Source organism: Prionailurus bengalensis, chromosome C2, assembly GCF_016509475.1.
Source record: "Prionailurus bengalensis isolate Pbe53 chromosome C2, Fcat_Pben_1.1_paternal_pri, whole genome shotgun sequence".
NCBI classification, from domain to species: Eukaryota; Metazoa; Chordata; class Mammalia; order Carnivora; family Felidae; genus Prionailurus; species Prionailurus bengalensis.
In genome coordinates, this window is record NC_057350.1 from 34,308,013 (window position 1) to 34,380,101 (window position 72,089).

Genomic DNA, 72,089 nt, shown 5'->3' on the forward strand with positions numbered 1-72,089 from the left:
CTCATCTCAACAGATGAGAAAAAGTATTTGATAAAATTAAATATCAATTTATGATAAAAGTCTCAACAAATTAGGTATAGAAGAAATGTATCTCAACATAATAAAGGCCATATGTGACAAGCCTATAGCTAACATCACACACTCAATCACTAAAGGTTTAAACCTTTTTCTCTAAAACAAGAATTTACATTCACACCACTCTTATTCAGCATAGCATTGGAACTCCTAGCCAGAGCATCAGGCAAGAAAAAAAAATAAAATTGGAATGGAAAAAGTAAAATTTTCTCTATTTGTTCATGAAATGATTTTATATATAGGAATTGCTAAAGATTCCACTAAAAAACTATTTGATCCTTCCATTCCTGAAATCATTATTACACTACATGTTAACTAACTTGGGTTTAAATTTTAAAAAATAAAATAAATAAAAATGTTTTAAAAAGCAAGCAAACTATTGATCTAATCAATGGGTACAGTAAAATTTCAAGATACAGAATCAACGTATGAAAAACAATAATGTTTCTATACACTAATAGTGAACTATCAGAAAAAGGTAAAGAAAACAATCCTTTTTATAATAGCATAAAAATAATAAAAATACTTAGGAATAAATTTAAGAAAGGAGGCGAGAGATCCCTATAGTGAAAACTACAAAATAATGAAGAAAGAAATTGAAGACAAAAATAAATGGAAAGACTTCCTGTGTTCATAAATTGGAAGAACTAATATTGTTAAAATGCCCATACTACACAAAGCCATCTGTAGATTCAATGCAATCCTTATCAAGATTCCAGTGGGATATTTTACAGAAAAAAAATTCTAAAGTTTATATAGAACCACAAAAGACCCTAAATAGTCAAAGCAATCTTGACAAAGAACAAAGCTAGAGGCATCATACATCCTGACTTCAAATTATATTGCAAAATTAGTAATGAAAACAGTATGATGCTGGCATAGAACCAGAACATGGACCAACAGAACGGAGTTGAAAGCCAGAAATAAACCCATGCATATATGGTCAAATAACATTTATTTTTTTTAATGTGAAATTTATTGCCAAATTCGTTTCCATACAACACCCAGTGCTCATCCCAACAGGTGCCCTCCTCAATGTCTATCACCAACTTTCCCCTCCCTCCCATCCCCCATCAACCCTCAGTTTATTCTCAGTTTTTAAGAGTCTCTTATGATTTGGCTCCCTCCCTCTCTAACTCAACTAACATCTAATAAGCAAGCCAAGAGTACCCAGTGGAGAAAAGACAATTTCTTCTATAAATAATGCTGTGAAGATTGGATAGTCACATGCAAAAAAAGGAAACTAGACACCATTCTTGTATTACAAAAATTAATTCAAAATAGATCAAAGATTGAAATGTAGGACCTGAAACCACAAAACATCTAGAAAAAAAAAAACATAAGGAAGAATCTTCTTAACATGGGTTGTGACAATGGTTGTTTGGATATAACATCTAAAGCACGAGGAACAAAATAGGAAATTGCTACTGCACAGGAAAAGAAATAATTAACAAAATGAAAAGGCAACCTACAGAAAAAGGGAAAATATTTATTAACCACACATGTGATAAGGGGTTAATATCCAAAATATGTAAGGAACTCATACAGCTTAATAGTAAATAATAATAATAGTAATAATAATAATAATCCAAATTTTAAAAAAAATGGATAAAGGACCTGAATAGACATTTTCCCAGAAAGATATACAGATTGGCCAACAGGTATGTCGTTGTTCTCAATATCAGTAATAATTAGTAAAATACAAATCCAAACCACAATGATCTATCACCTCACACCTATTAGAATGGCTATTATCAAAAAGCCAAGAGATAACAAATACTGAAGAGGATGTGGACAATAGGAAATTTTGTGCACCATTTGTGGGAATGTAAATTAGTACAACCATTACGGAAAATAGTATGGATGTCCCTTTAAAAATTAAAAATAGAAATATCATATAATCCAGAAATTCTACTTCTTGGTATATAAAGGAAACAAAATCAATATCCCAAAAAGCTATTTGCACTCCCATATTTATTGCAGCATTATATACAATAGCCAGGACATGGAAACAACCTAAGTGTCCACTGGTGGATGAATGGATAAAGAAAATGTGCTATGTTCTTCATTCATAAAGGGAAAGAAGTCCTGCCATTGTGACAAAATGGATGGAAACTCAGGGCATTAAGCTAAGTGAAATAAGTCAGAGAAAGACAAAATGTCTATATGATTTCACTTTTATGTGGAATATAACAACAACAACAACAACAACAAAACCCTCATAAAAACAGAAATCAGATTTGCCACAGGTAGAGAGTGAGGAAGTGAGAGAAATGTGTGAAGGTAGTCAAATGGTATAAACTTTCAGTTATAAGTCCTGAGGATGTAATGTACAATATGCTGGCTATAGTTAACAATGCTGTATGTATATTTGGAAGTTGCTTAAGAGAGTAAATCTTAACTTTTTATCACAAGAAAAAAAGTGTAACTATTTGAGGTGATGGGAAGTTAACTAAACCTACCGTGGTCTTCAATTCAATATATATAAAATCATCATGTTGTGTACCTAAAAGTAATAGTGTTATATGCCAACTATATCTTGATAAAATTAGAGAGCAGAAATAAAGTGAAATTAAAATGAAAAAAATGAATATACATATTTTCCATCATGAGGTTTGCAAAACATGTAGTTAATATTATTATAATTAAAAATGTTTTTTTCCAAATCCCTATGTAAAGAGGTACCACAGAAATAACCTCCATGATACACTTCATCTTAAATCTTCCATACCATGAGAAAATTCTCTTAAAGATTTCTGAAAATTCATTTAATTTTTTTTACATATTTTCTTAAGTTTTTATTTTAATTCCAATTATTTAACATACAGTGTTAGATTAGTTTCAGATGTATGATACAGTCATTCAACACTTCCATGCAATACCCCACGCTAATCACAAGTGCCCTCTCTCACCACCATCACCTATTTAACTCAGACCCCTACCCACCCTTTCTCTGGTAACCATCAGTTTGCTGTCTATAGTTAAGAGTATGTTTCCTGGTTTGTCTCTCTTACTCTTTTTCTCTTTTCTCATTTGTTTTGTTTCTTAAATTCCACATATGAGTGAAATTATATGGTATTTGTCTTTCTCTGACTGACTTATTTCGCTTAGCATTATACTCTCTAGTTCCAGCCTTATTGCAAATGGCAAGATTTTATTCTTTTTTTATGGCTAAATAACATTCTATTATATATATATATATATATATATATATATATATATATATATATATGCCACATCTTTATCCAGTCATCAATCGATGGATACTTGGGCTGCTTTCATATCTTTTCTATTGTAAATAATGTTGCTATAAACATATGGGCACATGTATACCTTTGAATTAGTGTTTTTGTATTCTTTGGGTAAATACCCGGTAGTGCAATTGCTGGACATAGGGTTGTTCTATTTTTAAATTCGGAGAAACTTCCATACTCTTTTCCACAGTGTTTGAACCAATTTGCATTCCCACCAACAGTGCAAAAGGGTTCCCTTTTCTCCCCATCCTCACGAATACCTGTTTCTTGTGCTGTTGATTGTAATCATTCATACAGGTGTGAGATGATATCTCATTGTAGTTTTGATTTGTATCTCCTTGATGATAAGTGACAATGAGCATCTTTTCATGTGACCATCTGTATGTCTTCTTTGGAAAAATATCTGTTCATGTCTTCTGTCCATTCTTTAATTGGATTGTTTTTAGGGTGTTGAGGTACTTATACCTCTTTATATATTTTAGATACTAACCCTTTATTGAATATGTCGTTGACAACTATTTTCTCCCATTAGGTAGTTTGTCTTTTAGTTTTGTTGATGGTTTCCTTCACTGTTGAAAGGTTTTTATTTTGATAAAGTCCCAATAGTTTATTTTTTGCTTTGTTTCCCTTGCCTTAAGGGATCTTTCTAGAAAATAAGTTACTACAGCTGATGTCAGAGAAGTTACTGCGTGTGGTCTCTTCTAGGATTTTTATGGTTTCAGGTCTCACATTCATGTCTTTGATTCATTTTGAATTTATTTTTGTGTATGGTTTAAGAAAGTGGTCTAGTTTCCTTCTTTTACATGTTGCTGTCCTGTTTTCCCAACGCCATTTGTTGAAGAGACTTTTTCCCCATTGACTATTCTTTCTTGCTTTGTCAAAGATGAATTGACCATATAATTATGGGTTTATTGCTGGGTTTCCTATGCTGTTCTAATGATATATGTGTCTATTTTTGTGCCAGTACCATACTGTTTTGATTACTACAGCTTTGTAATATAACTTGAAGTCCAAAATTGTGATGCCTTCAGCTTTGCTTTTCTTTTTCAATATTGTTTTGGCTTTTGTGTGTGTGTGTGTGGTTCCATACAAATTTTAGGATTGTTTATTCTAGTTCTGTGAAAAGTGATTTTTTTTTTAAATTTTGAAAGGAAAATCTAATTCTAAAATCATTCACATATAAGTCACACATTATTAAAACATCAAGAAATATATGTAATTTTGTCTTTACTGACTCAGACCTCTATAATAGAATACCATAACCTGGGTGGCTTATACACAACAGAAATTTATTTCTCACAGTTCTGGATGCTGGAAGTCCATGATCAGAGTGCCAGCATGGTCAGATTCTGGTGAGAGCCCTCTTCTAGGTTTCATACTGTCATGGCAAAGAGCAAGAGAGTTCTCTGGTTTCTCTTTTATAAAAGCACTAATCCAATTCATGAGGGTTCCACCCATATGACCTAATCACCTCCCAAAGGATCTACTTCCAAATACCATCACATTGGGTATTATGCTTCAACATGAATTTTAGAGGAACACAAACATTAAGTCTATAGCAAACTCACAAGTAAAATAACACTTAATTATCTGTCTTCAATACTTGAAATATGTCTCTCAAATGTTTTTATTAATTAAAAAAATTATTGTCAAACTATAGAAATAGTTTCACACTTACTTAAGCATACATGGATAAGCAGAAAAAAAGAGATGTGAAAAAGTAAATTCAATGTCACTGGATAGTTTACAGAATCATAAGGAAATCTGTATATAACCAGATCTCCAAAAGTACAGAATTTTGAATTTTATAAACAGAAATGCTCATTTTCAAGTTCTTTAAATTTAAATACCACTCTGAGATTTTTATTCTAGAAAGAGAAAGTCATATCGGTTTAGATTTTATTTTGCTTATTAACATGTCAGTTCTCACCCTCATGCCCCCAGTGTTATGAAAAACTAAACAACTAGAAAAGAGCATAACCACCATGAAAGAGTGGTTATATCACCAAAAGAAAAGCTAGTGCTGCTGATGACTGTTAATATATTTTTAGAAAACATTTTAAAATAGTAATTTGTAATTAATAATTTTACTTATATATAAATATACAAACATGTAGCAACTTATATTTCAGACATCTATGATTTTCATTTTGGTTCATTTCTCAAAACAATGTTGTACAATTACTTCACCAAAAGTAAGGAATAATAAAAGTATTTTTCATCCTTTTTCTGGCAGGAAGTGCTTGCTTTCACATTTTTCAGGTATATGAAAGACAACCACAAGATAAATTTCCCCACCTTCTGTTGGCATTCAGGAAAATTTTTGTGCCATCTCTTTAAGTTTTTCACAACATAGTATCTGTTATTAAAACTTAAAAGATAATGTCTTTATATTTCCTAATATGTTATATCCACTTAAAACTTGTTTTTACTAAACATGTAAAACATCAGCAGCCAAACTGACACAATGACATTTGTTTTTAGAAAACAAGGTGGTAGGAAATTATAAATATATTGGCATAATATGCATATCCCAAATGTGATTCTAGAAATATATTAAAGAGTGATGATTATAAGAAGAATATTGAATAAAAACCATCAGAATGACTTCTTATCAGTTAATTCACCACTCTGATGCATGGCTCTGTTTAAAAACCATTGCTAAAAGGTTAATGGTTATAGACACAATTCAAACTATTTTATCATCATTTAATTCACCATTCTGAATACAGTACAAGATGCTGAGAGTAAAATGGAGCAGAGACTACATTAAAAGCCTACATTTTTAATAAGCTTTATATAAAATAACTAATTAAATACATTAACTGCAAGGTTAATGTTAAGGCCCCACTGTCAAATGCTGGAAATATAGCTTATATGCTCTAATTAAAAACCCTTTCAGTCACAGTTATTTCTTTAATAGAAAGTTTAATTTTATAGAGTAGTATAAGGAAGTAAAATTAGAATTCTGATTTCATACACATACACACAAGAGTCAATCATATACACCTTATTAGTAACTCAGGCTTCCCATAACTCTACATCATTAATACTAAGGCAACTTTATTGTGAAAATTCAACAACATGATCACAAAACTCATTTTCCCAAGAAAAGAAAATGGCTGGGATAAATATCAAGCTTTACATTATGAAGCAACAATGTTTATGAAACAATAAAATCAGAAATTACTTTACTATTATGACTTTTATATGCAAAGACTTAATCCTTAAATATGTTATGACATCTCTGTATGTTAAGGTTTATTTACTAGCATTCTTGGCAGAAAGTGACTGGGGACTGTGCATTGTACTGGTGAGAAACCCAACTCAGACTAGCTGAAGCCAAAGACAAAGTGTGGCATCATGAACTAGTGGCCAGAATGTAGCTCAGTCTCACAAATACACAATCAGGTTCTGGAATGCCACTGATATTCGCCCTTTCAAATCTCTGATTCTCTCTGCTTTAGCTCTAGACCAGTTCCCTCTAACTAGAAAGTAAACATGACTTTTAGCAGTTCCTGAGTTTCAGATTTTATAGTTTGAATAATCTCTAAAAAGAATAATATGCTCTAGCTCCAAGTGTAGAAATCTCATAGAATGAATTCATTGCCTAGTATAAAGCCAATGGATATCCATCCTTTGGTCAATTAACTAACTATGCCTTGGGTGATGCAGGGAGCATCTAACTCTGGCTAGGGAACAGATCATATTAAATTTGCAATGCCCACAATAATCATGTGATTGAGAAGGAAGCAATCCCTAATCTTAGTACAACAATTACAAGTAAATTAGGAAACTTGAATTAATCTGTTTCAGTTGCCCAGTTAAGGAACTTTTCTCTGGAAGATTCCCAACAATAGTCCCCTTGACATGTCTGACAAATTCCTATAATGAAGAATGTATTACTTTGTTAATTATTTTGTACAAAATGGAAGCAGGCCAACTTGAGTCCCAATTATGAGTTTACCTCATTTTCCACATGTGACATTTTACAAAAGTTTAACCTACATCATCTCAGTTTCATCATTAGTTTGGGTTTATCATACCTTCCTGGAAGCAATGTTATAAGGGTTAAGTAGAATAATTGTAGCAGAACACCAAGCTGCTATATGGACAAAATTTCTAAAATTGTTAACTCGTATTTTGCCAAAAAGTCCTCTCATGTTCTGCTACAAACTACCTTCATCTTTTGTTCAGTCTCCTATTTCTGTCGTTGAGATCTGTGCAAACTACATCAAACTTCTTTTCTACATAAAAAGCCCTCACATATTGTTAATACGTTAATTTTTAATATGTTCTCTTTAAACGTACTTGGTAGTTTTTAAATCGAATGCACAATTTTATGTGCATGTAAAATTTTATCCTGCTGTAGTTGAATTCTTATTCCAGTCTGTCAGGAATCTAACTGTGGATCATGGTGTGCAGAATACTAGCTGTCAGTCTCAGCTTTGTGTATTTGATAACCCTAACTTCCATATCGTTATCACACTGATTAGTAATAAATATTTAAAAATGTGGAATCAGGACAGACTCTGATCTTCTCACTGTAGAACTATATCAAGCTTACCATCAATCAACACTCTTTGGATAAATATATTTAATCAGAAATCCACCTCTTTGTTTTATATTCTAGCCCACAGCTTTTCATCTTGTCCAAAAGTTGTAAGAAAAGACTTAGCAGGATTTTTATGCACCAAGATTTATAGGAAAACAAATGTAATGTTGGTAAATCTAACTTTGTCATGGCAGGCAAGTCCCTTAGCATCTCAGGAATTCAGTCTAAATAAAATCAATAATGTATTATTTGCCTAATAATCAGAATTGCGGTGAATATCACAGAGCTCAAGAGCTAAAAAAAGATAAGAGGTAGTATTATCAGGCAAATTCCATTTGTCTCAGATGAAATAACTACCAAAAAAAGTAAATAAGGCTGGTTTGCCCCAACTAGTACTCACTGAATTCATGTTGTATCCTAGCAATCACTCCTCACTGGTCCATCTCTTCCCACAACCTAATTCCTTCGAATTCTTTAGCAAATTTTGGAAGTTAATATTGTTTCCTTTAGAAACAAAGTTATAAATAATACTTAAGTTCACAAGTTAGCCTTCAGAGGCCTAATTATCTGAAATGTTGGTATTTCTACCTTTGCTTATATTTCTCTTTACCTTTGCTGGATATTAAGATCCCCTGAGGAGCTTAAAATAATTCTAATGATCAAGCACTTGAATGCAAACCAATTGAGTCACAGTCTCTGTGGAGATAATTTTTAAAGTTCTCAAAATTGGTTCTAATGTACAGTCTGACTTGAAAACTACTAACACCATCATTTCCTAGACTCTAATGCCAGAAAGAAAGGAAGAACATTCTTCCACAGCCTAAGATAAATTGATTTAATAGGAAAAGTCTATCATTGACTTTCAACCACCCTTTTTCCAAACTCTTTTTTCCCCCTTCCCTTGGTGGTATTATCTCAGGTATGCAGTCTTCATGCCTCTTCACAGCATGGCTTTTTTTTTTCCCTACAGGTAGTGCTTTTTTTCAGAGATATTTATTTTATTCTTCCTCCTCTACATTCAAAATTCTTATACTCTCTTAACCCCCAATGTATGTGCTTTGAAAGAAGCTTCTCTGTGAATTGGGTGTTAATTAAAGTAAGGAGTTTGGGTCAGAATATAAATCTATTGTGTCATTAAGAACACCCTTTAGTCCATCTGTCATTATTTTAACAACTTTCTCCATGAAAAAAGATGGACATTTATTTAGATCCTTGTACAAGTTTCTTATCTCATTGCAGAAAAATAGTTTCCAGACTGTTACAGGTCCACAGCCCCCTGTGTTATAGCATAACTAAAGGTTAGCTACTTAAACATGGTCTGTAACCAGCAGCAGCAGCAGCAGCAGCAGCATCACTTAGAATTGCAGAATCTCCAGCATATCTGAATCAGAATCTGAATTTTAACAAGATCCCCAAGAGATTCATATGTGCAATGAATTTTGAGGATCAGTGATCTACAGTATACCATAAAAAGTAAACAAGCTGATAAGAAAATCTGTACATACATTGCTGGCTAACATGCTAACAGAGGAATTATATTTCTTAAATGTACTAGACTAATGCATAATGTTAGGAATATGAACAGAGTACCATTTTGATACATGAAACATACCAACTGTTCTACTTATTGACTATGTGACATTTGGCTAGTAATTCAATCACTATGAGCTTCATTTTCTGTCTTATAAAAGGAAGTTGATATTACTTCTAGTAGATATTACTTCAAACTAGATATTAGTTCTAGTTTGCCATTTGCCCAGCAGGCTGATCTATGATCATGGACCTAAATTTCCAATGCCTTAATTCTCTCATTTATAAAAAGAGACTTTAAAGCAAACAAATTTCATATCATTTAATATTTACACTTTTTGAATCTTATAGTGAAGCAATGATTTACCTCTTTAATTATATCAGTAGTTCTTTCAATATGTTAAATTGTATTAAATTTGATATCAAAGAGTTAAAATTATATAAAATGGCTAGAAACCTATAAAATGATTCTCTTAATCCATAATTTTGGTATACTCCTTTTCTGTAGGAACATTATATCTACGTGATAGGAATGATATAGCAAAGTACTGAATGTATTGTTTTCATTGCTCTGTCATATCAATATTACACAATTATCAAAGCAGTGGGAAATCCCTCCCTTTTCCTTCATATTTTGACCTTAAAAACCTCTGTTCAGTGTCTTTGTTGACTTTTTTTTTTCAATATACAACATATTCCTAGCTTTTGCTTTTCTGAGACTTTCCTACCAATGTTAGTGCCTCTTCTTATGTCTACGGAACACAAGATGGCTTTTCATAAGTTCTACCTTCATTTTCTCTGAGAAGAGACTTTTTCAACCTGCTGAATTACCTTGCTGTCATGGGGGAGGAAAAGTAATTGTCCCTCTATTCTTCTGAGTTCTTGGCTGAAACCTTTGTAATAAAAGCTTAATAAGAGAAAAATAGTTTATTAACATGTATATTTCATGTATATATGGGACATACCCTGGGAAAAATGAATAAGTCTCTGAGGTGGCCTAAGATACTAGCTTAAATGCCATCTTCAGCTGAAGACAAAAGAAAGTTGTAGCAAGGCCAGTTATGGTAAGGTTACCAGGAAAAGTAAGATTTTTCTGGTAAGGTAATGGTAAGTTTTCTTATGCAGATTTAAGCAGGGGCTTCTCCATTGTTAAGATTTTCTTATGATTTACAGTTGTTGTCTCTTCCTGGTACAAAGAGAGATAGGCTTACAAATGGAGATCTCCTTTATAAATGTACATTTCCCTTGGGGCGCCTGGGTGGCGCAGTTGGTTAAGCGACCGACTTCAGCCAGGTCACGATCTTGCTGTTGGTGAGTTCGAGCCCCGCATCGGGCTCTGGGCTGATGGCTCAGAGCCTGGAGCCTGTTTCCGATTCTGTGTCTCCCTCTCTCTCTGCCCCTCCCCCGTTCATGCTCTGTCTCTCTCTGTCCCAAAAATAAATAAACGTTAAAAAAAATTTAAAATAAATGTACATTTCCCTACAAAAGTGTAATTTCTACTTTGTTTTCAGAACTTCTTCTATTGTCTGTTTTTCCTCAAAATAATACTTATGCCAAAAGGGCATATTTTGGGGGGCATATTCTGATACCCTTTACCGTATTTTTCCTATATTACCCACAGTCACTGTCTGCAGATTCTTTTCTAATCCCCAAGAATTAGCAACTATCATGAACTGAAAGCAATAATAGGGCTACATTTTTTTTAGACTCTAGAAAAGGGGGTGTTGGAGGAGACTTTGAATGACTTTAAACTGAAGTATGCTGTAGATATTTATTTTTACAAGGTATAGAGAGCAAGATGGAGTCACTCCTGTCAAGCAGAGGCCTTTGTCAAGCAATGATGCAAGTAGTTAAGTATACTGCAGATATCAGATATCGCCAAGACCAGCACCAGCTGACGATACCTCAGAACTAATAACTAGCAGAAGCAGAGTAGGTCTGCAAGGGCCCACAACTGATTAAATGCCTTCAATAAGGGTAGATTTTTGCAGCAAACTGCAGACTCCTCAGACACTGACCCCTCTATGTCTGAGCAACTCAAAAAGGCAGCTGTCACAGAAGGCTCAGCCTGATCCATCTCCGAAGAGAACTGAGGTCCTTCATTACTTGAATATAATAAACAAGTGCCAAAACCTGATCCAGACCAAACTGAGGCCCTATCTCAACTGCGCACCACAGACTGACTTCATGTTTGGTTCCTTAACTTCCTACCCCCTGTGTTATATTGTTTGTTCTGTGACTTGTCTTGTGTTCTGCTTCGTGTTCCACACAAGAAGCCATGTTAACTGTGTAGTGAAATGTTATTGTGCTTGGAATCCTGAACATACTTTATAATTATGTTAACCTTGTTTTATGACTGAATAAACTGACATAGTGGAAAGACACAACTCGTGTGTGCACCTTCATAGTGTGCTCATGACAACTCACAAGGTCTCTAAAATCTTCTCATCAGGATGCATAAGCCATGGATGCAGGATGCATGCTCATCATCCTATTGACCTAAGCAAGTCACATGACCAAGACCAAACAAAATGGAAAAGGACAAAATAATATCTAATACTGCTAGCATCTATGAGAACCACAAAGGGTCGTGACTCTAAGAGTAAAAAGGAAATATAGCAGGATTGGTAATGCATATGGAAATAGTGAAAACTGAGTCTAAGGGATCTATTTTTACTACAATTCTAGACCATATGTCATTAATCATATTTCATTACACTATGCATAACTTCAGAAATTTGATGACTAATAGAAAATGCGAAACTCTTCTACTGTACTACATTTTTTTAATGCACTTGATTTATTTTGTGTTTTCATTAGATCATAACAATTTATATTGCCCTGGTACTGCATTTCTCTGTTAAAAATAATGATGATGCTCTCTGTCCCAAAAATAAATAAACGTTGAAAAAAAAATTAAAAAAAAAAAAAAGAAAGGGGCGCCTGGGTGGCACAGTCGGTTAAGCGTCTGACTTCAGCCAGGTCACGATCTCGCGGTCCGTGAGTTCCAGCCCCGCGTAGGGCTCTGGGCTGATGGCTCAGAGCCTGGAGCCTGTTTCCGATTCTGTGTCTCCCTCTCTCTCTCTGCCCCTCCCCCGTTTATGCTCTGTCTCTCTCTGTCCCAAAAATAAATAAACGTTGAAAAAAAAATTAAAAAAATAAAAATAATGATGATGTGTTAAAAATATATTAAGCATATATTCGTAATATTTGTATGTATCTAGCAGAATAATTCCAAGCATCATATTATATTTAGCTAATGATTGTAAGCTTGGCTTATGGCTTTTCTGTAAATATAAACTTCACTTATTATTTTTCCTTTTATTATTTGGTATGAGTACAGCACATTTGGGAAATATTTCCAGTGCAATTTTGGACACTTTAAAATTTTTATCCTCTCTTGAGGGCAGCTCAATATCATCCAATTTTTTTTTATATCTCATCATGTGGCACAAACCCCATACATATTAGAAATGTAATAAATATTTGTTGAATGACTAAATAAATTAACGAATATCATCTAAATTCTTATGATGATGGAGAAAGAAAATGAGGCTGAAAATAATTAAGAGATGTGCCCTTATTGCCTAAATCACAATGATGACAGGGAAATTGTAGTTCAGAATTTTTTCTACTACTACAGTGACCTAGATCTAGAATGAATGCTACCATAATGAATAATGAGTAAAGAGGTAAACATAGTAATAGGAAAGTCTACAGAATATACCATTAGTGAAAAATCTAGTAGCACTTACAGCTTATTTGATATGTAATAGTCTTGAAAAGATCATCTCCTATATTGACTTAAATTTCTCAAGAAGTGTCATCACCTACCCTCTGCTAGTGGGAGAAACAGGAAAACCAGTGACAAAATTTAGTCCAAGTCTGAAGGCCCAAGAACCTGGAGGCCAATGGTGCAAGTCCCATTTCAAGATTGAAGGCCTAAGAACTGGAGGGCTGCTAATATAAGTCTCAGATTTCAAAGTCCCAAGAACCAGGAGCTTTGACATCCAGGGGCAGGAAAAGATAGAGAGAGAATTCACCTTTCTTTTGACTTTTTATTCTAAAAGTCAGTGGATTGGGTGTTGCCCCCCCCCCACTAGAAATGGGAGGTATTCTTTACTCAGTCTACTGATGCAAATGCTAATCTCTTCCAAAAACACCCTTGCAAACATATGCAGAAGTAAGCTTTTACCAGCCCTCTGGGCATCCCTTAGCCCAGTTAGGTAGACACATAAAATTAACCATCATACTTCCCAAACTACTAAAACCAGCCTCATGACACAGCCTCAGAGATGCTACCACAAGGTCATCTCCCTGAAAATCTGAGCTGCAGCTTCATAGAGCTATACCTCCAAATTTCTAGTTTCCTTATTCACCGATTTAAGGCAAACTTCAAGTAGGGAATGTGAGTTTATTGGTTGAGATGAAGAGAGAACGATAAATAATGTTAAATGAGAGAAAGTGCAAAACAAAAAACAAAAAACAAGCAAACAAACAAAAAAACAAGCCTTAGAGTTCTGTTCTCAGAGTGTTTACAGTTGCCTAAAGGTACTGATGTTCCTTATAAGGCACACATAAATTACTTACATGTTCCAAAAATTTTTTGATTGAGTAGATCACAACTTGTAACATAAACAATATTAGCCAAATGCAGGTGAAAATTCTGTTTTTAAAGTAATATGAGGCTTTAAAAATCTATAAACAAGAAATAATATATATGTGTGTGTGTGTGTGTGTGTGTGTATACACATATACTTATATATATCTCCATCCAATTCCAACACCAATTCTGATGTGTGTGTTTGCTCCCACATCACGAAGCAATCCTCCAACATCAGTTGGATGTCCTACAAGCTAACTCAATTTTGACACTATCTACCTGGAGACAGGTACAAATCCCAGAGGTTAAGGACTCAGTCTTACAAGACTGATCCCTCAATCCTACTTCAGATGCCAATCGCCAGTCCAGGTTGTCACTTGTGATTCTAACCAAACTACCTATAGATCAGAGGTGCCAATGAACTCCTTGAGTGTGATTAATTTGCTACAGCAACTCACAGAACTCAGACAAACATTTTACTTAATGGATTACTGTTTATTATAAAAGGATAAATTGGGAACAGACAGATAGAAAAGATATATAGGGTAAGGAGTGTTGGAAGGGGTGTGTAGCTTCCATGCCCTCTCCAAGCAGGCCACTCTCCCAGATCCTTCACCTGCTCACAAGCCCAGAAGCTCTCCAAACCACATCTTTTTGGGTTTTTATGGAGGCTTCATTACATAGTCATGACCGATTTAATTCACTGGCCATTGCTGATTGAACTAAACCTCCACCCCTCTCCTCTCCCCAGAGTTGGGGATAAGAATGAAAGTTCCAATCCTCTAATCACATGGTTGGCTACAGTGTCAATCAACCCCCTTATTAAAATGACAAAAGATACTTTTACAGCTCACATCATCCAGGAAATTCCTGGGGTTTTAAGTGTTATTTACCAGAAACAGTGGATGAAGACCAAATATGTATTTCTTATTATCAATCACAATATGACAATATGATATATATAATATTGATAGGACATTAAAATATATAATATTGACTCCATTTCCATATTTGGCTATCTATTTCCATTATGACTGTGTTCTGCTAGGTCAGGAATCATGCTTTATTTATCTTTTTCTGAAACACTGACATGTAGCTGGCCTTCACAAGATGTTTGATTAATGAGCAAAAAACTAAAAAATAAGTTGCTTTAGGGCCATTGGCTGACAAAGTATGTATAGTGAAAACTCCACACAAGTACTAAATAAAGTTTTCCATGCTTAATAGTTCGGTTTTTCTTTAAGTGATTTTCCATTTACACAGCGCTGTTGCTACCATTCCCAAACTAGGAATTTGGGCCTAGTAATTTGTTCAGGGGAATAAAGGACTAAGAAATAAATAGGAAAGGGATTGGTTCATGTGAGCACCTCTATGGGAAATGTGCTTTATTTTAACTATTAAATTGTAAATGTACTAGCTATTTATTACATTCTTGTATTCTTTTCCAGAACTATTTCTTATTTCACGTGATTTTTTTCACCCAATTCTTCGAATGCTAAAACACGAGATACTGTGGATTTGATCTAGGTTTACTCCATGAACCACAGTGATTATTCTAAGAATACAGTAAAAAGTACATAAAAGAGCCAACAAAAACACTTTTTTATGATCCCTTTAAATGATAGGAAAGTAGAGTCTTTATGTTTTCTGAGGTCAAGAAATGTAAGAACTGCGTATTTCTGGATGTATTTATGGTCATATTTTTGGCATGTGAAGAGAACTTTCAGGAAAATGAAGTACAACAGACCAAAGACCCACGGTAAGAAACAGAAAAGAGAGAGAGAAAAAGTGTAGTGAAAAGGAAGGTTTCTAATATCATTCGATCACTTGGATATAGTGATGCCTGAATTTACCTACTCACTTCCAAGACTAGACCATTAAGTGACTTTACAAATTTCTTTTGGGATTAAGCTGGTTTGAGTTTATTTATGAGTCTTGATCATACCTCCTCTTGTTTCTTTTTATTAGTACTATTTTTTTAGAAGTAACAAAACTGGTATGGCCTCACCTTCTAGAACACAGTTATTAACATTGAAGATTTTTTTAATCCATAACTCAAGGTTCACTCCAGACAGACTAAACATTATTTATTAACCACTAAATTTTCTTGGAATCCATAGGTAAAGGAACCTTGATATCTTCTAGTCTACTCTTGGAACAAAGGTAAAAATTTCACAGATACCTTCATGAGATGGATGGTCAGCTTATGTCTTTATCATCAAGTGGGAGCTCCCAACTACACAGTGTAGACTGCTAATGATAGAGAGCATAGAAACTTATGTGTATATCAACTCCAAATCTGCATTCTTATAATTTTTGATTTCAGATTAATACTAAGCATCTTCTTTCTTACATTTGGCAACTCCTCACATACTCAGACACAGCTCTTTTCTTTTTTCTTGTGTCTTCTTATTTCTGAGTTAAACTCACCTCATTTCCTCAACTACTCCTCTTAAATAAAATCTGGACTGTCTACTATTTTCCTTTCTTCCCATGGATGCTCTCTGTTTCGATTAGGTCATTTCCCCCCCTAAAATGTGTTACCTTGACTCAAAATCAATTTGCAAAATGCTTTTGTGCCTAGTTTAGCATGTAATGAAAACATTCCTAACCATGACTAGGATACAACACAATTATTGGTGCAATCTCAGTCTGTGTTATATTTTAGAATGTTTTTGAGTACTATTGAGCTGTGGTGAACTAAAACGCACAGATCATTTGCACGCAAATTGCTGCAAACATTGAGTTTTACTTACATGATAATGTTAGAGAATTAAGTAAGCCACATACTATTTGCTTCTCTGTATATTTTGTTATTAAATAGTATAGGCCAGGGACACCTGGGAGGCTCAGTCAGTTAAGTGTCCGACTTCAGCTCAGGTCATGATTTCACAGTCTGTGAGTTTAAGCCTCGCATCAGGCTCTGTGCTGACAGCTCAGAGCCTGGAGCCTGCTTTGGATTCTGTGTCTCCCTCTCTCTCTGCCCCTCCCTTGCTCATGCTCTATCTCTCTCTGTCTCAAAAATAAATAAAAACATTAAAAAATTACTAAAAAATAAATAGTATAGGCCAAATAATCATAAACTATTTAGCACTTTTAGTTTGAAGGCCTTTAGCAGAGTATTTTACAAAAACAATTTAATCTAATTTGACTGAAATACTTATCATTAACATACAGTATTCATACAAATGGCTAGTGAATTGCCTTTCATTCTTAACTAAACTGTGTAGTTCTGTTTATTTCATTAAGTGAATCAAATAAGTTAATACCTTTGTAGATCCCAAATATCATATTATATCATATTCTGAGAGCTAAAGTTTCATTAACATATTTTATATGTTTTCTGATTGTAAAATTTAAATATCTTATTTTATAAAATTTGGAAGGGACCACCAAAGAAGTAAATTGTTCATAATTAACAGAGTAGAATTTCCTATGTTTTAGCAATCAGTCACTAAGAGTTTAAGGACTTAAAAAAAAAAAAAAAATATATATATATATATATATATATATATATATATATATATATAATTTCAAGTAAACCCAAAGGGGCTGTAAAACAAGACTTGTGGCTGCTCTTAGGGCCTGTTAGTATAATTCCAAAAATGTCTGGATAACAGATCTTTTTGTCTATCTCGTTCTTGGGTGAAGTTCAGGAAAGTCCTTGGATCTTTTGTTAGTCAGTGGGAGCTGAGAGTGATAAATGCAGGCTGACTTCATGCCTGTGTGCACTGTACTTCGTGGTACTCTGTAGTCCTAATGTATATCTCATAATGCCAAGATTTATGAGGTGTACCTGGACCAGCTGAGGTAGTTCCTGGCACAAAACCAGATCCATCCCTCTGCTGAATTCCATCAACCTAATGCATGCCAGGTTGAACCTGGATGATAGCAGTGGAGCGTCCAGATGGCCTGAAATCATCTTAATGTCTTAGACCATGATCCACAAGCTTGTATCTCATGGTCATGCTTTGTTGGGGGCCAAAAATTGACACCTCCTTTGGAGAATGTTTCTGATCATGCTGCTGTGTCTCCTGACCGTGCTGACTTCCTTGTGACTCTTTATGTATTTAAACCTTATTTTATTTATACCTGTGGACTCTACATCTCTTCCATATATTAATATAAGCCCATGATGAACGTTTTCTATGCAGTAGTCATGCATTTGTACCCTAAAAAGTGCAGCATGCAAGAGAAAGAAAAGAAGTCTTTGTTTCTCATACAAATATCAATCACTAACTCCATCATACAGAGATGGCAAGTTATGGAATAAATAGAATATGATTTCTCTTTTTTTCTTTGTTTTAGATTTTACTTTTTATTTTAAGTAGTCTTTGTCTAGAATGGGATTTCTGTTGTTTTTGGCCAGATGACAGGAAAATGTTTAAAATTTCTTAATAAAAGGACACAAAGCACTACACATTTGAAGTGCCAAGACCCTTCTAATACCAGAATATTCTGTGCTATTTGAAAGGCAATTAAGTATTGGAGAAATATATATTTCCCAGAATAAAGTTAAAAAACCTTGCACAAAAATGGCAGCCTTCGGGTGAGGTGTGGCTTCCCAAACATGCCATCTGATAAGGCTTTGACTGATAGGGAATATGTTCTTGACTATCAAAGCTTATATATTTTTTATCATAAATAATGAATCAGATGAGTATAATACATTGCAACTACATTGTCACAACCTCTAAACCTCTCGGTCTCTCTGTTCTCTTTCTGGCTTCTAATGTGTTTACATTTGAGACTAGCCTGATTCTTCTTCCTTTAGATTTTTTTTAAATGTTTATTCTAGTTGAATTGTATTTTTTTTTGTGCTTGAAATTCATATTTTATATCTGAACCTCAACTTTACCTTACACTTGGCAATCCCATTTTATATTCAGAATCTAGAATTTCGTTAAGTACAGAAATATTGTCTTTTACTATATATTTAATTATTGAGTTTATTTAACTTCTCTCTTCTTTTTTTTTAATTTTTTTTAACGTTTATTTATTTTTGAGACAGAGAGAGATAGAGCATGAACGGGGGAGGGGCAGAGAGAGAGGGAGACACAGAATTGGAAGCAGGCTCCAGGCTCTGAGCCATCAGCCCGGAGTCCGACGCGGGGCTCGAACTCACGGATCGTGAGATCATGACCTGAGCTAAAGTCGGATACTTAACAGACTGAGCCACCCAGGCGCCCCTCAACTTCTCTCTTCTTTAGACATGAATACTAATTGTAAACTTGGGATTTCTGTTTTCTTTTAGAGATCTTTATCATCTCTTTTATTGTTATTTTTAATTCTTATCTTTTCCCCATCTTTGGTTTTTAATAACATTTCTCTGTTTTATTTCTTTTAATGTAAATATCAATTATGCTACTCATTTGTAGTTTTCTTACCCTTTTTTATCTCATCTATCTTCAATTTTATTTTTTCCCAATAGCTAGAACTTTCTCCAATTTTTTTGGCCCCATTCTCTTTGGTCTATGAGTCTAATTGACAACATAAAGTAGACGCTTTATAAATATTTTGCTGTTGTCACTCTTCAACTTGAATATTATTTTCTCCTTTTCTGATATATAACATGTTCAGAGATCTCACTCTTACTTATTTTCAGTGTCCTAGTACTTCAGCCACAAAGATCTCTCCTACTCAGGACAGATCTCCCACTCAGGAGAGTACTCAGGGTTTTGTCCATAAACAGGGTGAAATGTTTTCCTTTTCTAATTGTATATTTTGATATTAGAAAGTACTACCTAATGTAATAGCCTGAACAATTGGTAGACATGTACAATTCATCACTAAATTCCAAGTAGGAAGAGTTATTTAATATTGTGTAGTTGTTAGATTAAATAATATTGGGTTTTGTTTTTGTTTTTGTTTTTGGACTTTCTGGCTATCTTGAACAGTCTGAGTTCCTTCTATTGAAGTGAGAGAGGGAGGGAGAGAAAATATGAATGATAATCAAGATCTCTCAGCAACCAGCTTTCCTACAAATTTTCCCCACATACATTCTTTACACTACTCAATTTGTATGCTTTATGTAAAATTGCAAGGCCTATTCATTTATACCGTGGATCTGTAGTATTTTTAAGAGAGGATGGGAAAAATAATGTTATGGTTGTGTATAAATGGGGAAAAACAAAATGTAGATCATAGATAGTAGCTCCCAATACTAAAGTGGCACTTTTCTAGTTGGTTATAAACCAGGAGTTTTTTACTTTTAAAGAAGTATCGAATTTGGTATCCATAGTTCTTTCAGATTTTTTTTTTTAATTTTTTTTTCAACATTTATTTATTTTTGGGACAGAGAGAGACAGAGCATGAACGGGGGAGGGGCAGAGAGAGAGGGAGACACAGAATCGTAAACAGGCTCCAGGCTCTGAGCCATCAGCCCAGAGCCCGATGTGGGGCTCGAACTCACGAACCGCGAGATCGTGACCTGGCTGAAGTTGGACGCTTAACCGACTGCGCCACCCAGGCGCCCCCAGATTTTTTTTATGTGAATGCTTTTAGACAGGCTATTTACTTGCTTTATATATGAGCCCAACTTTCCCTATGGATGAAAATAGAGTCTGATTTCCATGTTTATGATGCCTTCCTGCCTCTAGCAGGCATTTGAATTTACAGTCATAGGATAGATCTCATGCCTACAGAAGAGGGCCAGCAAGTTTAATTGTGATCCATCCATGATCAGCACACTCTGTACATTTGGATAAATTTTAGTTTGTAATTAGTGGAAGTGTCTCACAAATTTTAGCAATAGTGTGGCTCAAATATTATCCTATGGTTTGTCTTATGCTGAGGTACTATAGATAATTCAGTTGGAAATTAATCTAATCATAAAATCAGAAACATATTTACACTTTTTTATACAATAAAATGATTTGATTCCTAGACAGAGCCTTCAAGAATATTCAGCCTAATTTCTTCCTAATATAGATGCATTTCAAGAATTTGAGAGGTGCGTGGGTGGCTCAGTCGGTTAAGCATCCGACTTCGGCTCAGGTCATGATCTCACACTCTGCGAGTTCGAGCTCCGCGTCAGGTTCTGTGCTGAGAGCTCGGAGCCTGAAGCTTACTTCAGATTTTGTGTCTCCCTCTCTCTGACCCTCCCCCATTCATGCTCTGTCTCTCTCTGTCTCAAAAATAAATAAACATTAAAAAAAATTTTGAAATTACTTTGTGAAAGTTATATGGCTTATTTATGGTAGACTTCAAACTAGAAGCCAATATTCTTTCTACACTTCTTTGCACACTTTAGATATTTCATATTGAATTGTTATTTTGCCAATCTTGTCCAGGATGTCTACTTTTAAGTTCCTTTAACCTCTTTTTTTCTTGTTCTAAGGGAATATGTGAAAACCATCATTTGAAAATTCATGTAATTCTGATAAAATAAAACAATTTTAGACAGTCCTTTTTTTTTTAATTTTTAGATTCAATTTCTAAAGCACCAATGACAACCACTTATTTTATTTACTTATTTTACCTAAAGGACCATACAATCAATAACTTTGTGATCATTAAGACTTTTTGTGGGGCGCCTGGGTGGCTCAGTCGGTTAAGCGGCCCACTTCGGTTCAGGTTATGATCTCACAGTCCATGAGCTCGAGCCCTGCGTCGGGCTCTGTGCTGACAGCTCAGAGCCTGGAGCCTGCTTCAGATTCTGTGTCTCCCTCTCTCTCTGACCCCCCCTCATTCATGCTCTGTCTCTCTCTGTCTCAAAAATAAACATTAAAAACAAACAAAAAAAGACTTTTTGTCGGTCATGAAATATACTTGTCTAAATCATATTAACTTTACTCTTAATTTATTTTCAACTCAGAGAATTTTGAATACTTGTTTGTTTGTTCTTTTCCTGATGTAGAAAGTCCTCACTATTTGTGTGTGATTTTCAAAACTTAGCCATTTACTTTATTACCTTAAGTGATCTACAGAATATTTCCAGCCACCCATGGTTAAATTTGTGAAGTTGGAGCCATAGGAATGAATCAATCTATATTGGTTTTTTGCTGTCCTTAATTTTTATAGAAACTTTACTGGGCTTCCCCTTAAGCATTGAAAATTAGCATTAGTTATAGACATTGTAAACTAATTTGTATTCCAAATGCATCTTTGTTAACAGCAACCCAGTAATTGAGATATTATCCCCATGAAATGAAAAATACACACACACACATACACAAACACACACACACAATAATTAAAAAGCAATCCTCGAGTTTTATAAGTTAATCCTTTCCTTTTATATGTGTATAAATGACATTGTTTTGTCTCCTAATGTTACTTACAGAGAAAATTATGGGCAATGACTGTATCTTGAAAAGGGACAATTTTGATGCTTTCAAGAGTAGAGGCACCTGAATAGCTCCGTAGGTTAAGCATCTGACTCTTGAGCTTTGCTTAGGTCACGATCTCACAGTTTGTGGGTTCATGCCCCACAGCAGGTTCTGCAGAACCTGCTTGGGATTTTCTTCTCTCTACTACCCCTCATTTCCCATCCTGTACTCTCTCTCTCTCTCAAAATAAGTAAATAAACTTAAAAAGAAGAGTACTCATCAACTTTATTTAGGGGTTTGATACTTGAATAATCTTTTAAGTCTATCTATTTATTTTGAGACACAGAGAGTGCACACAAGTGAGTGGGAGAGATGCAGGGAGAGAGAAAATCCCAAGCAGACTCCACACTGTCAGCACAGATCCTGACCCAGGGCTTGATCCTTTGAACCATGAGATCATGACCTGAGCAGAAATCAAGAGTCACACACCCAACCGACTGAGCCACCCAAGCACCATGAATTATCTTTCATATTTAGAGCTAGTGTCAGTTGGCTAGCCCTTTGTTTACTGCTTAAGTACCTTCTTTTAAGCAGATAGTTTCAATCTCTTTGTAAGCTCATTAAGGGTTATGTCTTATGTTCAATCTTTTAACACAGTAGTGAAAAACTCCACAATACATGCTCAGATATATACTTATTTTTATTGAGATTTGTATTTACAAAAATGACTTTAGAATTAATCAGCATACACTCTAGTTCCACTAAAGAGATATCTGGTTTATCCTAACTAACCTTAAAGAAGATGTTAGTATTTTATATCATATGGAAATACCCATTGACTATTCAATCATTATGATAATGAGTACCATAACTCTTAAATCTACACACATCCTAGGTCTACGAATATTTCAACATGGATTCAATTTTGAGTGGATAAGATTTGGACAATATTCCTGAACTGTTTATCACATCTATCTTTTTCACTTATGATTTCCTTTCAGCTACTAGATGTATCAAGGTGACAAGATCAAATTCTTAAATACATGCCATGGTTGGTAGTAAAAGATGACTATCAGAAAATAGTCATCAGAAAAAGATGACTATTTATTAATACACAGTTTACACCAGGGGTCAGGATAGAAATTACTTACAATAATGGGCTCAAAGTACTCTATTTTAAATTTATTTACATTTAAATTTCTTTTTTTTTTTTTAATTTTTTTTTTTTCTCAACGTTTATTTATTTTTGGGACAGAGAGAGACAGAGCATGAACGGGGGAGGGGCAGAGAGAGAGGGAAACACAGAATCGGAAACAGGCTCCAGGCTCTGAGCCATCAGCCCAGAGCCCGACGCCGGGCTCGAACTCCCGGACCGCGAGATCGTGACCTGGCTGAAGTCGGACGCTCAACCGACTGCGCCACCCAGGCGCCCCTAAATTTCTTTTTTATTCTTGTTATTTGCTAATGCTTATAAGTTCTGAACTTTTAGTAAATTAGAAAAGGGAACTGGACTTCCCTGTGGCTCCTTAAATCCATCCCACTTTATTTACAGGCAGCATTTAAATGCACTTTATCCTCAGTAGTATTCTCTCTAGTTCTAACTAGTTCAGACTGAACACCTAACAGCTCAGGGCTTATCTCATAGCAATTTCCCTTTCTGTCCTGGATTTGAATATCCTTGTAAAGGGGCCTAGCTATTTATACACTTCTATTTTTTCAAAGCCCTATTACTATTCTTATTTTGCCTGATCCATGCATTTCAAGACAACCAGTAACTTGACAAACACATTCACGTGCTTGTATGGCCTCAAGGACATATTTAAAATTATATAAAGTAACCACTACAAAACAAAAACTTCTTTTTGTCCTAAAAGGTGGCTCCCTTTATTATACCAGACTTAATAATTAAGTGTCTATTGTGTGTGTGAGTGGCTCAGTCAGTTGAGCATCCAACTCTTGATTTCAGCTCAGGCCACAATCCCAGGGTCATACGCTCGAGCCCCGTGTTGGGCTCTGTGCTGAGTGTGGAGTCTGCTTGGGATTCTCTCTCTCTTTCCCTCTTCCCTTCTCCCCCACTTGTACTCTCCCCCCTCCCTAAAATTAAAATAATAATAATAATAAAAAATGTCTATTGCACTAACCAGGAACAGTATCTAAGAAATACAGAATTAGAATTTTTCATCTTCTTCTTTCTCTTATCCATTAGAATTTAGACACCAAAGAAATATTTAGCTTTCATAGCTTAATCTGCATATTAATATGTCTTCAATTAAGAGTTTATTATCTTTTATGGCACTGATTCTCACGGGGTGGGGGGGGGGTTAAAACCCTTTGAGAGTTCTTGGATGGCTCAGTTAAGCTGCCAACTCATGATTTTAGCTCAAGTCATGATCTCAAGTTTCCTGAGATGGAGCCCTGCATTGGGCTCTGTTCTGACAGCACAGAGCCTATTTGGGATTCTTTCTTTTCCTCTCTCTCTGCTCTCCCCAACACACACTCACTCTATCTCAAAAATAAATTAACTTAAAAAAAAAAAAAAAAAAAACCTTTGAGAACTCGGAGGGATGTGAATTATTTTTGTCCCCTCAGAGCAAGCCTTTATTTCTGTCCTTACAAATATGACTCACTCTCTCTAGAGTTTGGGAACATGTCAATGTCATATCTTCCAAAGTTTTTCTCCTTCAAGGAAGGGTTACCTATGTTAAATTTCTAAGTTTGAGTGATTTTATTTTTTTTTTTCTTAAGGGAATATGTGACATGCCTTAGATATTTAAACACTTTAGCATGGAATACCTAGGGAAGGAATTAACTATAAGGATAAAGTGTCCTTTGAAAACAAGCAGAAGAAAACATTTCTCCTCCCAAAAATTAAAAAAAAATCATTTTATAACTAAAAACAAAAGTGTGATTGATTTAGTATTTATGGATAATTTGGATTTTTTTAATATAAAAATAGGAAAAACTGTGAAAGTCTTAGAAACAGGTAAAAGAGATTATTGGGATTTCTTTCAATAGAATGCTGGGCATTGTCTAGTGGAAAATCTCTGGGGATTTCTGTAGAATATGTACCTTTGAATGTCATTGACTGAACTGTTTTATAATTCTGTAGATATAGATGTTAACTTGTAGAAAACTGAAAACAGTAGAGATTTTTCTTGTTTATAGCAATAAAATTGTTCTCATTTGTGCAAATGAGGTTTAACTGGTAAAGGATATAAATCTCTGTGATTAAAATTTTTATTTTACTGATTTTAAACTCTTACTAGTTTCCTCATTAACTAAGGAGTTAAAAATATCTGACGTATGTTCATTTTACATTTGTATAAAAATAACAGTTGACTTTTTTAAACATCATTGAAATACCACTGGAGTCTCCTTAGACAAGACAGAGCAGGAGGGAACATCAAAGGAGAGCCTGTTTACTTGAACCGGGCAAATATGGACTTTATTTTTATGACCTCTTTTGTTTCCATAAAGTTCTGAGACCTGAAGGACAATCCTTGAGATTATGATAAAGGCCTAGCGATACCACTTATTAAATGTTCACTGACCTATAGTGGAAGGGATTTCATAGACTCCCTTGACTTAAATCAAATAGCTTTTATTGAAGACTTTCTTCAGATAGTAATAATTTTTCCCTAAAATTGTTTTCCTTATCCACTATCAAAACTCATATTACCAGTAGCAGATGAAGTTAAAATTAATATATAGGTTGTTTTGTTATTTTGCTTTCTCTCTCTTAAATTTGAGCTGCATGAACAAATTTTTATAATTTTCAAAATACTGTGGATAGGGTCTGGTAACATTTATCTGAGGAACTGGAGTAAGACAGATAATGGCCATGGAAAAAATTGATAATTCCAGGCATATGAACATATTTATGAAACAATTATGCAATATTTTGCTACACAAATCTACTTTAAAAATATCTATTGAAATACAAGGCAACAGAGCTGTTATATACATATTATTTTCCTTAGAAAAATTATCCCTTATACCCTTTTTGGGATAATTCTTAGATTTAAATTTAGATATTAAGGAAGCATGTACCTTAATCCCAATAATTAAATATATTGTTATATGTAATGAGTATGATATTTTGAACTAAATTATTGATTATTGACCTTTCTCACATTTTATGTGGATTACCTTTCATATTAGCATTATATCAAAATATGGAAAAATGGATTTGTGATTTGAAAGCAAGAAAAAAAAAATTGTAACTTAGGATCAATAACTTATGTATCCACTCAATATATTTGTATTGAGCTCTGCCTGTAGGGCAGGTCAAAGGTGAGGAAGAAATTAGAAAAGCATGTAGTCTAAACTTCAGGATCTTTTTTTTTGTAATGTTTATTTATTTTTGGGAGACAGAGAGACAGAGTGCAAGCAGGGGAGGGGCAGAGAGAGAGGGAGACAGAGAATCTGAAGCAGGCTCCAGGCTCTGAGCTGTCAGCACAGAGCCCAAAGCAAGGCTCGAACCCACGAAGCACAGGATCATGACCTGGGCTGAAGTTGGACGCTTAACCAACTGAGCCACCCAGGTGTCCCTAAACTTCAGCATCTTACAAGTTGGTGGTTGTAAAGGCCAGTGTAGACTGCCCCTAGGTGGGCCACTTTGGCATAAAAATTATTTTGAGTTAAAAGTAATCAAAACTTGGTAGATGCAGGAAAAGCTTTCTGCCTCCCCCTCAATGCCTGAATTTAGATTGGAAAGGAGAGCCTATAACAGGAAAAGCCTATTAACAAAGACTTCCCTTTATTTAAGGAATTTATCTGTATAATAGGGGAACCTTGTTTTTCCTTTCATCTTCCTGCTAAAGGTCTTTCTTCCCTTTGTATCCTCAGGCCCTACCCCTCTCCTTAGCTCATTTAAGACTTTCTGTTGCCCCACTGTCTTTGGAATTTCCATATCTGTGTAGATTCCTGTATATGTGCTATTAAGTTTAATTTTCTCCTGTTAATGTGCTTCATGTCAATTTCATTCTAAGTTCAGCTAGAAGGATCCTAAGTCAGAGGAAGGTCTTCCTTCCTACATAGCCAAGGCAGATACATATGCTCACAACTATGTTTCAAATCAAACTGTGGTTGCTACTTAGAAGAGTGGTAAACAGAGTCCCATAAGACTTACAAGGCTAAAAGTACTATAAGATGGAAGAAATTAATTCCAAGTGGGATCATGGGTAGAGATTTCAAGGAGTAAGTAGTATTTTATTTGAGCTGTGAAGATAGGTATGAATTTACAAAGCAGAGATGCAGAGAGAAAATGGATAAATAAGCACTACCCAAGCAGGGACACAATACAGAGACAGAGCCATAACAATACATGGAGAATAGTGATAAAAGTAAGAAGTTCCGGATGGCTGGAGGGTTGTATACGTACATAATAAAGGAGAGCTGTGGTATGTGGTGTGATAAGTGGCTAGAAATTTAGATTGTGGGGTACCCTGCATGCCAAAATCGCGAATGGTGATGAAATTAGTGCCCAGTGAGGAGCCACTAATACGTTGTTGTATTGCAAAGGAATATAACAAAACCTCACATTCGCGTACCTCAGAGGTTTATCAAAAATATATTATTCTCGCGTAAACAAATGTCTAGCCTAATAACTTGAAAATAGTATGTAACAAAACTAGTACTAGAGCCCAGATCTTCACTCTGTATCAATTCAAATCTAAAATTGTGAATGTTGTCTTAAGTGTCAGGAAGTTCCTACCTTTTGAGAAACGTGTTTTTTAAAGCATGAAACTCAGAATTCAAAATAATTCGTGAAAGTTTCTTCAAGCAACCAGCATGTATTTTTAGTATATATTTTCTGAATTTTAAAAATACTACTTTAGGGCTTTATCTTTTAATGTGCAGAAATTCAACACCCTTGGTAAAATTATGCAATATATAAGTACATGTTATTCACAAAACATATCTAAACCTATGTTTTAGTTTTTAGTTTCATGAAGGAAAAGTTACCAAAAAGGCATCCCTTAGAGTTTCTTAAACATTTCATTTTTTTCTACAAAGCCTATATTCCATATAGCTTTAAACATAATAAAAACCCCTCAAGGTAGAGTTTATAGCAATTTATGTCACACTGAAAAGTCAAGTGAACTGCCAATTTGAATCATGGAGATTTCTCTCCTGCTATGAAATGGTCAGTATTACAAAGTCTGCTATTATATATTTATGATGCTATTTGACCTCTACATACAAACATCTATTATCCGACAATAATATTCAATTTGCAAAACCAGCCCCAGTCCTTTGAAAGGGCTCAGTTCAGGAGAGCGTTAGACATCCGGTGTTGGTTTTTATAGAGGGTCTGGTAGTGACCAGACAGGTACCCTCCATTTTTCTCTTTTAACAGTTGGGTTGCTGATCTCACAAATCATATTTCGGTTGGAAATGAAAGGTGCGCCTCTGCCAGCATTTTGTTAGAAATAATGACACACTTTACTACCTGTAAGTGCTGACCGAGTGGTTCTGCCTTTTCTTCCCAAGGTGACTGTAACACAGATTGATGAAAGATTCTGCAGGACGACAAAGGTTAAAGATGCAGACCCGGAGCTAGAAGCCAGTGCTGACACTGATGGAGTGGACTGCAATGAGAATGCCCACATTATTGTCCTATCCTCTGATAACCAATGTAATATGAAAACTGACTACAGAAGAAAGGAACAAATTAAATCCATTAATCAAGCATATCTCTGCTAAACAGTTGTTCTAAAGAGATGAACAAATGAAAAATTTACTGTTTGTTTTCATGCTTTCAAGGATTGGGGAAGAAAATTAATTATAAGGTACTGGCCACACTATTAGTTAAGTTTTTTTCTTGAGGAAACTATTTATTGCATTGTCAAAGGACAAATGAACCTCATTAGGGAGATTAGTTTCGGTTGGTAGTTTTGCATTAGGACAAACTAATAATACACACTTCAAAAGATACCCTAAGTAAAATTATGGAAATTGAAAATCCATTTTTTACTTCTTAATTTATGAACTGGTCGAAAATGACCACTCTATTACCTATCATGGAACCAGAAGGAAATCCGATGTAGCCCCACTTTTCACCCAAGTGCCTGAAGGAGAACTATTTCAGTGTGGGTTTTGTAAGTGTGGTGATGATGAACTTATGTATTCAGGGCTTATAACTCGGCCATGGCATCTTACTCTTACGTTGAAGCATGTCAAGCACAGCTCCACACCAAAAGCAATTTTTGATAAGCTCCTTTGAAAGCCTTTTCTTTTCAAAATGTTTTAAGTGCCCTGGATAAATAGCAAGCTGATGTCTGGTATTCTGAATTTCCCTTTCAGTCCACACAGGGCAAGGCAGGAAAAGGAAAATACTACTTTGCCATCAATCCTGTCTGGCCAGTGGACTGAGGCTCCTGAGCTGGCCACAACAAGTGCAGTTCAGCTTCAATGTTCATTTCATCCCTGGCCTTTCTGTCGAGGCAGCTAACAAGGGGGCCAATTACTGAGCTGTGTAAGGGGCAGTGCTAGACTGCAGACACCTGTCTTCCACAACCTGGAGTGAGACCAGACTCATTCCACAGAGTGTATAAATCAGCTGTGAAATAAAAATGACTTTTTTGGATTCAACTGACCTGGACTGGATTCAGACTGCTGACCCAGAAAGAAAAGGCTTCACATATCCCATTACCAATCCGGTGAGCCATTGAAGACATCCCTATCCTATTCTGACTTGCTTTTATTTATAGAAGTCTTGCTTTGTTTATGGGAATGTAAGCCAAATTGGCATTTACTTACTGTTTTTGTTTGCTTTGTTGGTTTAACTTCTCTAATTTAACAGTAGCTTTAGGGGCATGGCAGTTGACCGAATCAGGTCAAAACTGTAGCGAAGTTCACTGCTTCAATTCCTAAGCCCTGTTATTGAGAAACGATGAAGGCAGAGTTGTAAAATGTTTTTCTTAATATAAAACTAAAGGGTTTTCTTCAGATATCTCATAATATCAAAAAAAAAAAAAGAAAAGAGAAAAGTTCTGGCTTTTTTTTTTTTAAGAAAAATTATGTAACTGTAACAGTGATTCACATTGGCTAGGGAGCCTTCAGAATTAGCTAAGGATATTCTTTTTCCAAAGTAAGGGTGCCACATGAGAAGAGTCCAGGGTAGGGCTTGAAGCTTACACAATATAGGGGGCCCTTTTAAAGAAAAATAATATAATTTGCAAATATGAAACTAGATCTCTTAGTTTGGGTTTCCCAAAAGCAAACTTCCAAAGGAGAACATAGGCAGGATTAATTTATGTGGGAAGGGACCAATGCGCACAATGAGGTAGTGAGATAATGACATGGAGAAGGGTGAAAGCCAATAAGAAGAACATAAATCATAGAGTCATTGCTTTGAGCAGTGGGGCTCGACCTCGCTGTGGGATTTTAGGTCACACCTCAGAATGCCACATCAATGAGCGAGGAAGCTGGGGTCGGTACCTCTCCTATTCCTCTTTGATTGAAAATTATTCTTGACGGTTAGTAACTCCCTGGCATTTTGGACCTTCTCTTATGCTTGTGATGTCCATGGGCTATGCACACTCACACAACCAGAGGAAGTCCATAGGGCTTAAGGTAGCAACCATGGAAGTGTACAGGAACTACCCAGTTGACTTCTGGAGTAAGTTTGGGGTCAGGAATACAAGAAGGGTACTGACAGCTCCTTCCATGTTAAGTATGAAAGCACATATTTAATTAAATAATAAGAATCATAGTAAATCAGGGGTGCCTGTGGCTCAGTCAGTTAAGCATCTGACTTCGGCTCAAGTCATGATCTCGAAGTTCATTGAGTTTAAGCCCCGCGTCAGGCCTGTGCTGACAGCTCGGAGACTGGAGCCTGCTTCAGATTCTGTGTCTCCCTCTCTCTCTCTGCTCCTCCCCTCCTCACGCTCTGTCTCTGTCTCTCTCTCTCTCTCTCAAAAATAAACATTAGGGGCGCCTGGGTGGCTCAGTCGGTTGAGTGTCTGATTTCAGCTCAGGTCACGATCTCGCTGTCCGTGAGTTCGAGCCCCGCGTCGGGCTCTGGGCTGACAGCTCAGAGCCTGGAGCCTGCTTCCGATTCTGTGTCTCCCTCTCTCTCTGCCCTTCCCCCGTTCATGCTCTGTCTCTCTCTGTCTCAAAAATAAATAAACGTTAAAAAAAAATTTAAAAAAATAAAAAATAAAAAAAATAAACATTAAAAAAAAAACCAAAATAATCATAGTAAATCACAAATTTAAAAAGATAACCACTACAGTCATTCCAGTGCTACCCACCATGAGATTAAGTATGACACAGGAGAGGTCAAAATGGAGTGTGATAACAATCTTAATTGACTGCTGTGAAACCATCTTATTGTTGCAATAATATAACAATAATAATAATAATAAATGAATAAACACATTGCTAGGGTCTTTCCCAGTATCTCAAAAGTGCTCAGCTTTAAGTGAGGACCCCAGAAATTTAGATTTAAGTAAGTTATTGGTAAATTGCCTATGGCTGCTATTACTGAGATTTTCTTATATCCCTCTCTCTTTTTTTTTAATCTTTATTTATTTTTGAGAGAGACAGAAAAAGTGCCAGCAGGAGAGGAACACAGAGAGAGGGAGACACAGAATCTGAAGCAGGCCCAGGCTCCGAGCTGTCAGCATGGACCCTGATGTGGGGCTCTAAATCATATACTGCGAGATCATGACTGGAGTCCAAGTCGGCTGCTTAACCAACAGAGCCATCCAGACACCCCTCTTATATCCCTGCTATGTGTATGTAGTTCAGAAATTATGTCAGGCACCACTTGTCAAACTATTTTTGAATGAGAACGAGAATACAAAACTTGGCAAAATAACGAAAAATTCCTATTTCAATACAAGCAAACATTTGTGACAATTGATAAACTATTTATAGCCTTGTTTCTCAGCCATGGTACTACTGATACTTTGAGCTGGATAATTCTTTTTTGTGTGTGGTGGACAGGTGTCCCAGGCATTTTAGTATGTTTAGCAGCATCCCTGACCTTTACCTTGAATACAGTAGTATGTCTCCCTCAATTGAAACAAACAAAAATGTCTCCAGACATTGCCAAAATGTCCCCAGGGCCAAATAACCCCCAGCTGAGAACCACTGATATAGAGGACAGAAAAAGTTAAAATCACCTAGAGATTTATCAAATAAAAAAATATCTGGGGTTTGTTTCGATTTGGTTCACTTGCCCACACATCTTAAATCTACCTCTATGCTACCATAAGAATAAAACAATCCTCTTATTCAATTTTTTAATATTCAAACTAGGATATCATTTGCACACACATGAATGAGAAAAGACTGAACCATAAGCTTGCGTGGAAGTTATAATTGAAGGTTATTAAAAAAAAATAAAGACACTTTAAGGAGATACCTAGCTATCCCAGAGTGTTCAATATCCCAGAAAAGCAAGAATATCCCTGTTTTTATTTTGTTGTTGTTGTTGTTGTTTTTAAGTTCATTTATTTATTTTGAGAGAGAGAGAGAGAGAGAGAGAGAGAGAGACAGAGAGAGCACAAACCAGGAAGGGCAGAGAGAGAATCCCAAACAGGATGTGCGACGTCAGTGCAGAACCCAACACAGCACTCAATCTCATGAATCATGAGATCATGACCTGAGCTGAGATCAAGAGTCAGACACTTGACTGAATGAGCCACCGAGGCACTCTGAATATCTCATTTTTAAATTATTAAATAATTCTAGGGTAGAAGCCAAATATTTTATTAGTTATTTAAAATTTTTATGTAAAAATGGTGGGCTTAGGGTATTATTCAATTCCTCTCTGGTATAATATCAAATGAAAACTTTTTTTATATAGAAGAAATATTTATGATCTATCATACATGTATAAAAAGTGTTTATCTCAAAATATACATCAATAAAGAATAGTGTTATTGAAAAACATAAATATATGGTAAAAATTCCGTTAAATTCACCTATCATTTAACATACAGCTACCATATGCTATAAAACTTTGCCAAGTTCTTAGAGGTAAATAAGTAAGGTTGACCTTTCAACAACACAGGGTTGGGATTGCCCACCCCCATTGTGGTTGAAAATACACTTATAACTTATGACTCCCCCAAACTTAACCACTAATAAGCCTATTGACTAGTAGACTTACTGATAACATGAACAGCTGATTAACACATATTTTGTATGTTATATGTGTTATACACTGTGTTCTTACAATTAAGTAAGTGGGGGAAAGAAAATATTACTAAGAGAATCATAAGAAAGAAAATATATTGACAGCACTGTATTATATTTTTCAAAAAAATCTGCAGATAAGTAGACCTACGCAATTCAAATCTGTGTTGTTCAAGGATCAACTGTGTAAGCAGGATAAACATTTTGCCCTCAAGAATTGGCAATCGAGTAAAGGAAGGAATATAAGTTCATGAATAATTATGACACAATTACAAACAATAAATATAACAATGTAATGCCAAATATTGCTATTCCTTCCAAATAGTATCCTAGCAATGCTAGAAAATGTTAAGAGGTGCACACACACTCACACACACACACATGCACACAAAGTTCTGTAGGTAAACAATTTGGAAAATACTGGATGGCACATTCCTAGATGCATCCATATTATCATATAAAAGCCTCTGGAAGGTTTGTCAGAAGAAACATTGATTAGAGTTTGCTTAACCCAACATTTTACAAACTAATTTGTACAGAGCACAATTCTTTCACAAGATTAAAGTTTGTTGAGCCATCAAATAAGAAAAGATGTATTAGAGAATTTAATTTCCACTGAAAGATGAAAACAAGTATAATAGAGAAAATGCAATTTGCCATGGACACTGTAAGATGAATAAAATGTTCCCATAAAGGAATGTCAACAGAGACCACAGAAGGTATAGGAAATACCCAAGATTAAAAAAATTCAGGTTATATTGAATGAAGCCTGAGGGAAGCTATTCCTCCAAATGTAAAATCTCAGCAGTATAGGGCAAGTGCCTCTGAAATTTTAGTTCCAGGTCAGTGAATTTCAGGGAAAGGTATCTGGACTTTATTCTGTAGGCCATGTAGAGACACAGATGCTTTGTGAAAACAACATGATCGGAGTAGTAGCTTAAAATTGGATGATGGAAAATTAAATTAACATAGAAGGCAAGTTACAAAGTCCAAGAGAGTTTAAAGACATTTATTTTAGAACCATGTCTTGTGAAATATAAGCAAGTGCATAGTTCCTGCTGGACCCTTCACTTGGTGATAATGGCCACAACCCTCGGCCTGATAGTTAAGGCCCTTCACAAAGGGCCCTTCACTGACCCCTTTTTGCTTATTTGTAGCTACCCTCCCTGGTCTTATCTCACACCTCCCTTCTCATATAATCTATACTCAAGTCTAGATGAATTACTCAGTGTTCAGGTAGTTCATCTACAAATCAGAAATGAAATTAGGAAAAGAGATTTAGATACAGAAGGAATCCACTTGAGATAGAAATCAGTTATGTTACATAAAATCACTTTTGCAAAAAGGTTACCCATAAAACACATATGAATAATTTATAATACTTACAGTAACTATAGAAGATATTGTTCAATTATTGTTTTTACAGTAGATAAGTTCGGATCCTGGCTAGCTCAGTGACTAGCTGAATTTGGCTGGTCATCTAACTGCTAGTTGTGTGCTTCTGGAAAGGACTTAACCCTTCTATGTCATAGCTTTCTTGATTCTTAAATGGAGGTTATGATAGAACTTATCTCCAGGGTTTTCATGAGGATTAAAGAGGTAATTGATACACATGCTTAGTACAAGTTTTGGCATATATCCTACGTATTCAATAAATGTTAGCTCTTATTATCATTACAATATTATTAAATATTACTTGAGTATCACCACTTTCATCCGGAAAATGAGTCCATTGATACATTGAGTTCCTCACAGAAATGTTATGAATCTCAGATTATCTAATTATCAACTCTATGTGAAAGTGTTATTTATACTCTAAAGTGATCCCTAAGTAGAAAATATTATGAGTATAACTTGAGTAGTTTTTACTTCTATCTACAGTGACTCAATGAATCCAACCACTTTCCAAAATCTTCTCTCCTGATTAATCAGGATTGTTTGGCATGAAAATTGGATTTTCAAATCTAGGTTTTGCTAAAAGGCACTTCTTTATTGAAAGAATATTGGGGTAACACTGAGTTGAAGGAAAATCTACAGAAGCCGGGCTTCCTCTAGGGATGTCATATAAAACTATGTTTAATCCAAGAATTACTCTTATTACATTTTCCCATCTCATCTGTGCTTCTTATTTGGAGCCCCCTTATTCATTGAGCCTTTTCCGTGGAGACATGAAAGCTGGTGGCTCTGAGACCACGTTCTCAGGACTTTAGGACCTGAGAAAAAAGGGAATTTCCCTACCAACTAACTATACTTGGAAAACTCCAGGTGAAAAAATTTGATTGTATCTTGTGTCACATTCTTTTTCATGTGTCAGTCCATTAATTTAGTAAATATTATATAAAAACTTATTATGTTCCAGGTCACGTTCTCAGTCTAGGTATAAAGGAAGGGACAATACAAAGTCTGTCTGTCTATCTGTATGTCTTCCTTTTTCTCTTTCTCTGTGTGTGTATGATTTTAAATTACATCGGGGGAATCAGAGAACCATCAAGAAAAAAAATGTATTTAGTTAAGTAAAGGTTCAATGAAGGGCTTAATACAGAACAGTATGACACAAAAAAGGCACTTCAGACAGCTAGAAAAATGGCAGCACTACACTGGGCCAATTTAGTCAGTTTCCTTCCTTCCTTCCTTCCTTCCTTCCTTCCTTCCTTCCTTTCTTTAAACATTTTATGTATATATGTATGTATGTATGTATTTTTTAGAGGGGGGAAGGGGAAGAGATATTGAGAGAGAGAGACAGACAGAGAGAGAGAGAGAGAGAGAGAGAGAGAGAGTGCATCCCAAGCAGGCTCCACACTCAGCACAGAGCTGATGTGGGGCTTAATCCCATGCCCCTGGGATTGTTACCTGAGCCAAAATCAAGAGTTTGGCATTCAACTGACTGAGCCACCCAGGTGCCCCTGGTCAGGGTTTCCTAGTCAGGGTTCACATAAAGTTAAGTGTCACCTGGGTGCTCAGTTAAGTGTCCGACTTCGACTTCAGCTCAAGTCATGATCTCACAGTTTGTGGATTTGAGCCCCACATCAGGCTCTCTGCTGCCAGCACAGAGACTGCCTCAGATCCTCTGTTTCCTTTTCTCTGCCTCAGCAGTTCACTCAAAGAAAAGTGTGTGCTTATTTCCTATTTTATTATCCCAAAGACATGATGATGAGCAAACGAAAAAAGATGTCCACTACATCCTCTTGTTCAGTCTTTTCACTGCCATAGGTATGTTTATGCTTCAGACAAAGCATAATAAAAACACAGGATCACATTACAAATGGCTTCCTAGCCATCTTAACTACTTCAGCCACAGAAGATGCTACTTAGTCATTTGACCATTTAGTAGTTTATGAAGAAACCCTAAAGGTCCCAAGCCTTTCATTCAGGAAGTAATGCAATTATTAAGCAACAATCCTGAGAAATTATTTTACATTGTGAATTAAAAATCTATTCCTAAAAATGTATGAAAAACTGTTACATAATAATGTATAAGTTGGAACATATCTATTGCACAACTAAACATTTTAAAAACTGATCCTTGAGATGATGTTTGAGAGAAGAAACAAAGTGTAATGACCAAGCTAAATTCAAATTTAGATATTACCAGTTATTTTGTACACATTTTTTGAAGCTGCTAATAAACTTTCCATTTAAATTTTAATTATTGATATGTGTTTTGTCTTTGTATTGATGGAGTTGCAAAAGTCTGGAGGTAAGGGGAAAAATATAAAGAGAGGTTGTTTACCATTCTCTCCACAGTACTGCTTCTGATACTTGCACACAACCTTATTAAAGCACTTTTTATACATTACTTTAATGTCTTTGTTTATGGTTCTGTATCCCCTACCAACCTGGATGTTTATTAGGGCTGATACTATTCAGAGTTCTTTTTTTATCTGGGATTCTTCTTCTTAGAGAACGTTTCACTTTAGAGAGACAAAATGTATGAGGCAAACTGATCACTTATTTCACTTCTCAGCATAATGTTGGAAGAGTCATAAAATTGTTTCCCTTCATCGGGGGTGCAATGTGGCAATACAGGGGTGGTCGTGCAGACTCAGCTCAACCTTTCCAGCAATTTAATTGGATGCCATTGGGTGCTGTCTCCGTGGAGCATTTCCCATAAGAAAAGGATTCTTTTCTGTGACCTCCAATGTAGTGAAAACTATTTGGCTCAATTTCATCTTTTCCAGAAGAACAGATCCAAAGAGAAATTACAAAAGAAATGTAATAGCATTTTTACTCCTTTCTGCTGGAGGGGTTTGCAATGTGACTGCTTTAAAACTTACTATTTTGCAAAAGCCAATTTTCTTCAAGAGGCCGTTGGCACTCAAAATCAGCAGCACAATAAACTTGCCCGAATCAGACTATATGTTGAATGATGAAAAAAATCGCTGCAATTTTATAAAGCAGAATGACTTGCTTTGTTATATTATTTATTTATTTTACTATATAATACATGTTAGAATTGAGATGAAATGGGTGTTTCTGGTTTAAGTTCAATGCTTACTCCACAATTTGGTGAACCCAAAAGTAGATACTCTATTATACTCTCAGAGTAGGTAGCCTCGCAAGGGTTGACTACTCAGACATCTGAGCCTGACAAGCCTGGAGTCAATCCTCAGCTCTGTCACTTACTAGCTGTGTAAAATTAGGTAGCTTCTTTGTGCCTTGTTCTTTTTCTGTGAAATAAGAATTATATATATATATACACACACATATATATATATATATATATGTGTATATATATATGTATATGTATATATATGTATACTAGACATATTCATAATATATGCTCATATGCGTATACATGTGTGATGATATCTCAACCCCAATTATATATTCACTAACTGGTAAACATTTACCAGACTGGTCCACAGAACCACTGGAACCACTGGACTTTAGCTACTGTTGGACATTGATGAAGAAGACATTTGTCACCCATCCTCCACATAACCCCATTAGAGGAGAGCCATAATGATCATAATGACACTTCAGATCTTAATGGCAACTCAAATCCTGTGTGCAATAATCCTCAGAATATCTAGGCATTTCTCTTTCCTCAGTGAACAGTCACCTGAGAGCAATCCCCTTCCTGGCTGCCACACTTACCAATCGCCATGTTATGAACTAGTTCCTTACCTTTACCTGAAGTAACTGCTTATGAAGGTTTGATGAAAATGTGCTTTATTTTTTGTTTCCCTAAAATCCAAAACCTTGGCTACCTCTCCTTACTTCTCACTCCGTTTCCTTTCTTGATTATAAGCTTGTGTATATTTCAGGCTTCTAGTCCTTAACCCCTCCCCCACATTTTGCTCCCAAACCTGACCTCTCAGTGACACCACTGTGTTCCCCTGTTCATGGTTCCAGTCCAAATAAACACCACCATCAAGTGTATATCCCATAGGAATGCAGCAAAAATGCCCAGTTTTCCCTCTTCAAACTCTGTAACTCTTCCCCTCTACTGTCGAACTTATTAATAGTCCTCTGTGGTATCAATAAATGTTCACTTCTAGACTTTCCAAGCCACTTGCATAGCTGTGCTTAAATGTGTTTTACAAAAGACATTTTCACCTATGTTCTTATTTTCTCACTATAATTTTCTAAATGGACTTTTTTTTTAGATTACCACCACCATTTATGTTGTTGTTGCTGTTGTTGTTGTTATTGTTGTTCTGGATGCCAAGACAAAAACTAGCCGATAATTCAGAATACTGTGAGGCATTAGAAAAATATATGACATTTAACTTTAACTGAATGCTCATTCTGCTCAAATATTTTAAGCCCTAGAATACTCCCCTAAGTACTGTTTCATACTTTTATGATTTTCTACATCTTTCTAGATGACATAATAGTCATACAACATACAGATATAGCATTCTTATATCTTCCTTTCAAATTGAATTCTTTATCATTATGTCATGCCCTTTAAATTTAGCTGTGAGTTAGGGCAGGGCACTATAATGGTAAGACTCTATCAATTTCTGGTGCACCTCTGTTCCTAAAACGTTACCTTTCTTCTTAGGCTTTTTTTTTTTAATTAATTTATTTATTTGTTTTGAGACAGGGGGAGGTAGAGAGAGGGGGAGAGAGAGAATCCCAAGCTGACAGCACAGAGCCCAACATGGGTCTCGATCTCATGAATCATGAGATCATGACCTGAGCTGAAATCAAGAGTTGGATGGACGCCTAACTGACTGAGCCACCCAGGTGCCCCTCTTCTTAGGCTTACAGATCTTTATCTCCTCATTACTGCAAGAATGCAGGATACTGAATTTTTCTCTTCAGAGGTTTTTAGATCAGCTCCTTAACATTTCACCTCACACAGTTTCAAAACCTGGGAAAGGTCTTGAGGTATAAAATGGGTATGTGTTTAAGGCCTCTCATATCCCACTTCAGCGACATATGAAGGCCAAAGATCCTACTGGTTCTCTATTCCTCAGCTGTGTTTTTTGACCAGGACTATTCCCAGGTCTCAGTCTCTAAGTAGCTCCATATTAGTGTGTACCAGCAAAAACTAACCCTAAATCCCTAATGTCAACACACCCCTACCTTTAATGCTATCTTCCTCTCTTGCTATCAAACTCCTTACCCAGGTGGGTGGGCCTTTTGTTCCTAATTTTGCTTGCCCTTTTAGACTCAGAAAATTTCTGATGTAAGGAACTATATATTCAAGGTCCTTAAATCTCCAAATATGTCATTTCAGCAACTCATACCACCATTAAAATATTTGGTGATTTGGCTCTTGATCCAGGAGGGGCTCTTGGCTTGGCCCATGCTCTTGTCTACAATCCATGCCTAGCACCAGCAAATGCTTACACGGAAAAATAATAGCTGCCAATTGTCAGTTCACATATGAACATTTCTCCCTTCTCTGGAGCTTTCATTCAGTTTAGTCTTTCCACAGCTTCCACTGCTCTTGGCTTTAAAAATACAATTTTTGGAACTTATCCAGGCTTCTCTAGTAGTTGTCGGAGAAAGCAATGCCCTGCCAAGACCAACTATACCTAACTCAAAAACAAGAGTTCAGTTTTGTTTTAATGTTCAATTTGTCCCTCTTGGCCTCTAGTTTTCTTTTCTGTAAGTTGAAATTTCTATCTGATCCTACTAAATACAATCTTCAGTACCCATGAAAAAATATTTTCCTCCCAGCAAGGCTCACCTTGAGTTTTCCTATCTCAAATATGGAATCAGTTATTCTACTAAGAGTCCTGGTTCTTTTAGTGAAGAATGGTATTAGAGCAGTAGAGGCCAAAATCTTAGCACAAGGTTGTATTTCAAATTGTTTCATGGGAGAGCTGGGAAAGTGCTACCAGAAACTCAATGGTTGTGAAAAAAAATTATCCTTGAAATACTATTTAATGTTATTTCTAATTTGATTACAAATATTACTATAATAAATTTATTGACATACTTCCTTCCTTCCATACTTTCAATAAAACCTAATGTACTACTTTCTGACATTATAATATATTGTTTAACTTATTACCAAGTCTCCCCTTTTTTTCTTCCTGTATATTATTTATTTATTTTTTTTAGTTCTTGGATTAAATGCCCAGAGGTTGAGTATAAGGCAAGGAAGTCAGTAGATAACGACCATCAAACTCATTTTAATATCAATTACCCAGAAAATATAAGAAAAACTGTTAGCGTTTTTTCTGAAAGCAAATAAAACAGACAAACACATTCACTGCCCTAAGTCATATATATATTTCAGATTAAGTCACAAACAATTAGTAGAGGGCAAGGAAAAGTACAAAGCAAACCAATATCACATTTTGGTTTTATTTTTTATTTGCCTAAAACTCATCTTCTCTGTGTGAAAAGCTGCCATTTATATGGTCACTTGCTCTTATCTGAAAGGATAATAAGTATTCTTTTATCTCCCCAAGAGCGTCAAGTGATTGTAGACCTGACTAGGTTCTTACATTAAGCTCCTTCAAGTGCCAGGAGATTGGAATGCTATCTTCCTAGATCTTTATATTTCCAAAGAATGAAGTAGAGACCTGAGAGACATCTCTAGATCATAAAAGCCAGAGACAGCAGGCATTTATCTAGTCCTTGGAAAAATGAATTTACATTCCAAAAGTTAGTGTGAGATCAAAACACCTTTTCATCAAAGGAACAAAGGTGTTTTTCCCTTCTTTCAGGAATCTATATTTTTGGGAAAATACACACACACACACACACACACACACACACACATGTATATTCATACTATGTGTATATATGTATATAGATATATGTTTGCATATATATATTTATATGCATATATATGTATGTATACATACACACCTGTTTTTGTCTTTTACCAATTAAGTATCTGGCCACTTGTGTAGAAGATTTTTCCAGCTGACATTCATCATGTCATTAGAGGTAAGTTCTGGGGCAAGAAGGGATGAAACACTTATTATTTGCGATACGGTAATTAGTTAGAAATGTTTCTCTGATCCAGACCATAGTCAGGAATGTATGAAAGACAATTGTACTTTTAGTTGCTAACATATTTTATTTGTAGCTCAAAAGTTACATTATATTTAGGTACCTACAATATCAGAACATGTACAAAGGTATGGGCATGGTCTGTGGCACTATATTCTGATAGAACTGATCCAATGAAAGTTTTCTCCATTAATTATCACCCTAAACACTCAGCTCATAAGCTCATCTTTAGAGCTCCTAATGCCATTAGATTTGTGTGTATGTGGTGTGTGTGTATCCAATATAAAGCAAATTACATACATATATGTATATATATGTATATATAGTCTATATATATGTGTATATATCCATATATGTATATATAGACTATATATATATAATCTTCATAGCGCTACCTATTTAGCATCCTCACAGCTTTAATAATTAAAAAAAATATTTTACAACATGTCACTTGGGCTCTTTTTCCCCCAAAGGTTTGTAGACAGATACAATGCTACTATCTTCCACTTACTTCATAGTTCAGACACTACGAAAATTATAGCCATTTGTCAACCTAAATGATTTCACTGTTTGTAGTCCTGAAGATGAATAATCTTAAAATATTTGCATAACCCTGTTTTTGAAACTCCATCTTATTTCTAAACTAAGAAAGGTATCTTCTCCTAAAGAAAATTATAGTGGGAGGAGAAGAGTCAGTCAATATATTAGTTACAGTGCCTTGAGACTATCACAATGTATTATATAGAGTAACACCAGAAATAAAGACACCTATAGTTATCAATTTCTCATGTATGGGTAAGTCAAACACTTAGCTGTTTTACCCACCCTGGCATCACGTTGACATTTATATATCTATTTAATAAAACCAGAGATGTCTTCTTGTATACTTTATAAAATTTTTTACTGTCAATTGAAGAAATTGAGGACATGCTACATCAAAATATGATGCTTTGATATACTGATCATTTTGATCTGAACGTGCTTAAAAACAACAAATGCAGGGACAAACTTTGTCTAAACGCCCCTTATCTTCTTAAAGAAGGATCCTGCAAAACAAAAACAAAAACGACAAAAACAAAACTCAATTGTAATAAGTCCCTTCCCAAGGAGTTTCATCAACCAAGGGAAGTTTGACTCTTTTTACGGTAGAGAGAAGTCAACATCACTCCCAAATTGTCACAAACTATCATTCTGCCCATCTATTTTTCTAAGGGCCCATTCATGTTTCCTAAAAATAACTTACATTCCCCTAAGTTGCCTACATTGCCCCTCCCCTTCCTCTAGTAATATTAAAAATAAATAAATTCATAGACTTTTTCTCGTTAATATGCCTGCTGTCGGTTTATTTCATAGACTCAGCTGTGTAAGGTAGGAAGGTAGAAAGCCTTGCCTTCCCTTGAACAATTAATAATAGTTTTAATCTTTTACTTTTATACACAAAATGTTCAAAGTTTCTCTGTGATGATGAGATAAAGCTTTCCATGCCTTCCTTATCAAGATTTGATCTAATTTTCTGCCACCATGATCCTTGTTCTCAGCAAAAATATTCTCAGATCCAGTTTGAATTGATACTCCTTGTCACCTAAATGTACCACAGGAATTGCTATATAATTATTTTCTTATCTAATTTCCCCCATCAATGATGGCCCTCTCCAATTTCTTACACATTAATCTTCCTATTTTAGAAATAAATTAGAGTCAACATTTGAGGTTTTGTAAGTCAAGTGCCCATTTCCTTTTCACCTTATGGATAAACTTATATTTTCCTCAGGGAATTATATATTCCTAACTCTCCACTCACTGTGGCACTAAATGGCACTGTTGTCACCCCCCCTCCCCCCACCCCCCCACCCCCGCCGCCTTAAGAGAGGAAAGCAGCAGTGGACTCTGCCTTTTGCAACCAAGGTGCTAAACTCTTTTGACTATAGGTCAGTGAAGGTCACAGAATTCAAGTTAGTCCAATCAGACATATTCCTAGAATTTTAGCTGGGTAACCTAGAGAAAATGATTTATCTACTGTGCTTGGTAGTTCTGTGAATTTACGCCTGAAGCTATAAGGGATAAAATGTGAAAAAAGCTTGGCTGATACTGTTGGGTAGGAAACATTTTTCTCTATCCATCAACATTCTTCTAGGTGGTCTAAGATCCAAATTAACATGAAACAGATTAACAGAAGAAAATCAAACAAAAGTTTAATAACATGTATATCTCCCATATAACATGGGAGAGACCCAGGAAATCTGATTAACTCCCCAAAATGGCTTAGGTTATCACCTGAAGTATCATCTTCAAGTAAAGACAAAAGAACATACTGGGGGAAAGAAGATGAAGAAGATGTGGGAGGCGAGGAGTCAGTTACGACACGTTACCAGAAAAAGCACAGGAAATAAGAGTAAGGTTTTTCTGTAGATTTAATTTCAAACCTTTTCCATTGATAAATTCTTAAAGATTTAAAGTCCTTCCCAGCTTCCTGGTACAGCTGGAGGAGACAAGCTTACCAATGGAGATTTCCCTTATACATGTAAATGTCTCCTCCAAAAGGGTAACTTTAATAGATTTTCAGAGCTCTTTTGTGTCTCCAGTTTCTTATATGTAATCAGCTTAAATTCTAAATATGCCAGAGAAGTATATCTTCATGTGGCAAAACTTGCCCCCTTTACAGTACAATGACAGTTGAAGAAGTATGCAGAGAAAAGACCTGGGAGAGAACAAGATTAGATGAGAAAAGATGAGGGAAAGAAAATGGATTTTCAAGACATTGTGAGAGCCCTAGAATCTAGCCTTGCTTGAAGCAATTTTCTTGCTTAAATATTTCCCCTGCATTTTTTCACTCAAGGGAGCCATCACATCCCACATCTCTTCGCCCTAAACCAGATGTCTAGGAGGAATCATCCTGAATGATACACAGACATAGCACATTTATGTCATTTTAAGGATGATATATATTTGATCTTTATAAAGTCAGAATTGCAGTTCTAAAATATAATTTCTTTTAGAGATTTTTTTTTAATTTTTTTTTTAAATTTATTTATTTTTTAGAGACAGAGAGAGGCAGAGTATGAGCAGGGGAGGGGCAAAGAGAGAGGGAGACAGAATTCAAAGCAGGCTGCAGGCTCTGAGCTGTCAGCACAGAGCCCGACGCGGGCCCGAACCCACAAACCTCGAGATCATGACCTGAGCTGAAGTCGGATGCTCAACTGACTGAGCCACCCAGGTGCCCCTTAGAGATTGTTTTAAAACATAAATACATAATATTCCACAGAAATGGTTTATTTGTGAAAAAAGTAGACATTGATAGATTATATTTTTTTCTTTCATGTTTTGAATTTTTTATTATAAAATTAATCTAATCCAAAAGGGCATAACATGTGCTAATTGTTTACTATTAAAAGTAATATTTAGGGGAGGCTGAGTGGCTCAGGTGGTTAAGTGTCTGACTCTTGCTTTTGACTCAGGTCATGATCTCACAGTTTCAGGAGTTCAGGCCCTGTGTCAGGCTCGGCACTGGCAGTGTGGAGCCTGCTTAAGATTTTCTCTCCCTCCCTCTCCCTCTGCCTTTCCCACACTCATACTATCTCTGTCTCTTTCAAAATAAATAAATAAACCTTAAAAAAGTAATATTTAGCTCAAAATTAATTTGGGGGTAATTTTATTTTCTTCAAGCAATATCATTTGTTTAGCATTCTTCATAATTACATTAAACATCACAATTCTAGGTAAAACACTGAGAAAATATCCTTAAAGGAAATTATTTTATACTATTGAATAAACATATAGGTTATTAACAAAGAAAAAAATGTTTGGTATAAGTAGGATAATTAAAAAACAAAAATATATTTTCTATAAATTCTTCATTTTTTCCTCAAAATAATTTCATTATGGAAATTATGTAAGAATATAGAAACCCAATTGCTATTTCAATAATTCCATTTTCACTGTTTCTTAACAGTTTAATATAAGATTTTACATAGAATCTTGCTATATCTGATTTTCAGTCCTATAGCCTGTTAGGTTAACCGCATATGTAACTGTTTACCTTAATATTGGTAGTGACTGTGCCACAGGTATGATTATTTGACAAATTATCTAGTTAAGCATTGTCTTAGGTTCTGAAAGAGAATTATTAAAGCATTAGGAAGAGGTTCCTCTTTTAACATACTAGAGTAGGGACAAAAAGACAGATTATCCAATTATACTCTGATTCATACAACTTTCATCATTCTAATACATATTGGCATTGAGGTAGGTGTATAGATACTATGTGATAGGAAGTCACATAACTTTTAGGTGCCATTGTAAATATTTCATATTCTAACAATAAGACTTTTCCTTATGTGCATTAATTTCTTTCTCTGTACCTGAGGCAAAATTTTCATTGATTCCTAAATAACAGATAAGAGAAAATACAGTATAATGAGCAAAAAGCCTAAACGGGACCAAGTTTGACGAATGAAGTATTCTGTAAAAGATGTATTTTCTTTACTGGCCCAATTCTGCATGCTAAAATATTACTTCCATTCTATGTTAGGGCCCACGAGAATGAATCACCTCCTATAACAATATCAGTAAGGAAAATTTTTTAGGACTTACAGAGACAACTAAAACAGTAATATAAGACGTTTAAATCTACATTAAATCATAAAAACAAATGTAATTTACTACACAATTAGGGCATAAATATAGGGGAGCCTGGATGGCGCAGTCGGTTAAGCGTCCGACTTCAGCCAGGTCCCGATCTCGCGGTCCGTGAGTTCGAGCCCCGCATCAGGCTCTGGGCTGATGGCCCGGAGCCTGGAGCCTGTTTCCAATTCTGTGTCTCCCTCTCTCTCTCTGCCCCTCCCCCGTTCATGCTCTGTCTCTCTCTGTCCCAAAAATAAATAAACGTTGAAAAAAAAAAGTCCTTTAAAAAAATATATATAGAAAAGTAGGCAAGATATTTACAGGTAGCTTTATCTTAAAATCTCATTAATTATGCAAGTATATTCTTACCACAGTATTCTTAGAATACAGTAGGTTCTTTGCTGAGGTATCAGGATATAACAGAAGCAGGAAAGTAAATACATCTTTTTGGAATGTCAATTCAAGGACATCATTCTATTCAATTAGGGAACACATTTTCTGGAATATAAACTCTTATAGAAAAATGTTAAATACTAATATCAGTAATTATTTTAAGCTATTATTAATTTCACATGGGATTTTCAACTTTTATTTTATTTATGTTTTAAGTACATAATATATTTATATAACACAAATTTCAAGAGATTTTTAAAAAATTGAGTCCTACCTCTGCCATTTATCTCAAACTATATTTTATTTTATTTTATTTATTTATTTATTTTTTATTTTTTTTTTCAACGTTTATTTATTTTTTGGGGGACAGAGAGAGACAGAGCATGAACGGGGGAGGGGCAGAGAGAGAGGGAGACACAGAATCAGAAACAGGCTCCAGGCTCTGAGCCATCAGCCCAGAGCCCGACGCGGGGCTCGAACTCACGGACCGCGAGATCGTGACCTGGCTGAAGTCGGACGCTTAACCGACTGCGCCACCCAGGCGCCCCTTATTTTATTTTTTTAATGTTCAACTATTTTTGAGAGAAACAGACATAGTGTGAGCAGCGGAGGGGCAGAGAGAGAGAGGGAGACACAGAATCCGAAGCAGGCTCCAGGGTCTGAGCTGTCAGCACAGAGCCTGATATGGGGCTCAAACCTATGAACTGTGAGATCATGACTTGAGCCAAAGCTGGATGCTTAACTGACTAAGCCATCCATGTGCCCCACAAACTTATTTTCAATGATGTTTCTATAGTGAACAATCTTAGAAGACAGAGATAGTGTCTCCTTTAGAGAAAAGAAGGAGCATGTTTAAGCCATGATAAAATATTTGCTTTTCCAAATCACAGGGCTCCTGAAGCACCACAGTCTTATGCTACCAATAACTCATACCATGTGTTACAAGTATGTAAGCCCTTTGCATCACTGTTAGAGGATTTGGAGGCCAGAGAATATGACAGAAATGTGCTGACACACATGTTGCTTGCCCTGACTTGAGATATAAATTCCTTTATCCCTGACCTAAAAACTCTTCTCTCAGCACTGATGAAATTGGAACAGACCAACTTATTAGCTTGTTAGTAGGCTAAAATCTCAGAGTTTTCATAGTTCTTGACAATTCTTCAATAAGGACAAAATGTTAGCAGACATGGTTTACTGCATAAGGAAAGATAAGGGTCCCGATGGCAGGTGCAGGTAAAAAAAAAAGCACTCCATGATCCCGTTGTGAATGTTCTTGTCTGACCTGTGAGGGAGGAGGTTGGGAGTAAGTCTCTCACTGCCCTAATCCTGCAATGAAAGTTCAGAAGCTGAGTTATGAGACGTAGGCTTGAAAGGGTGCCTTGGTTGTTTTCTCTGGGCTAGGAAAGAAAAGGTGTCTTAATGATAACAATTCAGCATGTTCCAAGCCCCACCTAAATTGAAATGTGATTGTGGAGGCTGAGTCTCCACTGAAATAAATAGGATCAGCAATGAGGGCCTTGATAGACAGTCTAAGATTTGGGTTGATCAAATTTTAGGCATTCGTTTGACTGCACCATGAGTAAGCATCCTTTCAAAACCACAACAGCAAAATTACTGCAGAGTCTTGCTTATGAGGGCAGAACTGCTCTCTCCCTAAACACATCCTAATTTCTCCCTCTCTCTCTACTTTGACTTAACTGCTTTAAAGGGAAAGATAATCACACTGAGAATGAGGTCTGCCTGCCACAACGAGAAAGAAAGGCCACACACATCCATTCATGTATGCTTGGAAATTTTGAGGAGAGGAGAAATTCAAACTTTTATAGCTCTTTTGGAAACCATTTCTATTCTATCTAATCCCGTAAGAGAATAAGAGGTGCCAATTTAGATAGGGAAAGAGAAGATACTATGACCTTGAGAGTACAGCCATTTGGTCAATTTAATTTACTGTTGTGGCTACACTAAAAACTCCAACAATTAAATACCATGGTATTAATGTTAGCTAATGCAAACATTTATTATGTAAAAATATTTGCTAAATTAATGACCTCAGTTAAATTCACGTATTCAGTGACTATTTTCTGAGCTTCTATAATAGCTGGAGTTATGAGGGTATAGCATATGTTTTAATACCTGTTACCCAGTAGACACATGTGATTTGCTGAACTGATTTGAAGTGAGCTGAAGCAAATCTCATTAAAAGCTTACGATGTATTGGGTAGTCGGCAACTGAGAGAAATTAAACACCATACTGAATGTATATTGAAGTTCTATGGAAGAGGAACTCAAAAATCTTTAAATATTTAATTACAAAGACCAATAATTATTGAGGAAATGAGACTTGGTTCTAGGAGGGCATTTGGTACTCTTTAGAACAAGTGAAATTGGAGAAAGAAAGGGAATTTAAATGATACCACCTGCATCCCCAACCACCTAATATTTCAATTTTCTACCTTCAATCACCAACCTAAAATGCATCCTGTGATCTGAAAGCCACTTGATTTAGGTGATCTAATACTACATTTAGACATACCTCATTTTATTGTTCTTCACTTTATTGCACTTGGCAGTTACTGCATTTTTTATGAGTTGAAGGTGTGTGGCAACTCTGTGTGGAGTGAGTCTATTGGTGCCACTTTTCCATGAACCACGTCCGCTGCACTTGATGTCTGTCACATTTTGGTACTTCTCCCAATATTTTAATTTTTTTCACTGTGTTTGTTATGCTGCTCTGTGACCAGTGATTATGACTCATGAAAAACTCACATGGCAATTAACATTTTTTGAAAACAAGTACTTTTTAATTAAGGTACATGCATTGTTTTTTGAGACATAATGTTATTACACACATTATAGATTGCAGTATAGTGTAAACATAACTTTCATATGCACCAGAAAACCAAAGAATTTGTTTGACTTGCTTTATTGTGATATTTGCTTTGTTGCCATGGTCAGGAAATGAACCCACAATATCTCTGAGGTATGACTGTATTGTAACGATACCAGGGATTAGAGTAAATGACCTCAGAAAATTTTCACAGTACTCACGAGCAGTTTTCATGAAACCTCCTGGAGAAAGTGAGGTCTGTGTGAGGCAACATAAACAGATACCCACTTTTTCCTAAAATATTTGATTCATAGGAACTAGAATTTTCAGAAAACTCATATATAAAGTGGGGCGTGAATTCAAATAAGTAATGGGATACAAGGGAATATTTTAAAACTACAAATCAAATGTCTACTAGTGATACAAAAATCAGGATATTTTGTCCCTTCTTATACGTCGAGTTGCCCAAGTCACAGATATTTTGAATTAGTCAAGATAATAGAAGCCAAAACTTATTCTATATGTTATTTGATGATTTAACTAAAGAAAATAAACTTTTCAGGAATTCCTTAAGTATCTAGAGGGAAAAAACTGAAGAATTTGCTTTATTTGTCTACTGAAGTATCATACAATTATTAACATAATTCAGATAAAAGTCAAATTTCTTCTAGACTTATTCACAAAGTTGTTTTCAAATAGTTTTTTTTTCTCCTTTTGTCAGGAAGTATCAACTCCTACAATTGTAAAACTTTTCTAGTCCAGCTAGCTTATTTCTGGGTGGGGATGGGGGATGGCTTCTCTAGAGACTCTAAGCACTGGTGTTGGCTAGAATTAAGATATAATTAAGCCTGCAAAGGTTTAACAGTGGAATCACTCATCCCCAGTAGTTAGCCTCAACCTTGGGAGAGGGTGTAGGTCAGTTCTTAATTTAAGCAGAGTGGGTTGCTCATCCCTAATGTGTTAGTATGCTCCTAAAGTTAAATTTTGGGTTTATTTATTGGGGAGAGCTTTAAGAGGCGATGTTGTGGAATGTAATGTGAACTTTCCAGGTTTCTGCTCACCTCAAAGTCCACTGGGACATTCTTGGAGTATAAGTGAATTTTCCAGTTATGCTACATTGACCAGATACTATAAAAATTGAAGATTAACTCGAGTCAATTGTAGCATAAGAAACTTTACATTAAGTTAATAAGTAATAAAAATAAGTTTAACTTCTAATCTTTTCTGTTTGAGGCAAGAATTCTCAGTCTGTATGAATTTTTCTTAAATATTAAAAATTAGTATACCCATGGAACTCAAGTTAATTTTTCATTATAACATCTAATATATGATTGCTTGATAACTCTATTTAATTGATATATAACTCCATATTGAGGATTAGATAAATGTTTTTAATATATTTTCAAAATGTTTAAACATATATTTGAGACCTGATTTTTATTTCTCAATGTCACTTAATAGATGGCACCTTCAGAACGCCTGGTGGCTTAGTCGGTTGGGCGTCCGACTTTGGCTTGGGTCATGATGTCATGACTTGTGAGTTCGAGCCCCGCGACCAGCTCTGTGCTGGCAGCACAGAGCGTGGAGCCTGCTTCGGATTCTGAGTATCTCTCTGTCTCTGGCCCTCCCCTGCTCTGTCTCTCAAAAGTAAATAAATATTTAAAAAAGAAATAATAGATGGCACCTTAGCCTCCATCATAAATCAGATAATTAATGTAAATAATTAGTGCTTAGAAATCATTAAGCAAATTCTGACACATAGGTAAATATTTTATATAAGCTTATAACAATCTCTCATTACCTTAATCACAACATCAACTATCCCACTCATCCAGTCAGACCATACCAATCTCCCTTAGAAATAGTAGTACAATTATCTTAATATGTCGAATTTCCTATCTTCTTCAATAGATTCCAAGCTCCTTGAAGACAATGATCATCACGTTCAACTTTGACAATGTTGGGACTCCAGTACATAGTACCTACAGGCTTTGGAGCCAAAGAGGTGTTCAAAACCTCTTTGATGAATTCAGTTAAACAGAGAAATGGAAGCTGCCCAACCGGAGGACTAAGAGACAAATTATGTTTCTAGTGAAATCCTCTTCTAAGCCAAGACCATTTGTGCTGATAGCTATTGACTACTGCTTCTCAACTTTGGGCTATTGTGTACTCTGGTATTAAGTCAGAGCTAAGTATTTCCGTAAATCACAACTTTGAGAATCCCATTCTTGAGTCATACACATTTGAATCTGGTCTGATTAACATTTAGACATCGTTTTGTATGTTAATCTATCACCTGCCAACATTACGCAAATTTTATGTGGTATAGAAAAAGAACATCTGACTTGAACTTCTCTAAAGTAGAAAGATAGTATTGACTGATTGATAGAGATCATAGTATTTCTAAATCATTTTGCTTTGAAGGACAGTATTTAAAAATTGTTGGGGTGCCTGTGTGGCTCAGTCTGTTAAGCGTCTGACTTTGGCTCAGGTCATGATCTTGCGGTTCCCACGTTGGGCTCTGGTACTGACAGCTTAGAGCCTGGAGTCTGTTTCCGATTCTGTATCTCCCTCTCTCTCTGACCCTCCCCCTGTCATGCTCTGTCTCTCTGTGTCTCAAAAATAAACAAAACGTTAAAAAAAATTGTTAATCACACTCTCAAACACTAATTGGGAAAAAAGAACTGGTTTTCTTTGGATGACTCACTTATTTTATCATATTATAAATCTTACTTTCATTATTTGCAATTCACTTCCAACTCCATTTCACTTCATTAAGTTATAAGTATATACTAGAGGCATATGAAATATATCAATCTAGATGTGATAAAATAACTGTTTTCTGATAATTATATATTTTACTGGAGGTTCTAATTATCACTACAATGATGATCGTCTTACATATATGTGTTTAAATTAATATACTGTACACCTTAAATTTACACAATGTTATGTTGTATGTCAAATATATTTCCAAAACAAACATCAAAAAATTATTGTAACCTGATATAAATGAACAAAATCCCCACTGACTTTTTAAAAACATTTTTAACATTTATTCATTTTAGAGAAATAGCAAGCAGGGGAGGAGCAGAGAGAGAGGGAGACACAGAATCTGAGGCAGGCTTCAGGCTCTGAGCTTGTCAGCACAGAGCTCCATGAGGTGCTGGAGCTCATGAACCCTGAGATCATGACCTGAGACAATGTTGGACACTCAACCGACTGAGCCACCCAGGCGCCCATGCTACTGACTTTTTAATAGTCAATATTTCATACCCTTTTACTCTCATGAATCTCTCATAATTGGTAAAATAATGCATACCATCTTCTTCTGGAAGCACTTATTTTATTGAACCTAATTAGTGCACTCTCTCTGGTAGTTTAGATAGAAAGGAGAGTTCAAATGAGTAAGTACTTCCATTACTCATTCTTATCTCTGTCAGAGATTGCTTTAGGTGCCTCCAGGTATTCCCGAACTTTGTGTCTCTAGGTAATCCCAAAACAAATGAGGAGAAAATAAGAGAAAGAAGGCAATCATTCAATCAACCAACAAATAGTTCTTGAACTCCAAATCTGTGCCTAGAAATATTCTAGACAGTAGGAATAGATCAGGGAACATACAGACAAAACTTCGCCTTCATGAAGCTTTTTCTCTATGCTGTACTGGTCAGTAGAATGTTCTATGATGATGGAAATCCTATATACCTGCACATTCAATATATTAGCTAGCCACTACATATATGTTTATTGAGCATTTAATATTGTGGCTAATTTGACTAAATGTTAAATTTCTAATTGTATTTAATTTTAAGAAATTTAAACTTAAACCTGTAGCTAGTATAGTGTATAGTATGATTCTATAGTATTTGTATGTGTGTTTGCAGGAGGGTATAAAGCAAGACGAGTTGGGTGGACATGGCATAAAAAATTAAAATGAATGAGACTTTCTTCAGACTTCTTAGTCCTTTTCAAAACATAAAGTCTGGTGAAAATGATCCTGAAATCCACAAGATATATGAGTCTCTGAAATACATAATTAAGCTGCAAAATGGTCTTTTTACTGATAGGCAATCATGTTGATGTCACAATTAATGCCTGAACACCAGCTAATGTCCACATAGGGAAGAATAATTACAAAAAAATCATTAATTAGGGTCTATTTACTATTCCATTGTCAAAACTAATTGCCTGGAGTAAGATGTTCTCCCTTGATTGATGGCTTTGTAAGTACAAGGCCAAATCTATGAGGGCTACTGTTTCCCAGGAAAAGAGCTTAAGGTTCTAGTAGGAGTTAATACCAGGTAACAGCCATGTCTTGTGCTTTGGCTGTTCATGCCAGACCTTAGTGTTAATTTCAAGACAGTTAATTGAATTCGAGGCATCCAACAGATGATCCAAATACCACTTCTTCTAAAAGATGCAACCCTTTTCAAACACAGAATCTTCTCCTCTTGATGTATTGCTTTTATTCTGGAAACTTCAGCCAACATGTAACATGGAGTAACAGGAAAACACATAAGTCCCTCTTTGATTGCTATGTGTGTCCACGACCTTATTCAATGATCTATCTTAATTTAACATTAGATTCTGGTTTGATTTGTTTGGTGTTTTTTTTTTTTTTTTTTTTGTGGAATCCAGGATGCACATATTTACTGGGGCCTTGGATGATGAGGTGGCATCTAAAGGGCAAAATAGTTCAGCAGCAAAGTGGGGTGCTTTCCCTGGTCTCTCTGAATGTATTTCCTGTACTGTTCCTCTGAACTTCCTAAGCTTATTCATTCCTCTTCCAAGCTTATTAATTCCATGGAACAACTTGAGGATTGAGTCAAGTATAAACCAACTGTAAATCTTTCCCAGTCCAGGAATTTAATATAAACTCATTGAAAAAATGAGTGAGTGAATGATTGAATCCAATGAGGAAATAAAAGCACATCTGAATCTCACACATTTTGTATTTCTCTAAAAAAATTGAAGCTTATCTCATAACTTCATATAATTTTGTTCTCATCAACATATTAGAAAAACAAACAGAGCCCTAATTCAGTGATTAAAAATGGCATTCCCCTGGCCAAAAGTAGGATGGTGAAGTAGAAAGAAGGAGGAATTTATTCTTGCCTCATCCCTCAAACACATGTAATAATCAATCATTCTGATAATTATCAATCATTCTGAACACCCAAGAAATCGATCTGAGGACTGAGTGAACAAACTGCACAACTAGAGGGAGACAAGGGGCCACATTATGGAAGGTAGGAGGTATGGTGATGTGATTTGGGGGAGAAAGGAGTCAAAGGAGCTGCGGAGGGGAGGGCGCTCTGATCATGGAGAGAGGAGAGAGAGAGAGAGAAACAGCACACAGGAGAATGCACAAGAAAAGGACTTCTCCAAAACCATTCACTGGGAAAATGAGAAGGACTGATTATGACAAGTTTTTACAAGCAGTGTAGCTGAAAGTCTGAAGTTATTACATACAGTCAGTTATAACATTCTTTATTTCACCATGATATCTTTACTTATAAATACATCAATACAACAAAAAAGTAGCAAAATAAGCCCAAATGTTAACAGGTATTAAATATGTTATATGTGTGTTTATTAAATATTTTCTCTACTATAATATGTATTTAGATATTTTCATGGTTAAGATTTTAAAGAAAAATAGGAACCAATGTCTTTTTTTTAACCTTTATTTATTTTTGAGACAGAGAGAGACAGAGCATGAATGGGGGAGGGTTAGAGAGAGAGGGAGGCACAGAATCCGAAACAGGCTCCAGGCTCTGAGCAGTCAGCACAGAGCCCGACGCGGGACTCGAACTCATGGACTGCGAGATCATGACCTGAGCCGAAGTCGGATGCTTAACCGACTGAGCCACCCAGGCGCCCCAGCAATGTCTTTCTTTTAAAGCATATTCTAATCAAAAGAAGAGTTATAATAATTAAAGAAGCAAAATATTATTACTCTATATTCATAGTAAAATTAGAATATAGATGTAATTAAAGAAATTATTTCATCTGTAGATGAAAACTGTTCTTTTTATTTTATTTTCTCATAGAAATTCACTTTATTGTAACTACTTTCAGAATCACACTACAATTAAATGTGCTTCTAATATGCATCGTTCAGATGCCGAAGAATCCATTTCTCCCATTTTTTTTTATATAATAGAATATTTGTTGTGAGACTTATTTTTAAAATGTTAATTTTGGGACACCTGGATAGGTTAAGCATCAGACTTTGGCTCAGGTCATGATCTCACGGTTCCTGAGTTCAAGCCCCACATTGGACTCTGCTGACAGCTCGGATCCTGGAGCCTGCTTTGGATTCTGTGTCTCCCTCTCTCTCTGCCCACCCTCCCGCCCCTCGCTCACACTCTGTCTCTCTCTCTCTCTCAAAAAAGAAATAAACATTAAAAAGTGTTTTAATGTTAATTTTGATTTAGTTAGAGACTCTTTAAGAAACAAACAGCATTACTGGTATGTGAGTGGTGAACAGTTTGGCTGGTCCTGTAACTCCCAACTAATATATTACATCTCCCATTTTCTGTGGTTGCCTCCGTAATCTCAGCATGATCCTACTTAGCATATAAAAATAGATGGTGACTATACTTATCATGGCAAACATTGTATAATGTATAGAATTGCCAAATCGTTATGTTGTACACCTGAAACTAATATAGAATTATATGTCAACTATTCTTCAATAATGATAATTTTAAAAAGCTATCAGGGGGTGCCTGGGTGGCCCAGTTGGTTAAGCGTCCAACTTCAGCTCAGGTAATGATCTCATGGTTGGTGAGTTAAAGCCCCATGTCAGGTTCTGTGCTGACAGCTCAGAGCCTGGAGCCTGCCTTGGATTCTGTGTCTTCCTCTCTCTCTGCCCCTCCTTCACTCATACTCTGTCTCTCTATTTCTCAAAAATAAATAAACATTTAAAAATTTTAAAATAAAATAAAATAAAAATAAAAAGCAATCAGAACATGAAGTTAAGGTAGACTACTTGCAAAGCTTACAATATGTTAAACAGTGAGAGAATTACTTTGGTTACCTAGATATAAATTTTTTAAAAAAGCACTAACTGAGAAGAACACCATTTTTGTCAAAAGCTAGTATTATGGTTACAAAGAGTGATTTTACACAAAGAGATTTAAGTGTGTGCCGTATTTAACATCATCACTTCAGTCCTCCAAATCAGTACTTTCAGTAAGAGATCTGAATTCATACTCACATTAGAGATCATTAAAAAATAATAATCAAGTTTAAAAAAGACAAAATTCTCTAGTATTCTACAAAGACATTAATGCAGTCAGTAATTAATAACACTTTTATTCTTCATGTGCTTTTAGCAGAAGCAGTTTATGCATATGACAGGGAAAGGAATTTTATTTATGCACATTTCTCAGTATGATGAAACTAAATTATCAACCCAGCATCTAATACTTAACTTGAATTTTCCTTTCCAGATAGCATGATGGAATTTTAATAGTAGCTTAGTAGCTATGTTTCAAGCTTTGCAGAAGACCTAAATACCATTTCAATTGATGGAGAAGTATCAATGTTCAGTCTTGATAATATGAAATATCTATTCTTATATTATCTTGCTGACTATTCTACACTATGTTAAATTCTGCTTTTCTGAGTGGGATCCACATCCCTTCTGCAGTGCAATCTAACAATTAAATACCCCAAGTGCTTCAATTCTTAGCAAACATTAATATTTTTCCCTCCACTGGCAGAAACAATTATCAATGCAAAGCATTTATTCAACTATTATTTATTCTCTCAGTCATACATACATTCACTGAACATTTCAATATTATACAAGATTCTAAGGATGTAAAAATAAATAGTCAAGGCATTCTCCCTAAAGGAACTATATAAAGGGAGATGCAAACTACTAATTTTAATACAAAATTATAAGACCTATCATAGAGGTAAGTTGAGTCTCTTCTCTATTGCATTTCCCCAGGTATAGGACCATCTCCATGTGCAGAAAAATTCAATCTTTTTAGAGTCCAATTTGTCTATGGCATTTGTTAGTATTGTTTCCAAGTCATGGCATCAAAACTGTGTTTAGAGATGAGTAGTTCATGTTACAAAAACAATAATCAAAATGTACATCTCCATCCCTACTTCCTCTAATTATGATTCCACTGATTTTATACAGGTTCCCTGTTTTTCATTTTCTGTCCCTTCTGGGGGCACAACAATAGTGGTAATTTTTCATGTACCTTAATATGTTATATAATTTTCTGGGTGTGGAGGATATGTTTTCACCCCTCTTCTTGCTGTCATGTTCCTTCTCCTCCCCCACACTGTCTTGTAGCCAAAGCTATCATCTTTTTTTCTAATAATGTTTGCCTTATACGTGTCCATATTCAAGGCAGCTAAAAATTTATGCATTACATTAACATCTACTGCAACCTTAAACAAACAAGTTACGGAAGGCAAAGAGACTGAAGTTATTTTATGATAATGTAGGGGTAGGGTGATATATGTTTGGGTCATCAACCATTTCTCAACATGTACATATAGAGTTACAGTAGCAGAAAAGCACAGACAACTGATATTTCCTGTGAAATTTAAAAAATTTGTCCCTATGAGCTAAGGATGAGTATACCAGGTTGTACAGCAAAGAAAAGACACTTCCAGAATATAATATGACTCTTTTTTTTTTTTTTTGGTAAAGTAAGACAGAATGTGTTGTGTATTGGGAATGGCATATAATTTGTTATTGTTGGATTACAAGGTTTGTTGAAGAGAGTTTCAGAAATTAACCCAGACAGATAGCAAGTACCCACTAATGGAAGACTTATACAATGAAAATTCTGGATTTTAAATTATATATGAAAATATACAGTGAATAATTTTAAGCAGAAAACTTACATGACTTAAATTTGAATTTAGAAAGATCATCCTTTCTTAACTGTAAGAGATGAATAGTCAAGAGTAGTTAAAAATCTCTGAAGACAGAATTACCTAGCATCTCAAGATGAACAAAACCTAGAAGAATATGATTTATTTCATTTATCTTCTTACAATGTACCTGTTAGAAAAACATGGATATATGATTGTGTGTGTTCCAATAGGGAAAAAAGTCCACACCAAAAACAATGCAATGATTGTCAATGATTTTTTTTCATTTGTTTGTTTGGTGGTAATTTCCCAATAAATCTAACACCGTGACTTTAGACCTTATCTATACCACATTATCATACATTCTTTACCTGACAGACATCTAACCAGAAATCTGCCAGCAAAGACTGGACTAATGATTAATGAAATGTTCCCTACATATTCTAAAATCTTTCAACTCTTAATATGTCCTTGAAGTTTCATTTAATGAGTGTAATAGATAAAATATAACTTATAGGTAAAAATGCTAAGCCATAATTTATCTTTATTTTTGTTTTTCAATAACTACTTTACTTATCTATTTAGTTAGCTTTTATACTCTATCATTCCACAACATATAGGAAACCAACATAAAGAAAAGTATAGTCAACTACGAAGTCAAAGTAAAAATTAGTATGGAGGAAAGGAAGTGCTATGGGATGAGAGAAATCCTAGTAAACAAATGTGCAAGACCTAAAGGCCAACAAGGTTTCTAGAATTAACCCATACTTTGGATCGTAGCTCCTCTTTACCAAAGAGAAAGGAAAATATTCTCAGTTATAAAATGCTCATTGTCAATAGAACACATTTCAACTTCTCAAAGAAGAAAAGCTTTTCCTAATACATAGTTCTAAAAACAATCTCTCAGAGACAACTAGAATTAGGAATTGCTCAGCTCATTTATTGGTCTTAGATAAATAACTGGTTTTATTTTCAACGCATAACCTTCAAAAAAGGTGCTTATGGCCAGTCAATTTCTCTCAGAGAGGATAAATTTACACGTTAAAGGGTAAATATTTAGACTCTAACAGTTAGTCAATTCTTCCATTTGCAAGATAAGGTAGAGCTCACAAGTTTTATTTGCACCATATGTCTATATTTAACAAAACAAATTCTATTTCAGTAACATATTATCTATGAAGACAGATTAACCCATACAAATCTTTAAAATGTTTACTATAATAATACTATTTCCCAGGATAATTTTAATTATTTATTGTACGAATAAACCTGAAAACTAAAAAACGTTATCAAATATTTTGTTACTATCAAAAAGTAAAGGGAAAGAAAGCATTTTTTATTACACATGAGAAAATATTAAATGGATGTAAATGAAAGTGAAAGTCTTATACATGTTCTTCATACTAATGATCTCTTTTCTATCTTCCATTATAATAATATTGTTAATAGAAAAATAAAAGGTTATTTAAGAATCACAAAACAAACACAAGCAATACAATAGCATGGGAAACAACAAATGTTAGAGATTCTAAGTAAAGAAAATACAATGAGAAGTTCTTCATCTAATTGTAGGATATATCATTTGATTGTGGAGAGCTTCTCATTGTGTTACATCTGTATAAATCTATAGATACTATAGACATACTACATACTACCAAAGGTATCTGTAGATATAGCTGATACAGATATAAATTGATATATATATATGTGTATAGATAAAGATAGAGATGTAATCTATCAAAGTTATAGATCTAAAAGAAATTTGAAGAAGATTCTGGTAAAATGACACTTTAAATTAGCATCCTTCTACTGCCAAATCCAAACTATTGCCTTTTTTGAATCAAGCTAAGGCTGGCCTGAGAAGGCAGGTAGGGCAAAAAGGTATGAGTGAAGCATCAGGGTTCTGGTTTGAGTTCTGAAGGAGAGAAATGTTACTGAACTCCAAGGTATAAAGATATATTACAAATCTTTAGTAATCAAAATTACTGTGTGGTACTGGCACAAAACTAGACACAAAAATCAATGAAACAGAATAGAGAGCCCAGAAATAAACCCATGGTTATATGGTTAATTAATCTTCAACAAAGGAGGCAAGAATATACAATGATAAAAATGCTCTTCAACAAATGGTGTTGGGAAAACTGGATAGCTACATGCAAAAGAATAAAATTGGACCACTTTTTTACACCATACACAAAAACAAACTCAAAATGAATTCACAGCTTAAATGTGAGACCTGAAATCATAAAATATCCTCAAAGAGAGAACAGGTAGTAATTTCTCTGACACCAGCAGTAGCCACATTTTTCCGCATATGACTCCTAAGGGAAGGGAAACAAAAGTAAAAATAAATTTTTGGAACTCCGTCAAAATAAACAGCTTCTGCACAGCAAAGGCAACAATCAACAAAACAAAAAGACAACCTACTGAAAGGGAGAAAATATGTGCAAATGATATGTCTCATAAGGGATTAGTAACCAAAATATATAAAGAATTTATATGATTTAACCAAAACAAACGAACAAACAATCCAATTAAAACATTGGCAGAAGACATGAACAGGCATTTCTCCAAAAAAGACATACAGATGTCCAACAGATGCATGAAAAGATGCTCAGCACTTGTCAGAATGCCTAAAATCAACAACACAAGATGCAACAAATATTGGTGAGTATGTGGAGAAAAAGGAATCTTCATATGCTGTTGGTGGGAATGCAAACTGGTGAAGACACTGTAGAACAGTTTGGAGTTTCCTCAAAAAATTAAGAGTAAAACTACCACATGATCCAGTAGTTCTACTACTGGGTATTTACTTTCAAAAGAGAACTACTCACTAATTCAAAAAGGTATGCACCTCTATGTTTATTTACAATAGCCAAATTATGGAAGCAACTCAAGTGTCAACCCATGGGTGTGTGGTACGCACACACACACACACACACACACACACACACACACATGCACACACACACACAGAGGAATATTACTCAGACAACAAAGGAATGAAATCTTACCATTTGTAACAGCATGGATGAATCTAGATGTTAAGTGAAACAAGTGAGTCAGAGAAAGACAAAACCATATGATTCACTCTTGTAGAATTTAAAAAAACAAAACAAATGAACAAAGAAAAAAAGAGACAATAAAACAGACTCTTACATATAGAGAACAAACTATCAATTACTAGAGGGGAGCGGGGTGGGGAATGGGTGAAAAAGGTGATGGGGATTAAAGAGTACACTTATCATGATGACCACTGAGTAATGTATAGAATTGTTGAATGACTATATTGTATAATTGAAGCTAACACTGTATGTTAATCATACAAGAATTATAAATAGACGGAAGTTTAAAAAAAAGGAAATGCATATGTAATTTTGTTATAAATTGCCAAATTGTCCACTGCAAGAGTTTTATCATCTGCATTACCACCAACAGTTAAAGAAAGTGCCACAGTCTTGCCAGCAGAATGTGTTGCTAAATTCCTATTTTTTGTCAACCTGAGAGAAAAGAAATGATATCTCACTGTAATTTTATATGCTTTTCTCTTATTTTGAGTAAACTGAAATAGTTTTGTATAAAGAAAAGAAATACATTAAGAATAGAACCAAAAAAGATCGAAAGTCTGTGCAGATGGAGTCAAAATGCAGGATGACAAGTCTCGTTGTCTTAGAATTATGCCTCAAAATGATAACAAAATAGCATTAAAGTCCAGATTAAAACCAATATCACTACATCTCATGTTATGTTTCTTCTATTACACTGGAGTTGGATTGTATTTAATATTGATTAAAAGAAGATGGCTCAGTGCAGTAGGTAGCACGTCAGTCTCATATTGCTTAAAAGAAATTTGAAATTCAGAAAAGAAATAACCAAATAGAAATCATAAATTTTAACTCAGAGGATAGATACATGAGGTAAAATATAGGTAAATAAGAGACTTTAAAGAATACAAAGAAAAAATATGGAGGAAAGAGATAGAGAGACCTGGTTCTATAGATTGAAAAAATTCATAGAGTTCTAGTTGTGATTGATTTAAGAAAGAAAAAAAAAAAAAAAAAAAATATATATATATATATATATATATATATATATATATACCTTGATAAAATTCCTGAACTATAAGTTAGATGAGAATGTATTACAAACAGAAAGAATCTGCTATGTAAAAAGGAAAAAAAAATTCCACCCACACGTTCTGAGTAAACAATAAAGAAATGACTTTAGGGGCGCCTGGGTGGCGCAGTCGGTTAAGCGTCAGACTTCAGCCAGGTCACGATCTCGCAGTCTGTGAGTTCGAGCCCCGCCTCAGGCTCTGGGCTGATGACTCGGAGCCTGGAGCCTGTTTCCGATTCTGTGTCTCCCTCTCTCTCTGCCCCTCCCCCGTTCATGCTGTGTCTCTCTCTGTCCCAAAAATAAATAAAAACGTTAAAAAAAATAAAAAAAAGAAATGACTTTAATAAATTAATAAAATAATGAAATGAATAAGCACAGAAATCTTAATAGAGACAAAGATAAGGAGGAGATAAAAGACTGGAAGGAAACAGACCCCTCTTATAACTTGAGAATTAGTTTTAAATGGATGAAATCAAATCTCTGTATATTTAATATAAGTGCTGAAAGATCCTTAAATTGGAAGAGACGTGTAACAATAAAAATGCTTATGTTAGTTTACAAAAAAATGTATTAAATCTAGGACAGCAAAACTTAGAGAAAAGAGATGAAAAGTAATCTAACATTCTTATCTGTTGGGGAAGAGGTAAAGCAGAAAGAATTGATACATGCAAATATTGTGAAGGTCTTAGAAGGTGATGAGAAGGGAAGCAGATGGGAAAGAGTTGAGAAAGAAAGAATATTGCCAGGATCAACGGTTGGAATTTTATTTTCATACAAGAGTGAAGATCACTGTGTTTGATTATGAACTTTGGAAAATATCCATTAATAATGGGAAAAAATAGAGGAAAATTCCCAAATTAACATGGAGGCATAAAAAGAAGTATTATATTATTATATCTTATAAAATAAGGAGAAGAAAAAGACAACAACCAACTCAAATGAAACCTAAATATAAATTTAAGTGGAAGGAATACCAAGTATATAGGTTATTATGCTGAATTCTCCATTAAAAGTTGAAAATCATTAGATGTCTGGGTGGCTCAGTCAGTTAAGCATTGAACTCTTGACTTGGGCTCAGGTCATGATTTCATGGTTCATGAGTTTAGGTCCTGCATGGGGCCCTACACTGACAGCACAAAGCCTGCTTGGAATTCTCTCTCCCCTTCTTTCTCTCTCTGCCCTTCTCTTGCTTGTCTGTGTGAACTCTCTCTCCATCAAAATAAATTTAAAAATTTTAAGAAAACAAAAAAAAGTTGGGGTGCCTAGGTGGCTCAGTTGGTTAAGCATTGAACTTTGGCTCAGTTCATGATCTCACAGTTTGTGAGTTTGAGCCCCACGCTGGGCTCTGTGCTGACAGCTCAGAACCTAGAGCCTGCTTCAGATTCTGTCTCCCTCTCTTTCTGCCCCTCCCTCTCTCTCTGCCCCTCCCTCTCTCTCTCTCTCTCTTTCTCAAAAGTAAACATAAAAAAATAGAAAAAACCCAAAAAAGTAGAAAATCCAATAGATTTTATTAATAATCTGAAAATTAATAGACAAAGGGATATTGAGTTAACATAAATGCAAAGCACATATGAAAATATGAATACCATACAATATGGCATTTAACATCAATTAACGAAAATATGCAAAGATAGATATTAACAATAATTTGATAGTATGGATATTTTGTTAATTATAAAACAATAAGTTTTAAAGAAATACTAATATGAAAGTAATCTCAGTTATCTATATATGAATGATATGTTTTTTTTGTGGATTAAGATAATTTCTAATGCCATAGTTATACTTTTACTAAATATTGAGCATATTCCTGGAGCACTTCCCTGTATGAGTTTGGTGAAGTACATTTAAGGAATACAAATTCATGAAATACAAAGTTAAAAACTGAAATATTTGAAATATCAAAATGATATAGATATTAACAATAAAAAGTAATAACATGTAAAGGTGTGTGATTATCTCTCATTAATAGTCAAAAACCTTTTGAAACAAGGAAGGAAGGGAAACATATATAAAGCATAGACAGAGAAAAAAGGAAGCATCTATTAACATACACTATTCCTGGAATTCAGGAAAATACTGATTGGTGAGAAAAGAAGAGCATGTATGTAATAGAAAGGAGAGTTGTTAAAAAGTCCTTGGTTATATGGTATAATCCCATTCCTGTAAAATGATGTGTATGTGGGGATGCAGAAAGAAAACAGAAAAGTCTACGCAGTTAAATATCAACCCTTTCTATCAGCGTTGGGAAAGCTGAGAATATTCGTAAGAGAATATTCATAAGACTTAGATCACGACATTGGCAGTGGAGAGACAAAATTAGGCTTTTCTTTGTAATGTTTTCATACTGTTTTACCCTCTTTCATCTGTGTTTTGAATAAAACCTCCTTTAAAGTAAAAGATACCATAACGCACATCTGACCATTTTCAAAATTATCTTGACAGAACTACAAACATTTGAATAGTCAAGAATAGTCCAGGACTAAAGTAAAAATAGTAGTTTCCCAAAGAAAATCATGGATTCTTTTTAATAACTTAATGCTACATAACAATAATTATCATGTTAATTACTACAAAAAACAATTGTCATACTGATATATTAATACAATTTAATTATACAGTCAAAGAAGAGGCTCTTTTAAATATTGCCTTATAGTTTAGGAAGTCATCACTTAGCCACAAGCTTATTTTAAAATCTCCTCAAAATAAACAAATCCACCTAACATTATTGGCAAATAAGCTGTGTGTATATTTAGGACAACATATATAATTTTGATGATATAAGAAAACAATGCTTAATTTTCTTAACTCCAAATGAACAGTTTAAAATACCAGCAAAACATTCAAGCTAGTGAATCTGACTCTGATATATACGTTTGCAGGAAAATATAGACAGTTTAATCTTGTATATGGTTTCTGACAACCAGTACTTGAGAAGCATAAAGGAACATTTCTGGAACATCCCTGTAGAATCTTGTTATTGTCCTCTTCTCACTTGTTGAGGGACTTACATGTTCCATTTCCTTGCAGAAGATTTATGTGTGTGCATGTGCTATACACATATCAACATAGATCATACAGGAAGAAGTGTTTTGAAATTGCCATAGGAGTTAAATGCCTTCCTGGAAATAAAATTTTTCTTTGTGTTTTTGGACAAGTATCCTATGTGACAGCTGAAAATTATTTTTGAACTCACATAAAAAATTCCTCACTAGAGAAATATCTGATCTGACACCAAGGGGCAGTTGACAAGCTAACCACTCTGCTGCCCAAATCAAAATCCTTGGAGGGATTGCCTCGCATTGGTGCATCTTGCTATCTATTAGCATGATATTTAAGTTTAGTGGGAAAGAGGTTGTGTCTACATTGAGGCAAAATGCTGGCCTTCTCAGCTGATGAAAAGTAAGGTAGTGTAGTAGAAAGAGCAGAGCTCTAGAAACCAAAGATCCGGCATGACCAGTAAGCCCTCTGTGGCTTTGGCACAGCCATTTAGCCTCGTTGTACTTATTTCCTTTAGTGTAGGAATATTTTGTAATTTATCAGTATTTTACTGACTGATCTTTGCTTACAAGAAAAGTTGCGTTCCTAAGGATATTAATGGTAGCACCAAGCCAATCAATTTAGGAAATGGTGCTGATTCAATGAACATCATGGTACTAAACGTTGTGTGAAATCATGCATTAGATAAACCAGTGTAAATGGTTGAATTCCAAATATCCAAAACCTGTTTAACTACAGACAATTTTATTTTTATTTTCTGCTCAGTGTTTGGACACTTCACAGAATACAATTCGGGAAATAATGGCTAAATGATATTTAATGTCCCTTCCAGGTATAAATGTATATAATTTATTAAATAAATCATTCTGAGTAGAAAAGTTGTACCACCCTTATTTTTGCATTACAAACTTGGCACAATTTTTCCATATTTAGCAACATTCTTGCATAATATATACTAAGCAATGCTGGTACTTTCTTGTAACAGAAACAACAACGAAAGAACTGTTTTTTCCTTGAAACTTTTTTCTTACTCATCTGGTCACCAATTTTATATAACATTTATGTTTCATACAAAAACACATTTCTCAATATAACATATTAGTATGGGGACCAAAAATATGTGTTATATTTCATTAAGTAGTGATTTCATGCACTTTTTCAAAATGCATATAAATTATCTGTCTAAATCAGCTGCTGACAATTCTAGAACTATATATAATGCTGTTACCCACCCATCCAACTGAAAATTGTGGAAAAATTTTTTTCTATAAAAGCCTACCAAGTAGTTCTCACAGGTGTACTGAATATGTACGAATCCAAAATTAATTATTTTCCTGCCTTCTTGAAAGATGCCTGAGCCCAGAAGATACTGCTATAAAAGGAACTCACTTCATTTACGCCAACTTTAAAATAACCTGGCTGTGGCAAAGCATGACCAGACAGCTGCATGCAGCCACAGTCTTACAGTCACTTTACTTTTAATGATCTATTTTGGTTATATAATGAGTATCACTCAGCTCCCCCAGACATGTGCTACCTTGAGCAGCTTCTAAGGTTTTGAGAATTTGAGCAAAGATATAGGAGGCAGAAAAGGGAAATTGGTTCTGATAATTGCCACCTTTGGTGGCAAAAAAAAATTGTAGGCATCACTGAGCTGACACTACTCTGCAGAATGTTGGCTCACCCGGACTTAGGGCAGCACACAGCACCTCTTCAGTGTACAGGTTTTCCTTCTGTTTTCTGCTCTGTTAGGTTTTTATTTAAATGCAGATATTTGACTGGAACATCGGAGAATTGCTTTCCATGGAGTGGATATCCAATTATTATGACAATAGTCAGCAAAGAAAAATTAATTTCATGTGAAAAGTGACAAAGCTCAAACAAAATGTGACCTTGAATACAGATGTATTCATATTGGGTAAAGAAACTGCTCTTTCTTCTCGGTCACCCAGATATTAGCTTAGTTACACAGGCAGATGTGTTTTCTTATAAGTTTGTTTTACATTTTCAATATTTAAGGAGTGCCTGGGTAGCACAGTTGGTTAAGCCTCCGACTCTTGGTTTCAGCTCAGGTAATGAGCTCATGGTTTTGTGAGCCCTAGCCCTGCGCTGAGTTCTCCGCTGGCAGGGCAGAGCTTGCTTGAGATTCTCTCTCTTTCCCAGTCTATCTGCCCCTCCCACTTGCACTGTCTCTGTCCCTTTTAAATAAATAAATAAACTTAAAAAATAGATTTTCAATATTTAAAAAACACTTGGGTATATTATTTTTCATAACAAACCTGAAAATGTTTTATTAAAATATGCAAAAATTTAAAGATGTTATTAGAATCTTAGAACTTACTGTATATATCCCAAACCATTTATAAGTAGGGAACAGAAAATATATCATCATAAGATAGATATGAACATTGCTTGTTCTAGGAAGAGAAAGAAAGAAAGCTGGTGCAAATGCAAAGAGATGGAGGAGGGGGTAAAATCATATGAATGACTGTTAGTAATGTTCGGAGGTTTGCTTTTTGTTCTCATGCCATTAACCCACTGTAGGTTTTATAGACACAGTAGCATGATATGATTCATCAGGTGAAAAGTCATTTGGTCTGCCATCTAGAAAATGGATGTTAGGGCAGGATGGGGTGATGATGTCTTGCACTAGTACAGAAATACTAGAAATGAAAAAAGTAATGAAATTCAGAATACATTTTAGTGGTGCTTTAAGATCAGTTGATGGATTAGATATTGGGGAGTAGAGAGTCATTCTGTCGATCAATTATGACACCTTGAACCACTTCCTGTTAGATTCAGGGACAATATGGTGTTGAGGGGAAATTACTGGGCTGAAAACCTAAAGGCACTTAAAATATCCCTGGCTCTTTCACTGCTAAGTTGTGAAGGCTCCCCATGTCTCTTTATTCCTCTGTAAAATGCCCTTCATTTTGCCTTCCTATTTGCGAATGCTGTGAATGTTAAATGCAGCAATCTACGTTACTGCTCATTGTTCTCACGCAACTCCTTTCTCTGTCTTAATTGCATTATGCTACACTTGTTCCTATTGAATGTCAGTTCCATTTGTTTTTCATAACTTCCCCAATTTATCAAAGTCAACAATCCAATCTTATCCTCCCAAGGTGTTGACCTTCCTTTTTTCCCCTTGTTATTCCCATGTGTACTCCTAATGAGGTAAATTTTCTACTCTATCATTTCGATTCTGGATTCTTCTTTTGTTATCTATCTATCCTCACTCTTTACTCACTTTTCCCATGGCCTGATGATAATCAAGCCTTTAAAACCTCTTGCTTCCTATTAGTACAAACTGTAAAACTTTGGTTTTAGCTTTTAACACAGAAGATAAAGTTATGCTTACTAAAGATACATTCCAATCAAAATTCTCCACAAATACTATATCTAACATTCCTAGATTCAGGATAGGATTAATTAAACTTCATTGCAGAAATGTAAGGCTTCATACTGTAAATTCTGCCCATATGAACATGTATTTCGCATTGTGATAAATCTTTCAGATGTAGAAAGTAAATGTATAAGTTTGTAATTTCAGGTTCTAAAGATAACCAGCATAGATGGGAGGGCTCAAAAATCACATATGTAAAATATGTACTGAAATAAATAGAAACAATTAGTATTATATAGTTAAATAAATATATAATTAACAAACAATATTATTACATATATGTATTTAATATGTATATATGATTAAAATATCTTTCAGCATATCACTCCTGATGTTAGTTTGATTTTTACTCTTTGCTTACTTTTATTTCATGCCTTTTTTTTGATAAAAATAGAAAATAAATGAAAAGCATTAGAAAGTCTATTTTTTTGCAGTAGACTTAGTGTACTTATTCTCATTTCTTTCATATACAACTTAAATATATGTATGACCTATATTAGTAATATACTCTAATGTATAATGCCCTTTGCTTATATTTAATCATGACCTTTAAACAATAAGTATTTTAATCCTGCAAACTCCAATCTGCAGAGAATAAATGTCTAATTACATGGGGAAAATAATTAAAAATTCAACTGACCTTTCCCCGTGATTGCATATTGTATGTTTTTAATTAGAAAAAAAATTAATATAAACCTATGAACACAGATAATTATTTTAAAATATCAGTGTGTGTCCAACTTAATATGGTTTACTTTTCTGGATCAATGACTGCTTTCTATTCATTAATGCTAATATATCAAACTTTATAAAAATATGACATTTTATAGCAGTAAGCAATTCTTTTATTTGTCATTTCAGAATTAAACATGGAAGAGTCAGCCCTGAATGCTAAAAGAAATCTACTAACCCAACTGAAAATACACTAACAGCATGAAGTAATGCAGTACAGAATGTGATTTTTCTAATGTCTCTTACATACACTATATGAAAGTTTATTTCCAGGATTTATGAATATTTCTCAGCTAATCTATGTCCTAAATAATACATATGTAAAATAGTTTATATTCATGTGTATGTGCCCTGAAAATATACAGCTTGACTGCAGTAATCACTTAACTATGCATATGTATACCAGATCATCATATCGTACAACATACATGTGTACAATTTTTATTTAAATAACAAAAGATAAAAAGAAAAATTTTACCCTAATAGAAAATGTATATTATTTAAAATAGCAAATATAAATTTTTCCAGTGTTAGATTCAATTTTTTATATTTCTTCTGGGCAAATAAGATCATATGATAAGTATATACAATGTGACCAAAACCAGGAATTCCTTATCTAATAAGTATCTTTATCATGACTAAAGACAGTGATTCTTCATATTTTTTCATCTTTGAGACAATATGTTTATTTTCTTTCCCTTGTGTTTCCACTCTCTAGAAATAGAAGCCTTAGAATTTATCAGTGGAGTAAAATAGGTAGCAATAGTGCATTATAACATGACCACAATAAACCACAATGGAGAGGAAATATGGTCTAAAAATTCTAAGAATGCAATTTAAATTATTTTTATTATATCTAATGTATGTCATCCGTCACTAATATGGGGAATATGCTCCAAATAACAGCATGTTGGTTACTCTACCCACAGTTCAGAAGCACTTTGGGACAATTCCTATGATAGGAATTTCCTTACATACATAATAATAAATGTCTAAATATTGTGACAGGTTTTATAAATTATTTTGGCTATATAAAACTGTGTCTGTCACTCTCAAAATACCAACAAATAAAACATATATTTTAATCAAGTAAAGACTTCATCATTAAAAGCTTTGAAATAAATACTTGAAAAATGTGCTTTTAAAAATAGGCATCCAGCAAGAAGCCAATTGGTTCTAGAAAGTGTAATGGATGTCTTTATAAAAGTCATTCATTTAAAAAAAGAAATGCCATTAAAAGTTTAATGTATTGATCATAAAAAAAAACAATTATGGAAGAAAATTATTTGGATAACATAATCTTATGTGTCCTTCTATATTCATCATCATTTGAGTCACTTATCTGAAAATAGAACTTTGTTGCAGTCACAAATATTAAAGAAAAAAAGTGTTGAGTTTTCATGGTTTGTAATTCAAACTCTGATCTCTTTTTAAAATTATATTGGTGACAGTTGTAGATTACTCACAGTCATGTTCGATATGCTAATTAGAAAAATATCTGCATAATTTTAGTAAAATATTATGAAAAACAGGAAGGTCAAAAAGTTGATAGAATGTTCTATATCTGTACTGTCCAATAGGACAGTCACTATCACGACTATTGAAATAAAAATTAAAATAACTAAAATTAAATTAAATTAAAGATTCAGTCCCTCAGTTACACTACCAACCCTTCAAGTGATCAATAGCCACTTTGTTACAGACTACAGTAATGGGCAGTGCAGATAAGGAATTTCTCCCTCATTGCAGAATATTCTATTGGGCAGCATCAAATCAGACTTTCTACATAACTATAGTTTTCAAGTAAAATTCGATTTATTTCCATATTTTCTGTGAACATCTAGACACCAGATGAGATAATATGATGTCCTCTTAAAGGTGAAAACAGTTGTAAGTTATTCAGCTTGGATATAAAACCTATTCAGCAAGTCGAGAGACAGGTAACCATGCTAACCCTAAATATCGGTGATTTCTAAACTTGCCAAAGTAAAAAAAGTTACCAATTGGTAACACTACTCCATGTGTAACACTGAGTTTGAAATGTAGGGGAACATTTATAGGGAATTATTAACAAAAGCCTTGTGACCAATGTCTTTTGCCAGTTGTGATATGGAACAGGAATCACAAAATTTCAGTGATGAATGGTTCTATGAACAAACACAAATATAATATGACTCAATATTTCTTCAACTCTAGATCAAACTGCTGATTAAACACTTTTATCAAGTACACCAACAGTCCATAGACGACTATGCCAATGCATGTGGGAGT